Source organism: Arachis stenosperma, chromosome 5, assembly GCF_014773155.1.
Source record: "Arachis stenosperma cultivar V10309 chromosome 5, arast.V10309.gnm1.PFL2, whole genome shotgun sequence".
Lineage (NCBI taxonomy): Eukaryota > Viridiplantae > Streptophyta > Magnoliopsida > Fabales > Fabaceae > Arachis > Arachis stenosperma.
The window spans coordinates 33633135-33688621 of NC_080381.1; the positions used below are offsets into that span (position 1 = coordinate 33633135).

Below are 55487 nucleotides of genomic sequence, written 5' to 3' on the forward strand. Positions count from 1 at the left end.
AATTTTCCTGCATCATCACATCATTAAAGTCCTTCCCATTTGACCCCTCTTGATTATCATCAAGTAACTTGTTTAGGTCAACCATCAACCTTTTAATAATTGTTCTAGTTGCCCCCACTTAAGGGGATATCATCACCAATATCTATAAAACTTGCTACACACAAGTCGACAAAAAAAACAAGTAACTCCAAAAGATGTACATTTGTCTAACGATTGTGCTAATCCCTTATTGTTGAGGGGGGGGGGGATTCAGATTCTATATGAGTATTGTGCAACCTATATTTCCACTTCTGGGAAGGATTACTGTTGCTAAGGATTGTTGGAATCTTTATATTAGTGAGAAGAATAGGTTGAAAAATATGTTCAAACAACCAAATCAATCTGTCTGTTTAACTATTGATTGTTGGACTTCTGTGCAAAATCTGAATTATATGTGTCTCACTGCTCATTACATTGATCATGATTGGAAATTGCAAAAGAGGATTATCAATTTTTGTCTTATTAAAAACCACAAAGGAGAAACAATCGATAGAAAAATTTAGAGATGTCTTTTGTGGTGGGGGATATCTAGAGTGTTCACAATTACTGTTGATAATGCTAGTTCTAATGATACTGTAATATCTTATCTAAGAACTAAAATAGAGGATTGGAATTTACATCCTTTGAAAGGAGAGCATTTGCATGTTAGGTGTTGTGCACATATTCTTAATCTTGTTGTTAATGATGGATTGAAAGTGATGCATGAATCTATTAGCAAAATAAGAAATGTTATTAGATATGTGCGTGCTTCCCCTAGTCGCATGAATAGGTTCAAAAATTTCATTAAGGAAGCTAGGATACAAGACAAGTGTACTGTTCAACTCGATGTTCCCACTAGACGGAACTCTATATACACCATGCTTGAAAGTGGTTTGAAGTTTCAAAAGACGTTCAAGAGGTTAAGGGATAGAGATATAAAATATGCTCTAATGCAAGGTGGTATTCTGAGGAATCTTGATTGGGACAATGCAAAATACTTTATGAAATTCTTAAAAAAATTTCATGATGTTACAAAGAGTGTGTCTGGTAGTTTGCTTGTGACTTCTTCTCAATATTTTCATGAGTTTTGTAAGATCTTGCGGGTGTTCAAGGCTTGTTGTGGTAGTCGAGATCCATTACTTGGGAGTATGGCTGAGAGGACGAAGCTTAAGTATGACAAGTATTGGGGTAACATAAAAAATATCAATATGATGATTTTTGTTGCTGTGGTTCTTGATCCTAGATACAAGTTGAAGTTTGTGAACTTTAGCTTTGAAAAGCTATATGATAAGGATGATGCTGATTTTTTGCGTGCAAAAGTGAAAGAGACATTCTCCAAGATGTTTGAATGCTATGTGAATGCAAATAATGGGGGTAGATCTTTTACTTCAGCGACAATGGATGGTGCATTAGATGTGGGAGTACCTAATGGCGACATGGCTGGTGATTTTTTCAAGGAGGTGCATTTTCATGAGATCATCAACAAGAATAAGGTGGATTTGTATTTGATGGATGGTTTAGAGAAGCCTCATGATCAAAATACTTTGACATATTGAATTGGAAGGTAAATTCTAACAAGTATCCTATCTTATCCCAAATAGCTAGAGATGTCTTAGCAATGCCGGTCTCGACTGTTGCTTCAGAATCAGCTTTTAGCATTGGTGGAAGAGTGCTTAACAACTATAGGAGTTCTTTAACTCCAAAGACAGTTGAGGCATTGATTTGCAAACAAAATTGGCTTCGTGCTTCTCCAATGACTACTGATTTTGAGGAGCTTATTGAGGAGTTTGAGAAACTTGAATTAGGTGTGCAAAAAAGAAATTTGAAGTTCCTTTGATGGTTTATGTTTACAATTTATAATCTATATTATGTTTATAATCTATATTGATTTTTTTGTTTTATTTTTGTAGAAATTGCACCAACCGTGGAAGATGATGACGAGTCTGGTGTGGATTTAGATTAAGCATGGTGGCTGTTTGATTTTTATTTGGTTTAAAGTGACTGTTTTGGTTTTTAATATGTTTTAAAGTGTGTTTGTTTTTATTATTTTGCTAGACATTTTTAATTATCTTTGTTTTATGTTTAATTAAGTTGAATTTGTATTGAATTTGGATGTGATATACTCTTGTTATAATAGTTTATTGACGGTTTTAAACTTTATTTTATGGTAAATTAAATTCTGATTATTAGGTGTAAAAAACCGAAAAAATTGACCGAACCAAATCGATGTTGGTTCGGTTTGGTTTGGTTCGGTTGTTCAGAAAGCAACAAACCAAATGGTTGGTATCATTGTAGAACCGATCAAGTCGGTTCGATTAGTTTTTGGTCTAAAACCGAACCAAACTGAACCGATTACACCCCCTACTTATTAGACGTATGTCGTCATCATTATATAATCGATACCTAATTCACACAAAATCTTATTAGAACAACATAAAGTTATACCTTAAACATAATAAAATATTATTAGTATCATCTATAAAACATAAAATAATAAAAAATAATCAAATAAATACTATGAATAATAACATTATACCTTTTGTAAAATAAAGTGTCACATACTTCCGTTGAATATCTATAATAGATTTTTTCACTTTTTATGTGATGTTGACCAGTGCCATGCACTAAAAAATTTTTCAAAATTATTAAACATCTCACTTCGAGAGATATATATGTAAAGATTGGTTGGGCAGAACTAAAAATATAATAGATCTATTTTGATCATATACTATTTCTCCATCATAAAGAATAGATAATAATAGTATTTTATTTAGAGATTTTACAGAATAAAAATCAACAAAAATTGATAGAATGAAACTTGAAAGAGATGAGAGTGATTTTTTTTACTGAGTAGCTTCTTCCATCAGTCGGTGGATTATATAGTTTGTCAAAGACAATGTCAAACCTGGTTATTTTTATCTTGACTAATGTCAAGAAATTCACCTAGGCCTCAGCAAACCCCCCCCCCTCCCCCCAAATGCAAAAGAAAAAAGATCCTAAAAAAAAGTTGAAATATTTTTTTTTAAATAATTTTTATTATTTTATAACAATAAAATATCTTTTTTTTTAAGTTAGGAGTGAAATTTGAATTCAAAACTTCTAGATAAAGATGTGGAGACTATCCTATTTTTTATTCTCTCTTTATCTCCGTCATATTTATTGGTATTTTAAGAGTATAAAAATATTCGTATATTTTTCACACTTTTATTATAATATTATTTAGATCTCGTTAATAATTTCCGTAATTATTAGAATTCAAATGGTAAATTTTTATATAAATAAAATAAAATAAATTAAATTATAATATTTTTACCATTCCTAATAGAAATTTGGGTAAAACCTCAAATAAACCAACCTCATACCAAAATTATGCAAATCACACAAAGCCAAAAACGGTATATGAATGTTCTAAAATATCTAATTATATAAATCAAATTTAATGAATTCAATTTTCACATTATGGTAGTAATAATTTCGATTTACGTAAGAATATTGTGTTAACTATATAAATTGAATCGGATATAGTCGATTTATATTAACTACATGAAGCAACAATAAAGCGAGGCTAACCAATTCGATTTAATATTTAGATTAATAAATCAGAAGAAGCAACTTCGTTTATATAGTAACCCTTGCAATGGCGCCAATGCCCCCCTAATAATGCAACAACATTGTGGATATGTAACTCTTGCATTCCTGATGGAACATAGCATGCAGGAAGAACATTATATTATTATTATTATTATTATTATTATTATTATTATTATTATTATTATTATCCAAGAAGTAATATAATAAAAAGTTTGGAAATTAAATTTATCATATTATAACTTTTTAATATTGCAGAGATTTTTGTAATTTTTTTATATCTATAGAAATTGATACAGGATGTAGTGGTTTTAAAATTCACTACAAAAAAAAAGGTCTATGGTCACGGTGAAAAACCGTGACCATAGCTAGTGAAAAGGGTGACCATAGGTCTATGGTCACGGTTTTTGACTTATGGTCACGGTTTTTCTGCCGTGGCCTATTCTCTCGTGGCCATAGACCTATGGTCACGGTTTTTTTATCTATGGTCACGGTTTCTATGGCCACGGTTGTAATGTTCAAATTCTGGCACTTTAGGCCACGCTTTTTTTACCGTGACCATAGGTTAATCTATGGTCACGCGATAAAACCGTGACCATAGCCCATCTATGGTCACGGTTTTGGCCGTGACCATAGCCTCTATGGTCACCCCTTCCCAAAACCGTGACCATAGATAAGGCTATGGTCACGGTTTTGGCCGTGACCATAGCCTCTATGGTCACTCCACCCAAAACCGTGACCATAGCCATATCTATGGTCACGGTTTTGACCGTGACCATAGCCTCTATGGTCACCCCTTCCCAAAACCGTGACCATAGCCATATCTATGGTCACGGTTTTGGCCGTGACCATAGCCTCTATGGTCACTCAACCAAAAACCGTGACCATAGCCTCTATGGTCACCCCTTCCCAAAACCGTGACCATAGCCTTATCTATGGTCACGGTTTTGGCCACCATAGCCTCTATGGTCACTCTACCTAAAACCGTGCATAGCCATATCTATGGTCACGGTTTTGACCGTGACCATAGCCTTTTATGGTCACCCTTCCCAAAACCGTGACGATAGCCTTATTATGGTCACAGTTTTGGCCGTGACCATAGCCTCTATGGTCACCCCACATGAAAACCGTGACCATAGCCTTATCTATGGTCACGGTTTTTACCGTGACCATAGCGCCTATGGTCACCCCGCATTAAAATAGTGACCATAACCTTATCTATAGTCACTGTTTTCACCGTGCCATAGCTTATCTATGGTACCCCTCCTTAAAACGGTGGCCATAACTTATCTATGGTAACCTGTTTTATTTTATAAATTTTTTAAAGCATAATCACATTCCAAAATGAGATAATCACAAAAAAATCTAAGAATGAGAAATTCAATAAATGTAAATCATAAAAGTTTCATTAAAAAGTAGATACCATTACAACACTAATCAAATAGAGTGTAATTTATCCATTACATGTATTATCGAATAAAATCTCTTATCAAAATGTAAAGAAGACATCAAAATAATACATTTAGATAACCAAAATCATTATAAGACCCATCCCATCTTATATTTGTATTGAACATTTTCTTCACATCATATCCTCCTGCTAGCAAAAGAAATAAAGAAGTTAGAACAGAACAAAAATATTTTTGATGATGCATGCAGTGCAGTTGAGTAATGAATATGGAGCACAAGTTAAGTAAGTCAATCAGTATGAAAATTTCAACCACTAAATAACAAGGAGCATTTGCATGTGGTTTTGAGCCATTTGTAATGTTTATATGTTTTAATCTTTGAGTGGAACTTCAACTCCCCTGTTGAAGTCGCTTAAAACTGAAAAAACTCCAGCACAAAGAAACAACCACAACCAAAATAAAAGCTTAAAACAAGGTAATACCGAAATACTATTATTAGCTTCCAACCCATCAAACAAATCAAGTAATCAACACCAGCGAAACAGAAAAACCAGATTGAGTGTGAAATCAATAGACAAAGTAAATTTAAAATAATAATAATACTGATTGCTATATATTACTGAGTACTAATTCAATGCTGATTGCTACCCCTTCACCTTCATGTATTATTGCTTATCTAATTTTCTATACCTTCTGAAGAGAAACAATGGTAGGTTATGCATCTTAGTTCGTAATTAGTTTCTTACCCTTCTATTCAATACGTGCTCATGGAGCCAATTAGCCAATAAAATCAACAATAAAATTAACATCAAAAACAATCAGGTACTATTAAGCAATCAGCCACTATTAATTTAACTACTCATTTTGACAGTACTTACTTCCATATCTTTTGACACATGGTTCGATCCCAGTGAAGGAGGAATGCTTCGCCTCGCATCATTTGGTGCACTACTTGCATCAGGCGGAGATTGTTGGGCAGCTTCTATCATTACTTGCACTTGTTCCGCACTCATACCAGGATTAACTTGTTGCAACACCGTTTGATCAAGCTTGTTAAACCATCCAACTTGGAAGTCAAGTTATTTTGATTTCTTTCCATAGTTGAAACCACTTCAGCATGTTGTTGTTGCATTTGTCGGATTTTGCTTATCCTTTTTAAGAGAGGATTTTGTGACTGATCGACCATAGAAACGAACCCTACCATGTCTCTCCTTCCAAACACCGTTGAAGCGCTTCATCATCACTGTATCCAGCTTGCTTCAAATTTTGAAGATGTTCCTATTACACAGAAGGAAAATTGTAATAAGTTCATGCGCATATGCTGAAAATAAAAAAAATGATTTACACATTTCTTTTAGTGTACATTTCTACTATACTAAACAACTCACAATCGTCTTGTGTTCCGAGTCAGTTTTCTCCTTTCTTGTTAGTACGAGTTACAACAAACATCTCAGGCTGTGATGGATCTTCATTGCCCTTTTTTTGCACGCTACAAAGAAACCATCAAGGTTACTCGAAGTCAACAGATGAAGTCAACATAGACGACATGAAAGATGTAAAGATACTTAAATGCGAAGTACAAATATGATACCATTCAGCGCGTACTAATTCAAAACAAACTGGTCCCATTCGATGATTCCATTTGCACAAGGACAATGGATTTCTTTTCCAACCGGTTTTCCAATTACGAAGGCAAACTCTAAAAAATTATTTACACCAACTATGTACTCGTTCTCAAATCTTGGTAAATCCATCCAATCTTTTGACAAGTCATGATTAAACCTAAGAATGCAAATATCTGAACTTACTAAACATGATCTAATAAGTCAATTATAGAGACAATCTAGCTACCATATATCCGCTTACTACCCTAGTTAAATGTGCTATCAAATTATTATATGGCAATTACGAGATAAACTTACTACTTAGTTCCTTCATTGAGATGCCATATGAAGTTGTTATAAACGGTGCCGCAGCAACTTCTGTTGTCTTTACCAGTACGAAAAAATTATCCTGTACACAAAACAAAGTCAAAATAATCACCTCTAAATTAAATCAATCCAGTAGCATAACAAGATCACTAATCACTAATCACAAATCACAAATCACTTGTCATAAATTCAAAATTCAAAACACTCAGTGCCATAAGTCTATAACAAAACTGCAGCTTAACAAGTCACTAATCACATTTTATTATTACTTTATTTGTGTAAACTATCTATTAGAGTGTGCATCTAAAAATATTTTCAAGCTTACAAAAATTTTAAAAGTTGAAAGTAATGCTAATATTAAGAATCGTTTTTTTTTCTTTTGGGTTTTGGAGAATAAAGTTATTTGTAAGAAGGCTATTATAAAAAATCTCCAATTTGAAGGCCATGTTATCCACGGTTATATATATATATATATATATAAGGCTATTATAATAAGAGTTCTCCAATTTGAAGGCCATGTTATCCACGGTGACTGTGGCCAATTTACACAATATATATATATATATATATATATATATATATATATATATATATATATATATATATATATATATATTTTTCTTTTGCAGAACTTGGGTCTAGTGAACTTGGGTCTAGTGACCTGGATTCAAATTCAATGTAGCCTTTGAAAAAAAAAAAATCATTTAGTTGGAACTATGATATGGGCTTTATGCTAGAAATGTATCATTTAGTCTTAAGAATCAAACACAAAAGTATTTTTATATTAAAGTCAATTTACAAGTATTTTTTTTCATTCAACTCACTCATGGAAGGGGTTCACTCAATGGACCATAATTGAAACCAAAAACATTGAAACTTAACTAAATGATCGTATGAACATAAATTTTTTATTCCTGCTCACTGTACAAATACATATGTAAACTACTATTGACAAGAGTTTAAATACAAGTAAGAATATCATTAGCTATTGATTTGAATATGGGAAAAATAAAAGTTCTTAACCATACATCTAACCTCCAATATTCCAGGGAAGCAAAAAGAGAGAAGATCCAGGCATTTAAGCGGCCACTTTTTTATGGAGAATAGAAAAATAAGACCTGAAAAAATTTGAATATGACTGTTAAAAGGTACTCAGAATCATAGATAGTTAAAGAAAAAAATTGGTATAAGATAAATTGAACTAGGATTGAGACATTGAACACATTGGTAGAAGGCTTGGTATAAGAGTTTAAATGCAAGCAAGAATTTGAATGCGTACGTCAGACCAGGGATCAAAAACAAATCTACAACTTGGATTTGGAACAAGGACAATAATGTTAAAGGAATAGGCAAATTAAAGGCTTGGTGAAGAACTTGCTACTGAATTTGACAAGTCTAAAAGCCACCCTGCTGCTTTGGCAAAACACAAGTATGGAGTGGCAAAATGGGATTTCTCAAAAGCTTGCTTATCAAGAGAATATTTACTCATGAAACGCAATTCCTTTACCTATATCTTCAAATTTTGCCAAGTATGTCTTAACATTATTATTCGAGTTTTATAATTAAGTTTCAAATCCATTACTAATTAATGAACTGAAATGCACCGAGATTCATGAAATCAGTAGCTCAAGGTGCCAAGAACCATGTGAAATCAGCACAACAGAAGGCTAATAGCAACAATTTTATTTCATATATGGCTCGTACCTAATGAGATTCGTGGAAGTGATTCGGGGAGCCTTGATTGCAGCACGTAAATCCCTCTTCGCAATCCAAAAAGAAGATTATCAGGAAAATAAATTAACAAAATCTAAAACGGAAAAGGGAAACGGCGTACCAAGCAGCAATGAGAACTGAGACACCGATGGAGACCCGATGGCGACGACGGAGAAGGTGTAAGGAGAGATCTTAAACGAGCGCAGTACCAAGAGCGGACGCCACGCCACTAACCTTCGACGAACGGAGAAGCCAAGGAACATAAAGACGATGTCCTTAGAGCTTGGGACGGCGGCGGCGCCAACAAGCTTCGGACGGCGGCGACAATGGGGGCTAGGGTTATGAATTGGGGAAAGAAAGAAGGGGGGGTTGTTTCAATTTCCTTAAGTTCACGCGGTTCTATTTCCTTCAGTTTCCCACTATAGCATCATTAAACACTAGATACGCGTGGTTTCGTTTCCGAGCTGGAGAGCTCCCCGCGACTCACGCCGGTTCCACTCCGAGGTGGACGGTCCTTTCCACCGTGGCACCTCCTCCACCTGGCCCCGTTTTTCCGACGGTGCATGTGCTGCTTCCACCGTGGCACCTCCTCCACCTGGCCCCGTTTTTCCGACGGTGCATGTGCTGCTCTGACACCAGTCGTCACGTATCCATTTGTGCTCTTCTCTCACGCAACCTCCCATACTTTTCACCGAATCGCTGAGGCAAGCTTCGTTCTTGATGGATCTGTTTCGGTAGGTAATGATTTCTTTCAACCCTAGGAGCTTTGCTCTCGTCTCCAAGTTTCGTTCCGTGTTCCGTACCATACGGTTTCTAGGAGCCGTGTTCTCCTGGGAGTTTGTTCCTCGCCGTTCATCCGGTTTCCGGATTTCCCAATTTTCCGCTCATATTCAATATCTCAGATCCCTGTGATGGATTTTGGTATCTGTTCCGCCATTGAACCAGGTTTTATTGTCTATTGTTTCTGAAATCTCTAATTGTGCAAATTTTGATCTTTTCCGGTTTCTGTTCAATGGCTAAGCGAGATTTTATTTTTTAGGGTTTGTGAAATTCCTAATCTTTGAGATTTTGTTCCGCGATTTACACTGATTTTATTGTATATGGTATCTGAAATCCCTAATTTTGCAAATATTGATGATTTTGTGAATGGTTTCTTAAATCCCTAATTTTGCAAATTCTCTTTCAAATTTTGATCCGCGATTTACACTGGTTTTATTGTCTATGGTATCTGAAATCCCTAATTTTGCAAATTCTGATGATTTTGTCTATGGTTTCTGAAATCCCTAATTTTGCAAATTCTGATGATTACTGGTATCTGTTATATGGGTAAGGGACATTTTCTTATCTAGGGTTTGTGAAATTCCTAATGTTCCAATTTGTGATTGGGTATCTGTTCCATATTTTAGGCACATGTTGTGTGTAGGGTTTGTGAAATTTCTAATTTCAAATTCGGTTTCTGATATTGTTTTCTTTTTGTGGGTTCATGTACTTGGTTACATTTTTTGGGATTTGCTGTTAACTTTCATTTTGAATTCATTGTCAGATGTTCTTTTGTTACCTGTTCATTTTTTTGTAGTATGGCTGTTCTGTTTTTATTAATATATTTTTAATTTTTTAGTTTCTGTACATTCAATCTCATGGTTTTCTTGCATGTTGATGTCATTGATAGATTTTAACTCATGTTTCTATACTTTTTTTTTCAACCCATCTGCTGTTTTCAATATATCTTTACCGTCAGTTTCTGGTCCGTATTTTTATTTATTGAAAGTTCACTTGTTTCTGTGCTTTTGTGTTGGTTCATTTTGCTCCTATTATTAGTTGTCTCTATGCCATTGAATGGATGATAATGTGGGAGTGCCTATCAAGTTATGGGCTTTCTATTAACCCATATGGTGACTATTGATGTGATTGATATGAATTGATTTCTTCATTTATGAAAGTTTCACTTCTTTTCAGTTTCTTTGTGTTGGTCTTGTTTTGATCCTATTATTAGTTGTCTGTGTGTCATTTCAAGGATATCAGAATGTGGGAATGCCGCCTATCAAGGTATGGGCTTTCTATTTAACCCATTTGTTGACTATTGATGTGATTGATATGAATTGATTCATACATTTACTCATTGAAAGAAAGATTATTTATCCAAGTCAACTGCATTGTCAGTTTTTTTTTTATTATTTATGTAAAAATTCTTTTGATTGTGTTAAATCTGTTTATATTCAGCTGTTGGATGGATATACACATCCTTGGCCCCAAGTTAAGAGGTTAATTCAGAAAGAATGCCCTTGTGTCAGTAAAATGGCTTCATGGTGTTCTTTTCTAACTAGCACATGTGTTTAGCCAAAGAAGAAAGTATCCAGCAGTTCGTCTTCCCATGAAACTGTGTTCTCTACACCAATAAGGTTCTGTTATATATTTTTTATGGAAATTGGAAATTTTGGAATCATTATCAAGGTATGAGGTTTCAGTCTCATCCTTTTTCATGAATGTTGATGTGATTGACTGATTTTTATTCATGTTGCTCTATGCTTTGTTCCGTTTGTCTGCTGCTTTGAATGTATCCGTACCTAATAGATTACCAACTCTTATTGCTATCGCTAGAATATTGTTTTGGGGTAGTTGGTGAGTGCCTTCCATGTGGTCTACTGACATGTAGCTGGATTGTAGTACGTGAGGTGTAATATGTCATTTTTTTCCCCTATTTTTAGTTTTTTTTCCTGTTTTTGTGTTGGTTCAGCTTTTGCTCCTATCATTAGTTGTCTATGTGCTATTGATGTTGATGAGAATGTGGGAAAGGCTAACAGGGTATGGGCTTTCTGTTTGACCTATTTGGTGACACGTGATGTGATTGAATTGAATTGGTTCATAGCTTCTTTCTCATTAAATGAAATATTTGGTTTTCAATTCTTTTGTGGGTTATCGTGTTGGTTACAATTTTTTGGGAGTTCTGTTAGGTTTCATTTTTATCTCATTATCAGATCTTTATTTGTTACCTGTTATATTGTTTGTTGCAGGTGTTTTTGTTTTTCATGAATATGCTTTTAAATTTTTTAGTTCCTGTTTGTTGAACAAATCCCTTGTGTTTTAAACTGTTTTTTGTATATAGAACATGTCCCATTATGTATGTTTGATGTAGTATTCATGTGAAAATGTGGTATGGATACTAATAAGGTTGTGGTGTATTCTTCATTGATAATTCGAAATTTGTGAATCATTATCAAGGTATGAGGTTTCAATTTCATCCCTTGCATGAATGTTATGTCATTGACCGATTTTTACTCATGTTTCTGTATAGTGTTTTGAAAGTATCCTTATGTAACCAATTATACCAATTCTGATTGTCATTAGTGGAATCAGTTTTTTGGTATATGATTACTGCCTTCCCTATGGTGTTATGAGCTGTATGTTACTGTAGTAGTTGTGGTCTCATATCTCAATTTGTCAACCCTATTGATTCTTGAAGGTTGGTTTTTTTTTTTTACTGTTTTTTTTGTTGGTTCAGGTTTTGCTCCTATGATTAATTGTCTCAATGCCATTGAATGGAGATGATAATGTGGGAGTGCCTATCAAGGTATGGGCTTTCTATCTAACCTATTTGGTGAGTGGTGATATGATAGATATGAATTGATTAATAGCTTTTTCCTGATTGAATGAAAGATTTGGAACTTCAATTCAAATTCATTGTATATTTTTTTAATTATTTATTTATATAAAAATTGTTTTGTGTTTCAGCTCTTGAAAAGACATGCAATATTCTGTGAATTTGAGATGTGATTCACAGGAAGTGGCTTTCTTAGACTAAGATGGTATCACCTTAGTATTTGTGTTACTAGAACTGCCCAAAGTTTAACTGATTTTCACAATTTTTCGATGCCTATTTTTCTGATAATTACAGAAAAAAATATGGGATACTCTGGTATTTGTGTTACTGGTTGCATGTGGATTGTCTCCATCATTATGACAGAATGGGTTTCGTAACTAATCTATTCTATTAGTGGTGATGTGAATCACAAATATTGATGTTTATCCTGTTGTTTTTTTATTTCTTTTAAGTTCAAATGAATTTGATTACATTTTTCTCTTGATTGTGTTAAATGTGTTTGATATCTCAGCTGTTGGATACCTCCTTGTGCTGAACTTAAGAGGTTCATTAAGAAAAGAATGCTCTTGTGCAAGTAGAATTGGTTCATGTTATTGTGGATCTAACTACCGCGTGTCATTACACAGAGAAAAAAGTGATGTGATTGACAGATTTTTATTCATATTTTATTGTTTCTCGAAATTATCCCTACAACATGGTATGTGCTTTCTATGTAACCTATTTGGTTAGTGGTGATGTGATTGATATCAATTCATTCATTTCTTCTTTCTCATTAAATGAAAAATTTGGTTATTCAACTCCACTACCCTGCATTTCCCTCCTCAATTTGATTTGAATTCAAAAAGGTGAGATTGTATCCTGGATTTTTTCTATAAAAGGATGGTTGGTGAAGCACATTGAATGCACAAACATTCTGATTTGTTGTGGTTGTTCGTAACCTGAAATTAATTCAGATTTGAACTGTTTACATTTACATATATTTCATCAAGTCTCTTTATCTCCTTTCTTTTTACTGCGATGCCTCCACCATTTGATATGATTTCTAAGATGCATCCTCCTAGAGAGGCTTGGAGGCTGAAAGTTAGGGTTCTAAGGCTTTGGGTTGTACCCTCTTTTGGTAACCATGAGGTTCCTAACTCAATGGAGATGATTCTCCTTGATGAACATGTTAGCCCCTATTAGTTTCTCTTTTAAATACGGTCTTACTTGCTGTTTTTTAAGTTTTCAAATTAAAATTATGTGTTTCATTAATCTGATTTGTTGTTTTGTTCCATTTATAGTGTGGAAAAATTCAAGCTACTGTCAAGAAACCACTCCTTAATAGGTTTAGGGATCATATAGTTGAAGGACAAGTTTATAGAATGGCATATTTTAGTGTTGTGTCAAATCATGGTAGTTATAGAGCAACTTCCCATGAATTCAAATGGTTTTCCTTCACCGAACCACTGTTGTAGCTGTTGATGAAGATGTTATCCCTAAGACTTGTTTCAACATGTTTCCTTTTTCTGAGCTGCTGAACATGACCCAAGATTATGATTTTTTAGTTGGTGTGTATATCTTGCTGCTGTTCTGTTATTTAAGTTTTTAAACAAATCCTTTTATAGTTAATAGGTTGTTTATTTGGAATAGATGTCATTGGACTTTAACTTCAGTTGGAGAAGAGAAAGAATATGCAAGAGAGGAAAAATTGTGAAAATGATTGCATTGGAATTAACTTCAAAAGAGTATGTTTCTTAAGTCATTTCTGCTGCTTTCTCTTTATCTTTTAAATATCTTTTTTGCTTGTTTTCTGTTTGATTCTTTGTGATCTTTTGAGTTTCAGTCTTACAGTGAGATGTGCATTGTTTGGGGATTATGTTAATCAAGTAAATCATTTCCTTGCCTCTGGGTATGTGGAGCAGCCTGTTGTAGTTATTCAACTTGCAAAAGTCAAGTTCTTTCGGGGTATGTTGCTTTTTTTTTTTCTGCACATCTCATGGCTGCTGTATCTAAATCTCCAAGAAAGTTTTGCTATACTCTTTCTTTGTTTCTTTGTAGGTCAAGTTGGTCTTCAAAATGTCATGTATGCGACACAAATGTTATTTAATCCTGATATTCCTGAAGTTGTTGACTTCAGGCAGAGGTTAGCATGCTTTCTTTTGTTGATGTTTATGTTTATTGTATTTTTTTTTTACTAGGAATCTGGAGTAACAATTACAAATATTTGCATTAATTTTCTTTTAGTATGATTGAGCAAGGTGGCAGTGGTACCCAGCCACTGTTTATTGCAAATGAGGGTAAGGTCTCCTTGGAAGATGACTTCATGCGTCTAACTAGAAAGTGCACTATTGAAGAGCTTCAAGATAACAATCAGGTTGTCTTCTTTTGAGTTAGTTGTGTTTTGTTTGTTTTATACACAAGTGAGCGAAAAAGAAAATGAAACAAGGATTTCCAGATCTGTTTTTCCATTCCTGTTGTTAATTAACTTTGAAATGCCTAAAAAATAGGAGGGTTCTTTTATCATCTTTGGAGCAATCCAAGGTATTGTTGAGGATGGAGGTTGGTGGTATTCTGCTTGTGTGTGTGGAAAGGGTATCCATCCTCAAAATGGTGCCTATTACTGTGATTTTTTTTTGAAGCACATCACTAATGTTACTCCAAGGTCAGAATTTTATTGAAAAATGTGATTTTGTAGAGTGGACTGTTTATAAAAATAAGGTTTCTTGGTATTATGTATTTGAATGATTGTCTTCCCCCTTTGTTCTTCTCTCTCCAGATTTAAAATTAAAGTGACAGTTGAAGATCATACTGGGGAGGGTATTTTCCTTCTCTTTGATCGTGAGGCTTCCTATTTGCTTAAGAAATCATGTGCTGATTTGTTTACTGAAGTTCAAAGAGATGCAAGTGTATGTTGTTAGTTTTTTTCCATGTGTTTTCAATTTATGGGATGGCATGTTCCTTATTCAAACAATATTTCTTATATGTGTTACTTTCAAAATAGGTTATATGTGGGGATACTTATCCTCCCATATTCCAAGGGCTGATTGGAAAGAAGTTGCTGCTCAAGGTTGATACCAAAGGTGTCCCACATGATACATTTTATGGGACTTTCCGAGTTACGAGAATTTGTGATGATTCCACCATCATTGCAATGTTTGAACTTCCCAATTATGATGCTGATGATGAGTCTTCTCCCAAAAAGGTTAGATATACATGGAAATGTTTTTAGATCCTGTTAATTCATCATTAATTTCATATTTTTTGTTTCTTTATTTTGCTGTTGTCAATTTCTGTTATGATCGTTACGTATTTAAACTCTTATTGCATATGAATAGGAGCATGACTTACACAAATCTGTTCCTGCTGGAAAAGCTGATGTTGGTATTAAGAAGGAGTCTTCTGATAGTTTTATCAAAACTGAGAAAGATGCTGGTCATTGTGCTGGGATGTTGTGTAAATCCCCAGTTCTTATAGATTTTTTGGCTGAAAAACAGCCTGTTATTTCTGTGGGGAGTGAATTTGTTGGGTTAATTGATGGTGAGCATGGAAAGGAAGAGAAAACTCCCAGCAATGATACTCTAGTGATGATCTTTCTGCTGAAATCGATATATTGCTTAGCTCAACGGAAAAAACTCAGGTGCTGATGTAATATTTTATTCCTCATTCTTATGTGTGTTGTTTCTAATTGTATTTTGCATTCTTCAGTGAGATTCATATGTTTTTTCAATTTCTTTCTCATAGGAGCTGTTGTCCCATGTTCTTGAAGCACCTTCCCAAAATGGAGAGAAGCTTACCCATGAAAATCATGTTGTCACCTCCAAGAGTAAGAGAAATTTGAATCCTCAGTTTGAAGAGGTTGCTGTTGATGCAGATGGGCGTGGGTTGAAGGTTGCTAAGGTTAATGGAGTTTGATTGAAGGTGTGGAATTGAGCTGCTGTGTGTAGGTGTAGGTGTCTTATATAGTTTATCTATAAGTATTTAGGAAGGCTTGTGGTTCCAAATAGATGGACATGTAATCATGCTGGCTTGATGGTATTTTGATTTGACTTTTTTGGATTGTGTCCAACAAATAGCATTGTTAGATATAGGGGTTTCGCTTTTGTGATTGCTCGTGTAATGTGCCAAGTATGTCTATTCTGAACTCCTCCTTTTTGTAATAGTGACTTTGCTAGGGATTGGACACATTTTCAATGTTGATGACTCTTTAGGTTACATACTATAATATGTAGCCAGATGTTGGAATCCTCCTTATCATAGGGGAGACAGCGATATGTATTTGTTTTGATCACTATCAGTCAAATTTTAATGAAATGCAGCAGTTCTTCTTTTGTATTTGTTTATTTGTTTATTGTTGTACAATTTTTGCTTTTCATGTTAATGTTGATGCCCCTTAGTTATTAGTGTTAGTTATAAAGGTTTATTTTCCTTCATTTTGTCTCTTATCAAAGGTGTGCATGATTGTATCAGTTTTTTGTTGGTGTGTTTCAAATATTTTGCCCCGATTCATTCCCCTACTCCTTCCCCTTTTTTTGGTTATTTTTTTTCCATTTGTTGCTTATAGAAACTTAAGTGTGTGCATCTCTCTTTTCAATGAATTAGGTTTACTCCTTGCTTTTCAGATTTCAACCTTTTGTTCTGTTTAGTTTGAGTAACAAAGATGTCTGATAACTCAGTTCGTGCTAGAGAGTATAGGCGAAATTGTTTAAAAAGAAAGCGAACACAAACTCATCATCGAAATGCGAGAGGTTAGTTTTGGATTGAGATTCATGACATTTTTTAGTGGTTTATATTCCAATTTTTACTGATTTGATATATATGCGATTGTTTGTAATTTTTTTGTTTTCTTTTGTAATGCTTTAGAGGTCCTTGATTCCTCGGTGCCTGTTTTCTCTTTGAATGATTATATGGGTAATTTTTATTGCTCTCTTTATATTTTTGTATTTAATCTTTTTGTTTCTAATAATCTATTTTTTTATATGTTTTCAATGTCTTTATTTCCTCTTATGTTTTAGAAAATTTATTTGACGTGTCCCAGAATGTTAATCAGAGTTCACATTTGACTTTGTCAGGTATAATAATATATTTAATTATTTTATCCCATTTTGATTCTTTTATGTTAAATTATGTTTTAAGTTTGTTTGGTTTATATGTAATAACAAATGTATTTAAGTCATTTATTATTGTTTTTTTATGCTTTTAAACCCAAAAGGGTTATTTTAACTATTAGTAGGCCAGAGAGTTACTAATTAAAAATATGTCTAGACTTTTGTACTGAGTCTCTTTTTAATTTGACAACTCAATTAATATTTTGTATAATTAAACGTGATGTAAGGTAATTTTAATAACCGTAAATTGTGATAAGTTTTTATTAAATTAGGTAATGTAATCGTGAAATTGTTTAGTTCTTGTTTACATGGTTGAAAGTTATTGAAGTACCTAATAGTTGATTCAAAGCTCACACTCATTGAAGGTAATTAGATTAGCTACTGTAAGCCTGACCATCTGTTGTATGTAGTAAATATAATTTATATAGTTCTTTCAAACATACATAAGGACTACTTCGTTTTTGGTTATTGAAGGTTTTAGTTGGTTTTGTTCGCTTTTTGGAAAACTGGCCGGTTTAAGCGGTTCACATCCTTTTTCGGTTCAAACCTAAACTTGATCTGGTTATACTATCGGTTCGAATGGTTCGTCGGTTTAATAGGCTGAACCGACAGGTCTGGTCTGATTTTTATAGCTATAGTTTTATGTCATAATTAGTAGTTTTACATTAAAAAAAATGTTTAATTAATTTGTCCATTCTTTTAATTTTTGCAATTCTTCTCTCTGTTCCATATAATTATTTTTTTTAGTTCTTTTTGTCAAAATTTGTTTTTTTTTTCAGCTTCTTCAATTATCCCTTTGTTGATAGTGATTTGGTCAATTGTATCGCTATCTATTTACAATAAATACTGTCATGCATGGATTGAAGTCAGAAAAAAAGAAAGGCTTGGTAGCGAATTAAGAGAAAAAATTGTGCAATGACTGAATTCAAGTTAAAAACAATATATGGGAAATTGTTTTGTTCATTTTCATACTTTATTATATTTGTAATGTTTACCTTACATGTTCATTCTTAAATAATTAATTGAATTTTTATTACATGAATATTTTCTTTTCTATATTTGGTTGTTGAATATATCTTTGCATAACTTTGTCTTATTTTAAATCAAAATGGATGATAGACCAATCAGAAATATATGATCCTTCGATAAATTCATTCAGTCAAGTTGGTTTTGTTATTGATCATCCTCTGTTCTTGCAAAGTGAGATACAAGGTATGCTCTCTTTCTTAAATCATATATTATTGAAGAATAGTAAAATAGACTGTTTATTTATTTATTGTTAAAATATCTGACTGTGATTATGTCGTGAGATGTTATTCAGTAACTGTAAAATAAAAATAGTGTTTTGTGATATATTGTCCTCACAAGATTCAAATGAGTCAAGTATTTAGTCTATATAATATCTTTATACTAATGGTTTATTCATGTTGTGTTGAATCTATTTCGTGTCATATAATTCAGATGAGGTTCTTTTATTGTTGTGTATATTTTTCTCAATTTTATATGTACCAGGTTGCCTTGATGTTGGTGACCCTAACTATGAATGTTCAATTTGTGGCGCGTGTTTCTGGTTATTAGAACGTGTTGAAAGAGAGTCTACAGTTAATCGTCCTATTTTACTGTTTGTTGCTCAAGGGAAAAATCCAGTTACCTTATCTTCAAAAGCCCCCAGATCTGTTATATGATTTGATCAATGGACATGATAGGAAGAGTTTGTATTTCCAAAAATATTCGATCTTATAACAGTATGTTTGCCTTCACGTCTCTTGGCGGTAAGGTAATGGATTCTGTGAATGATGGGAGGGGTCCACCACAGTTTATAATAAGTGGTCAAAATTATCATCGGATTGGAAGTTTGCTCCCAGTTGCTGGTGAGAAGCCCAAATTTGCACAGTTATACGTATACGACACTCAGCATGATAATATGCATAGGCAGCGAATTTTTGGGTATGTGTGGTTTTGAAACTTTGTTGTTTAGTGTTTTTGTTGTGTTTTACTGGTGTTTTTTGTTATCTGTATTGTGAATTATGTTTATAGCTGTGACTTCATATATACTGTGTTTTGTTCCTGTTTATAATATGCTATTAGTTATTTTTGCTAATAAAAGATTTTAATATCAAAGTATGTTACAATGGTATTTCTGTGTGGTTTTTAAATATTTTTTTTGGTTAATATTTTTTGTTTTAGGCAAACATCTGAGATAGATAAAGAGTTGATAACTGAGTTGTTGCAAATGATCGATACTCATAATGTCATAGCACAGTCTTTTCGAAGAGTTAGAGAATTATATGAGTGTCATCCATCTGAGATTTTCTCATTGAAGTTGTATTCGCAACGGAACGTTGATCGAAATGTACAGTGCCCCTCTTGCGATGAAGTTGCTGCTTTGATTGTTGGAGATTTTGATTCGTCGGACCATGGTCGTGACATTATTGTTCGATCTACTGGTGGTCGGTTGCAACGTATATATGAAACTCATGCTCTGTATTGGCCCTTACAGTATCCTTTGTTGTTTCCGTATGGCGAGGATGGTTATCAGCCTAACATTGGTTATCGTGGTCAACAGCTCGGATATGTTCCTGGAAGGAGAACAAGAGTTTCACTCAGGGAATTCATATGTTTTCGTCTCCAGATTAGGGAGCACGAAGATGGAATTATTCACAAGTCTAGGCGGTTGTTTCAACAATTTGTTGTTGATTGTTTCACGATGATTGAGTCGCAGAGGTTGTATGAGATTAGAATGAAGCAAAGTACAATTAGAGGAGAAGTCCTTCAAGGAATAGAGGAGGCTATGCGTCGTGGCGATGATGAGGCTTCTTCAATTGGGACACGAATCATTTTGCCTTCATCATTCACTGGTGGTAGACGTTACATGTTTAATCGTTGTCAGGATGCCATGGCGATTTGCAAACATTTTGGGTATCCAGATTTGTTCCTCACTATTACGTGTAATCCAAATTGGCCTGAGTTTCAGCGGTTCACGGAGCGGGAGCGAATTCCGATTGCTGATCGTCCTGATATCTCTTGTCGTGTCTTTCATGCCAAGTTGAAGTGCCTCCTTAATGATCTCAAGGAAGGTGTGTTTTTTGGTCCACTTAATGCAGGTAAGTTCTTTTCTTGGTTAGGATTTCAATTTCTGTTAGTCGTGTTTGGGATGTAGTTGTTTGGCTTATTCGGAATGTTTTTTGTATATTTTAGGTATGTATACTATTGAGTTTCAAAAAAGGGGTCTACCGCATGCACACATGCTACTGTGGCTTAATGCGGAAAGCAACTTACAAAGTGTTGAAATTGTTGATGAATTCATCTGTGCTGAGCTACCCAATCCCCAGAAATTTCCATCTCTTTATAATGTTGTCACCAAGTACATGATCCATGGTCCCTGTGGTCCACTTAGACCGAGTTCTCCTTGCATGAAAGATGGTAAGTGCTCAAAATTTTATCCGAAAAAATTTGTTGACCAAACGAGCTTTGATGAAGATGGCTATCCAATATATAGACGTCGTAATATGGGTGTCACAGTGAAGATCAATGATGTCGATATCGACAATAGATTTGTTGTGCCCTATAATCCACTGTTGTTAATGAAATACCAAGCTCACATAAATCTCGAGTTCTGTAACAAGTCAAACGTTATCAAGTATCTATTTAAATATGTTAACAAGGTCCAGATCGGGTGACCGCAACTGTTGGAGAGAGATATGATGTTGGTCAATCTTCTCAAGGTTGATGAGATCAAACAGTATTATGATTGTCGTTATTTGTCACCGTCTGAATCCATGTGGAGAATTTTTGCTTATGATATTCATCAAAGATGGCCGTCGGTACAGAGGTTGACTTTTCACTTGCCCAACCAGCAACATGTTGTATTCGATGATGCTGATATCACTACTCATGTTTATTTGCGCAACAAAGATTTGTTGACGATGTTTACGGGTTAGATGATGGCCAACAGGCGGTTCTCGGAGGGGCGGTCTCTAACATATGTTGAATATCCAGGCAAATTTGTCTATTGTTTGAGGAGTAGGGAGTGGAAGCCAAGACAAAGGGGATTTTCAATTGGAAGATTGAGTTTTGCTCATCCTTCATCTGGTGAACTTTTCTACATGCGGATGCTTTTGAATGTCCAGAGAGGTTGTACTAGCTTTCGAAGTATAAGAACCGTTAATGGTGTTACATATGATACATTTCAAGAGGCATGTTCCGCCATGGGATTCTTGATAGATGATAATGAGTATGTTTCTGCTATTAAGGAAGTTGCTGAGTTAGCGTCGGCTGCGCAGCTAAGGAGGCTTTTTGTGATGTTGCTGTTATCTGGTTCCATGGGAAGACCTCTGTTAGTTTGGGAGCAAACTTGGACTTATTTGTCTGATGATATTCTTTACCGTAGAAGACACGAGCGATATCCTGGTAATTTTTGTTTGTTGTGAATTTATTACAAGATAGGTAGGCACACGCATCGACACAGTAGAGAAGTTATATTATGGTGCTAATATTTATTAATTATTGTTGAACGTAGATCTTACTATGAGTCAAGACGAGTTACAGACATTTTGTTTGTTGGAAGTTGAGAGACTATTGCAGAGTAATGGAAAATCATTGAGAAATTATGCTGGCATGCCCGTTCCTAATAACTCTTTAGTCTCTCAATTTAGCAATTTGATGCTGTTGCGTGAGTTGCAGTATGATACTGTTTCTTTGTCTCGTGAGCATGATGCAGATCTCTTAAAGTTAAATGAAGAACAGAGGGTGGTCTACGATAAAATTATTGACTGTGTTTCGAATAAGAAGGATGGGTTCTTTTTTGTGTACGGGTTTGGTGGCACTGGAAAAACTTTTTTATACAGAGTTTTGTCAGCTAGATTGCGATCTGAGAAAAAGATTGTTTCAATGTTGCTTCTAGTGGTATTGCTTCTCTGTTGTTACCTGGTGGTAAGACGGCTCATTCTATGTTCAATATTCCTGTTGATCTGACTGAAGATACTGTTTGCCGGATTAAGAAAGATAGTCCAAAAGCTGAGGTATTTCGGTTGGCCGATTTGATTATTTGGGATGAGGCACCGATGACTAACAAATTAGCATTTGAAGCGCTTGACAGGACGTTGCGTGATATAATGGTTTCAGTCTCTGATAGGAATAAAGATTTACCTTTTGGTGGCAAGGTGGTTGTTCTGGGTGGTGATTTCAGGCAGGTGTTGCCAGTTATTCCAAAAGGTTCGCGTGCTGAGATTGTGATGGCTTCCATAAATTCTTCTATCATTTGGAAATACTGCGAAGTTTTGCGATTGACAACAAATATGAGGTTAGCAACCGGATCGGAACAATCAACTGCTCAGGAGTTAAGGTCGTTTTCAGATTGGATACTTCAAATCGGTGAAGGTCGATGTGGAGCAGTGGTCAACGATAAACTTTTTGTTGATATTCCTTCTGATCTAATCATTCCTGTCTTGGAAAATCCAGTGGAATATTGTAAATACAATCTATCCAAATTTGGTTCAGAATTTTTGTGATCCAAGTTTTTTCCAAGATAGGGCAATACTTGCTCCGACTGTCGAAAATGTTGAAGAGATAAACAATTATATAGTTGACCTGTTGCCCGGTGAGGAGAAAAGTTACCTCAGTGCTGATTCGATATGTGGTAGCGATGCTTATTCTGATGTTGATGTTGATTGGATAACTGTTGAATTCTTGAATCAGATTAGGTGTTCTGGTCTACCTAATCATTTGTTGAAGTTGAAAATAGGCGTGCCTATTATTTTGTTGAGGAATATTGATCCGGCTGGGGTTTGTGTAATGGGACTCGACTTGTCGTGCGAGATCTAGGGACAAATGATTGGTGCCGATATTGTTTCTGGTAGCAATGTTGGGGATAAGTTTTTATCACTAGAATGAATATGATTCCTAGTGATACGGTTATACCGTTTAAATTCCAACGTCGTCAATTTCCGGTTTCTTTGTCGTTTGCAATGACAATCAATAAAAGTCAGGGTCAGACATTATCAATAGTCGGTTTGTTCTTGCGTCGTCCTGTGTTTTCTCACGGTCAGCTTTATGTAGCTCTTTCCCGAGTTAGGAATAGAAATGGTCTTAAGATTTTACTTTGTGATGAGGGATTAGTTGATGCTGCCAACTGAAAACGTTGTATTTAAGGAAGTTTTTGATAATATAATGTATTTTTTTGTTATATGATTCAGTTTTAACTGTGTAATTTATAGTTTTGATTTTGTGTATATGTTCTTTGTAGAGGGACATCTTCTTTGGGGTATTTTTAAAATTGTCTCAAGCATTTCGTGTGCACTAGATGCATTATTGTTTATGAACCATTAGTTTCTATTAAAAAAAAGTAAATGATGTTTGTGAAGGAAAGTATTCATACCTTTTATAAATATAGAATATATTAGTTGGAGAAAAAAAGTATACGTTACCAATAAATATATAAATAAATTGCATAATATATACTGTATTTAAAAGAAAAAAAAAGAAAGAGTACTCTGAATCAATAAATTTCACGCGATTAATCATTAGTATCGGAATAACTGGTTTAAATTGCATAATATATATTGTATTTATAATTATGTGATACTGTATAAGTAGATAATTGTGCTTTTTTGGATAAATTTGATGATTTATATGTTCATATTTTGTTTTTTTTTATTTCGAAAAGCTATTTTTTAAATACAGTTATTTTATTTGATATGAAAAAGATATGAAAAATGTTTTTCATTATGTGGTTTTTAAAATATTCAATTATAATCTAATTATATATTTTGTTAGGAAAAAATTTCTTTGTGCTTTCTCTCTTCTATTTTTTTTATTATTGTTTTTCGTTTTAATTAGGTCAAATTCTAATTTCATTTTTAATATTTAAATCTTTTATTTTAGTGCAAAATATTTTACACCATTTTAGTATTATTTCAATGTTAAAATTGGTACAAATTTTATATATTAGGAAATATTTTGTATTAGAGTATTCAGATTTAAAGTATTTAATTATGTAATAAAATGTTATGCATTTATTATGGTTCATCTGTGTTCTTTTTTTATATTATCCTTTGATTTCTATATAATGTAATCAAATGGTCTATATAAATGCGGGATATTGTATAAATAGATAATTGTTCTGCTCATTTAAAATAGGTTTAATTACTCTGTTAGTCCCTATAGTTTCACGAAATTTTCAATTAAGTCCCTATACTTTTTTTTCTTTTAATTGGATCCCTACACAAATTTTTTTTTTCAATTAGGTCCCTACCGTGACCAAACAGTTAGATTTAACGGAATATTTCCTTCCTAAATTAAATATTCTCCAACATTTTCCTAAATCTCTAATTCTCTCTCACTCTTATTTTTTAAAATACCAAAATACCCCCCCCCAAAAACTTCCAGTGTTAGCATCCCCAAGTGACCTTCGGTCCTGCCTTCTTTGAACGAGGAAGCTCATCTACGGTGGCGGCAGCGGCGCCAGCCACTTCGGTTTTGTCGGCTTCTTTGGGGTCCAAAGACTCCAGCGAGGCCATGACCATGAAACTCCAACGGGACGCGACATTTTCACGATGAGAGAGATTGGTGTCAAGAGCACTGACGGAATCTCTAGGAAGGCGGAGAGGTCGCTTTGACTTCATTTTCTTAGGTGAGGGCTCGCTGGAGAGGTGGCCGTTTCCGGCGGAGTTCGCCGCGGAGGTCAGCCGCACGCTAAAACCAGAAGGGTTCGCGGTGTTCCATTTGGTAAACCCTAATGACACTTACAGCTTCAATTCGTTCCTTGATTTGTTTGATTCTTGCTTCGTATTAGTGAAATCGCGTTATATCAAAGGGTTTGATTCTTCAATGCCTCAAATACGGGAAATTGCTTTGAAGAAAGAGTTTTATGATGTTGATGCTGTTCATAAATTAGTAAAAGTTGATTATTTTGGGGGTGGTGAAGATGATTCAAGTGACAAGTATTCTGTTCCAGAGTATAAGCATGATTTAGTTAAAAATGCTGAGCCTTTGATTCCTATGGAGCCACTGAAACCGTGGATAACTTTGAAGATAAAAGTTTTTGATTTTGCTGTTTGGTTGAAAAATACTGTTTCAAAGAATGATTTTGTGGTGGTGAAGATGGATGTGGAGGGCACTGAATTTGATTTGATTCCAAGGCTGTTTGAAACTGGGGCTATATCTTTGGTAGACGAGATGTCGGCACCGTGATTCAAGAGGTATATTTCGTCTAGATTCTATTCTCCTCCTTTTGAAGCGTTAGGGTTTCCTTCTCCAGTTTCAATTCCTTTTTTCCTGATAATTGTTACTGTTTTTCTTATGCATCGTTTAGTTTTTTAGTTGTTTGGTTTCTGATCTAATCATGGTGATTGTTACTTTTTTTTTTCAAATCAACGGTTCTGTCATATGTTTGTGGGTTTCGTGTTTCGGGAAAATAAATTTTTTCTTGGGGGTTTTGCTGAGTATAATTTATATGATGTTCTTACTTCTATTGGACTGAAGTTTACTGTAGTGTTAGGTATACTTGACTCCTGAAATTCTGTTCTTGCTTTATTGTGAATTGTCAAATCAGCAATATGTGGTAGGTACTTGCTAATTTGTAACATGTCTCTTCCCACATTGTTTTTGCTCTTTTCCTATCAGTATTTGGTTACTTGTGATATCGTCCTAAATGATGTGTGTAGGGATATCAGTCTATATATGCCTATTAGTCTATCTCTGTCCCATATGTGAAGCTTTCATTGTAAGCTTTAGTGTTTGTTAACTTTGGGAGTTTATAACTCCAACTCCTGTGTTTATCTTCTCTTATTGGTTCTGAAAACCTCTCTTTATATTTTCTTCTTTTGGTGTTCTTGTTCTATATATGTTGGGAATGAATAATCCTGTTGATTTGGTGGAGAAAATCACTCCCTGGAGGGAATCATGGAAGGTGCATGTTAAAGTTGTGAAGTTGTGGTACCAGAAGAATACTGCTTTGGATCCTTCTCAAAATCTGTTGCATATGGTCTTAATGGATGAGAAGGTCAGTTTTATTTTATTTTAGGGTTTCCTTAAATTGTTGCCAGTTTTCATTTTTTTTAAATATGCTGAAGGGAATTTTTATTCTTTGTTGCAAACTGATATGTTTTTGTTGTTTTAAATTTTTTAAGAATTGTTACTATGCTCTTTTCATTTTTTTTTTAGTTATGTTGAACGGAATTTTTATTCTTTGTTGCAAACTGATATGTTTTTCTTGTTTTAATTTTTTTATGAATTGTTAGTATGCTGTTCGTATACTGAAATTTGTTAATAAATTCAAAATAATAACCATTTTTTTAATTGCAGTTACACAAGATCCAAGCTACCATTAGAGATGAGCTTATATCAAAGTTTGCTGTGTCTCTAAATGAAGGTGATCTGTATTTGATAACCAATTTTACAGTTTTGCCAAACAGTGGTTTGAACAGAGTTACCAAACATCGGTTCAGGCTTTTGTTCCAATACAAGACCTCTGTTGTTTCTGTGGTGTGTTAATAAATTCAAAATAATAACCATTTTTTTTAATTGCAGTTACACAAGATCCAAGCTACCATTAGAGATGAGCTTATACAAAGTTTGCTGTGTCTCTAAATGAAGTGATATGTATTTGATAACCAATTTTACAGTTTTGCCAAACAGTGGTTTGAACAGAGTTACCAAACATCGGTTCAGGCTTTTGTTCCAATACAAGACCTCTGTTGTTTCTGTGGTGTCTCCAAGGATAACTCATTCCGGGTTGTGTTTTACATCAATAGATGAAATTGATCAAATGACAAAGGACCACAATTTCCTTATTGGTTTGTAAAGTTTCTTGCTCTACTCTTTAGTATCATAGTATTTGTTTAGCAAGTGTGCTTTCTGATTCAAAATTGTATATATTTCAATTTAATTATTAGACTTGTTGGGATCATTACTGGTGTTCGAAAAGAAAGAGATGTAGCATCATATGGGAAGCTCATCAAAGCAGTTGTGCTAGAAGTTTTTAGTCATGGGTAATATGTCTTGAGTTTCTCCTATATCAGTAGTTATGTTCATGCATTCAATTTTTTTTTTGTTTGTGTTCCAGGCTTTATTTTATAACAATAAATATATAGTTACATCCTTTTGATCTTTTGAGAGTTATTTCTCTAGGAAAAAAGGTCCAATGCAATGTGTTTGGAAATGCTTGTGATCTCTTGGAATATGAAAACTTACAAAAATATCCAAGATCTCCACTGATTGTCCTTGAGTCCTTTAAAATCAAAGCAATTGAAGGTTAGTTTCAGGCATATTCAGGGAATTTTTACTCTAATATTTACTTTTCTGAATCTGATGTTTCAGCTTAATATGGTTTGAGGCTAATAGAGTAGTATTCTTTAATGCAGGTGGAGTAATTCTACAGAATGTGATCAATATCTCTAGATTATTCATTAATCCAGACATTCCTGAGTCTGTTGAGTTCCTAAGCAGGTTAGTTTTGATAAGAGTTTTGTAGATCTACAAGCTGCTTTGGTTATTTAGTGGTATTCATGTATATGTTTTGTGTTATGAATATTAGTATTGTGTCTTTTATGTAGATTTAGTGTAGCCAGTTATGGATTCTCAAGATTGTGACCAATGACCTTGGATACTTAATTTTAAGTTGATGGTGATTATTTCAATCCAAAGAGATCAGTAGTATTCAAGATCTTGATGTAGATAACAGGGTACTGTTTTAGATTGGCAAACTCTGCATTTAATACTTAAACTTCAATTTCTTAAAGATGTGTGTTTGTGTTATATAATTGTTTTTTTAATTTACAGGATGCTCATTACTTTGTAATGGGGACAATTAAGGAAGTTATGGATGAACCAGATTGGTGGTACTACTCATGTGTATGTGGTCATCCTGTTGTTGACCATGAGGATCTCTACCTTTGTGATGCTTGTTGTTCATGTGTTGAACATGTTATGCTCAAGTAAGGTTCATATGTAACTCTACTATTCAATGCATTAATTCTGAATCTTTTGGATTTTTGGTTGGTTTCTCTTATGTGTCATTCTATGTGTTGTTAAGCAGCTTTAATTATTGGTTTTAGTTATCATTCTTGGTTGTTAATTGTGTTAGGTATAGATGTAACTTACTATTCAATGCATTAATTCTGAATCTTTGGATTTTTGGTTGGTTTCTCTTATGTGTCATTCTATGTGTTGTTAAGCAGCTTTAATTATTGGTTTTAGTTATCATTCTTGGTTGTTAATTGTGTTAGGTATAGGATTCGGGTAAAGGTTCACCATGCTGGGTGTGATGTTTGTTTGTTCTGCTTGATAATGCGGCAACAAAACTATTTGGAAAAACCTGTTCTGAAGCATTTCTCGGGATAGACGAAGAATTCCCTCTTGATCCTAGTGTGCTTGCAGTATCAACTCCTTCATATTGAACCTCATTTAATACTTATTATATTTTTTTTTCAAGTTATTGACTCTTTTATACTGAACTCTCAAGGTCTGTCGGTCATATTCTCCACAAATGTTTGGTGATGTTGTTGGAGAGCATAAAGTTTTCAAGGTTGAAATTCTTCCTGGGTTGATCCAGATTACTCCGGGTCCTTTAAAATTGTAAATGTGTTTAGTGATAATTCTGAACCAGCTACAAGTGATGATTATATGAATGTATGATTTCTCACTCTATGTTACAACATGTTCATTCATTTTTTTCTGAATCAATGGATTCGATGGTTATTCTAAGCAAATTATCCCAGGCAAGGCTTCATGATCCGATTTTTCCACCAATCTACGATGCCTGTGCAGTATGGAATTGGGGAAGATTACAAGACTCAAGTAGTTTGTGATAATTCTATTCAATCAGAAACTATTGAAGATATTATTACTGATCTTATTTCACCTAATCGCTGTTATTCTGATGTTGAGAATGTATGTTTTTTTGCCTCATTTCTTATAAAATCTGTTGGTTATTCTTTTTGTTATTCTTCTTACATTTTTGCTAAAAAGTCAGTAATTGATAGTTTTGTAAATTATTGAAATTTGAAATGCTGTATTAATTTTTTCTTTGCTGGCAGGGTGGTTTTGTTTTCATTCTTGGAACTATCATCTGTTTTCAAGAATCATAAGTGGTGGTTCTCAACTTGTTTATGTGGTTCTCTTGTGTCAATAATAAACAAATTTTATCATGATCTATGTCAGCTTCAATGCATTGATGCTGTTCCAAGGTGTTTGTTCTTTAGTTTTGTTCTGTTTTGCTAACTGATTATCATTCATGTTAACTCAAATTTTCCTTGTTTTTTCTTGGTTTTCAAGATTCTGCTTGAAGATTGTAGCTTCTCATGCAAATGGCAACATATATTTGTTCTCAAAGATCGTGAGGTTGTGCAATGATAAAGACAAGATGCTCCACCTTTGTTGTGTTCATGGTTGATGCTAGGCCTGTGGGTTATGAGATGAATCGATCTGTGTATATTGTTCAACAAATCTGGGATGATGTCTCTGTTTATTAATGTTTTTGAGTCCGCTGAGATTGAGATAAGGTTTGGTGCATAGTTTTGTAATTTGTCAATTATTAGTATTTAAAAATATCAATAACTTAGAGGTTTTCAATTTTTTTCAGATTCATGTTCTGGTTGATTCTATCCCTGAGGTTGAAGATGCTTTTAGCCAATGTGGAACTGATCATGAGGCTGTTGAAGATCTAGATGCATTTAGTTTAATAGTTAAGATAGTAGTTTGAGTTGTTGTTATGCATGATCTGATGCTTTTAGTATTATGCTCATACTACTTTAAATTGTTGTTTAATTTGTAATATAATGGTAGTCTTTTCTCAATTCCAATATGGATATATCTGTGATATTTATATATTTAATGAAATTCATTTTTTAATTACAGCAGGAAAAATGTGTTTTTTTTATGAGTTTCAAATAATCTGGTGAAATAATTAATCAATTATTAATCAGTATTAAAAAAGAAATGATAATTGTGAAAAAAAAAATAGTTTTTTTTAATACATTGCTTTTCATTACGATTTAAATTTATTCTAGCTAAAGTTGAATTTAATTGTTATTAAAAAATATATATCTCTTTATTTTTTTTTGTATTCAATCAAATTCCTTTTTAATTTCAAAAAAAATAATATGCGTTTATTTTACCAGTTTCAAATAAACGGATGAAATAATAAAATTATTATTAATCAATATTAAAAGAAATGATAAATAGAAAAATATATGGTCAATAAAGTTGTTCTCATGACTATTATTAAGTATGTATAACCTAACATTCAATTTAATTGTTATAAAAGATATAATGTTATCAATATTTTAATTTTCTTTTTTGGCGAAAAAAATGTCAATTCACGGTGCCATACTCCCATTAACACATAACTCATGTTGTCCCTTTTCTTAATTTTGTTCATTTACGGGTTCTTTCTTCTCCTTTTCTTTCTCGATATGAAACCGGAATTCCTTTCCGTCAGCTGATCAATCGCTCCTCTTGCTCGCCGTTTCCAGAATCAGAAAGCGAACTACCCAGAGCTCGGAACGCTACTGATTTAGTTCAACCCTAGGATCTTTGCTTTCTTCTCCGAGTTTCGTTTCGTGTTCCCTACCAAACTGTTTCTACGAGCCGCCCTGTTTGTTTCGCCGTTCATCTATTTATGGATTTCTCAATTTTCTGCTCAGATTCACCATCTCAGATTCTTGATGAATTTTGGCATCTGTTCCGCGATTGAACCAGTTTTATTGTCTATTGTTTCTGAAATCCTTAATTGAACAAATTCTGAGGTTTTTTGGTTTCTCTTCTCGTTAAGTGTCATTTTATTCTCTAGGCTTTGTGAAATTCTTAATCTTCAAATTTTGTTCCACTTTAGGCATGGGTTTTATTGTTTATGGTTTCTGAAATCCCTAATTTTTCAAATTCTGATGATTTTGTCTATGGTTTCTGAAATCCCTATTTTTCAAATTCTGATGATTGCTGGTCTGTTATATGGTTAATGCACATTTTATTCTCTAGGGTTTGTGAAATTCCTAATGTTCCAATAATTATGGTGTACGTCGGACCTGTTAGTTAATTTTGTAGATTCTCTAATTCAGTGCTAATTTGGTGTCATTTTGTAGGTTTAATTATTTGGTTTGGAAAAAATATTTTACTTTTGTCTTTATCTGAGCTAATCTTCTTTTTGTTATTGTGTTCTTCTGATTTAATGATTCGGCTCAACGGTTGATTATCAATTTTCAGTTTCAATTATGGAATCTATGTTTCTGATGGGAATAAGTATACATGTCTTCTATTTTAGCAGTGATACTTATTGGGAATAGTATTATTATATAGTCAAAGATAGGATCAATCAGTAGGTATGGTTTCTTTATAGATTATAGATATATATATAGATTTCTTTATAGATTTATAGATATATAGATAGATAGGTAGATCGATGTATATAGATTCATAGATAAGTGATATGAGATATCTATCTATATATAGAGGTTGGGTAAATCTTTATAGATTTATAGATATATAGATAGATAGGTAGATCGATGTATATATTCATAGATAAGTTGATATGAGATATCTATCTATATATAGAGGTTGGGTAAATCTAATTAATTACCTATGGACACATTGAATGTCATGTCAATCAATCAATCAATGTAGCCAAGGAGTGTAAGAGAAACGTATTCTACAAGCTTTGCCTTGGAAACTTGGTCATTCCTCTGTATAAGTAGTAATGAGGTGATGGAGTAATTGTGTTGATTTTCAAGGGCTATCACTTGTTCCTTACTTGTCTTTTCTCTTGCATTCCTTTCTCTTGAGATAAATCTGAGATCCCACAGTTTTCGGTTGCTGCTATTTGTTCTTTAATTTCTTTTTTGTCATCCACATTCTTTGATCTTTAGTATTTATGTATTTATTTGATAAGATAAGATGAATCTTCCTATTGATCCTGTTCAAAATCTCAAGGAATGGAAACTTGGAGTATTGAGGCTAAGATCTTTGACATTTGGGAAGATGCTAGCAGTTAAGGAAAATATGCAGAAAATGTTACATATGGTGTTGGTGGATAAGCAGGTCAGTATTGTATTTAAATATCCTGTGTATGTGTTGTGGTGTCCCGATGTGTATCAACAATCATTTTTACTTAAGTAAATCGGTATCTGATCAGTTTTAGGATGTAACATGTCAGGTATGATATTAGAAATGGTGATGTGATCTTTTTCCTCTTTTTAATTGCAGCACCACAAGGTTCAAGCAACTGTTGACCATGATTTGATCACAACTTTTATTCATCAGTTAAAAGAAGGACATGTATTCATTATTTCTGATTTCAAAGTGATACCTAATGGTGGATTGGTTAGGGTTACAAGACATCGATTCCGGATCCTTTTCAAGTGTAGTACCTCTTGTTGCAGCTGAAGATAGAGACTACCTAATCCTGGTTTATGTTTAACCTCTGTGGACGAGATTCTTCAAAGCGCTCTGATTATGAGTACCTAATAGGTAAGTTTCCCTTTTTGAGATTTGACCTGGAATAAAGGTGTTTTAAAGTGAATTAATAACAGCTGAATAAAATGTCTTGTGTTATTGTCCTGTGGTGAATCCTTTCTGCTATATTATGACTAAACAGATTTTGTTGGTGTTCTTGTGCGGATTGAAAAGGAAAAGTGATGTTGAGTTTAATGGAAAGATATTCAGAGTTATTGTCCTTGCAGGTTTTGCAGATGGGTATCGCTTCCCTTCTTTTTTTTATTCTATTCTATTTTTAAATCATGTTATGCTGTTTTCATATCTTTTATTATTGTTGGATTATTCTATTGTTGTTGCTCATTTTTTATAATGATTACACAGGAAGAAAATCCCCTGTATTCTTGTTGGTGAGTGTTCTGCTCTTTTGGATATCAATAGTTTGAAAAGTATCAGAGCACCAGTTCTTATTCTGGAATCTTTCAAGATCCAAGTCAATGGAGGTGAAAAGTTGTCCATGTTGCACATATGTCTGAGTTTGATTTCTTGATATTTTTGTTTACCAATTAATTGTTTCTTCTCACTTGGTTTCTTCTTATTGTGTTTCATGATTTTAGATAAGTTAGTCTTCAAAATGTCATCAATGTTTCTCGGGTTTCAATCAACCGTGATATGCAGGAAACAGTGGATTTTCTGAATGGTTAGTTCCATTCAAACTCGTGAAATTTTGTCCAATCAACTGACAATTTCTGTCTTTGTCTATCCCTCAGTCGCTTACTCTGTCTCTCTATTTCTCAGTTTCTATTCTCGCTCTTTCTCTGTATTCTCACTCACTGTGTTCCTCTCTTTTTTTCTCTTCTCTCTGTCTCTTTCTCACTCTCTGTCTCTCTGTCTCTATATGTGTTTTTCTGAAATTGTTTTACTGTAATCTTTTTTTTTTCATAGATACCATATCGCAAGCCATGATTTCAGTAGACTGTGTAGTGATGAATGGGGATTTAGTATGTAATCGATGATGAATCTTTTGACTGGAAGCTAATGCGGACTATTGCTAATCTTAAAGGAAACAATGAGGTGTGTACTATTAGGTTTTTTACATGTTCTAGGGCTATGTAAGAAGTACTCATGTTAATTGATTTTTCGATGTTGTAGACAGGGCTTGTGCATTCGATTCTGAAATTTTTTATTTTAATAGGATGGACAATTCTTTGTGGTTGGAAAAATTAAAGAGATTGTTGAAGATCCAGAGTGGTGGGTCTTTGTTGTGTTGTGGTCATCCAATTGTTGGTGATGATAATGTGTTTCATTGTCAGCTGTGCGGGAAAGAGGTCCAGCATTTTATGACCAGGTAAATCCAGTTTATGATTTAGAAAACTTTTTTCGATCTGTTATGATTCAATAATATAAGTTAATTTCACTTATCACCTTCTTGTGACTCTCACAAATAGATTAATCTGATGTTTAGTTTCTTGGTTATAGTTACAGGATTAAGATACTTGTTGAAGATGGTACTTCTTGTGGAATGTTTGTGTTGTTAGACAGTGCGGCGACTAAGCTATTAGGGAGAACCTGTTCTGATGTGTTTTTGTTGTTAGAAGAAATGGAGGTTGGTTAATGTTCTTAAGTTTTATTTCTGTATACTTTATCAATAAGTATTTCTTATTCTTCAATTTCATTCATTAATTAGTGATCATTTTTTAATATCTATGTCAGAAACTTGAGCACCCATACTGTCCAAAATTTTTTCATCAACTCATTGGGAAAGAGATTGTTTTCAAAGTTCAGGCAAAGCGGATTAACAGTCCCGGTTATTGTGGTACCTTTAAAATCATCAATGTCATTAGTGATGCACGTTTTTTCAGGAAAGTTCAGTCTGATCATTGCATCAAGGTTAGTGCGGTCTCTTTAAGTTAGATACTAATGAATTAGAGGAGTTGTTTTTAGATATAGTTTCCTGATCGCCAGTTTCTAATTCTTTGGGTGTTCTTTTGAATGCTATCCTTTACATGCCAATATGATTTTGCCGCATACTTTACAAAGTTGGCTTCCATTTCTGATTCAGTTTTTTGTTTCCAAACTTTAAGGATGTTTTCTGATTCGGGCTTTAGCCCAATACTTGAAGACTTCTCTCAGTGTGGACAGCTTAGAAGTTATCACAACCAGTTTTCTGGTGTTCCAATAGAACTGCATAGTGTTAAAGAGATGCTTGCTGACATTCTTTGTGCTAAAATATATTCTTCTGCATCAAGAAATGTTAGTATTTATGTTTATGTTTCAACCGTCTCAAATGTATTTCAAGATGTGTAGTATGAGAACATGTATCATAATATGCCAATTACTGTTTCTCTACAGGATCATATTTGTATTTTGATCGGTGAAATTATTGATGTGCCAAAACATTAGAAGTGGTGGTACTATTGCTGTTTGTGTAATGCACCTGTTTCTCATGTTGGAAATTTATTTTATTGTTATCTGTGTAAAGTTGAGTGTTTTGATGTCATAAGAAGGTATCTATTTATCCTTGGAGTTCTTGGTACCAGTTTTTCTTTTTGTTTAATTCGTCTTCTACAACTGTCTCTTAGTGTATATTTTTCTTTTGTTACATTATTTAGGTATCGCATCAAAATTATTGTTTCCCATTCAAATGGGAGCAATATTTTCATACTTGAAGATGATGAGGTGATGCAATACTGAAAAAGAGTTGCATAGATTTTTGATGGACCAAGTAAATTCGTCCCAAGTAATCATTTTGTTTTTAATTTAATTTAATTGTCCTTGTTTTCAGTTGACTGTTTATGGTTCAGGTATGTGAATTTTGCTAATGTACTTATTTTTTTTTTCCTTCTCTTAGTCAACGGATGATTACACTATCCGAATACCATGATTTCTCAGTTGATGAACAAGAAAATTGTCTTCATAGTGGATCCTAGACCATTGGATATGATTTGAATAAATCTCTTCATGTTGTTCGTGCAATAGTGATGATGTTGATATTGTTAGCTTTTTGGAGGACTCCATCCATGATAATCAACAGCAGGGGTACCATTGTTATGTCAATCTGATGTTGCGTTAGTCCAGTCTCTTTTTTTTTTTTTTATCAAGTTAGCCTCAATTGCCTATATTGTTATGTGTTTTTTCATGGGCGATGTATTAAGTGTTACTGATGTTATTCCTCTCTTGTTCCATTTAGATTTCCTCTGGATCCCTTTGTTCCTCATTTTCCTTTGAATTTAAGAATCCTGTTGAGTTTCACTCCAATGCAACGGTTCAATGTTCCTCGAGCTCAGGTGCTCCAGTGCATCATGCTTCACCGATTTCCGTTCTGAACTGGAATTGTTGGGTATTTCTTTATCTAATGGGCTTGATTCTTGATCTATTAGTAAATGTTTACACTAATACATATATGGATACATGTATGTTGGTTACCTTTGGTTTCTTTATTTGTTTAATATCTCTGTTATTACTTTCCAAGTTTTTATCATACCTGATTTCTTTATTATCTAAATTTGTTTTATTTATTTATTTATTTATTTATTTTTATTTTTTTTTTCTTCTGTGTATTATTGTTCTTATATTTTGCTGTGTTCTCTGTAGACTGTTAACCATGCTTTTCATGCAAGAATCTGCTCCTCACAAGGTTCCAATTTAGTTGGCAATCATCAGCCTCTCACTATTAGGGAGGAGCTTCAGAGGGCGTTTGGAGATGTGAAAATACTAGCGATGTGTGGAAAGGATGGATGAGTGTAGTGGCTTTTTTCTTACATTACAATATATAATTATATAGATATCTATAATATCATTGCAAGACTCTGAAGAATTGTTAGAATTTTGCTTAGTTGTGTTAAGTACTTGGGAAATTTGTTAACTATATTGTCAATGGATCTATTTTGGTATGTAATTATCAACTCATTCTTTGGAGTTGTGATATTTTGGATTGTTCTCTTTGTTTGCTTAAATTTGTATATCGTTATATATAGATGTGGGGTTTGTTTGGTATATATATATATATATATATATATATATATATATAATATATATAGATATATATATATATATTATATATATGTTGTTACCATAATTTAGATAATGAATTCCAAAATCATTTAAAAATGTATTTCTTTAAATTGTGTTATAATTTTATATTTAGATTTAGATATCTCATGTAAAAGGATATTTTTAGTGAAATCATTTAAAAATGTATTTCTTTAAATTGTGTTATAATTTTATATTTAGATTTAGATATCTCATGTAAAAGGATATTTTTTAGTGAAATTGGTTATGTGTATTTCTTATTATTTATCATGTGAAAATATATTTCAAACAAAATTTTAATAAAATTTTACTTTTATTATTAAAAATATATCAACTCTACTAAAAGTAAATAAAAATATTATTCATCCTTTTTTATTTTTTCGATTTAGTAGTGATCCAATACTCAAATACTTAGTTGGTTTTATTAATTTTTTATTGATATATCTAAATTATCTATGTTAGTACTTTAATAGTGTATATTTAGATATTTTTTTCATAAAAAAAAAGGATAAAACTTTCTAGGCAGCAAAACGCTGCGGTTCTACTCAGTGAGACAAGTAGCAAGCCCTAACTTCATGCTCCCGTCCCAGACCTAGCATTCCAGAGTCCAGGACGCCGTTTCAATCTCATCGAGCTCCAGAGAGCGCCTCAGCTTCGTTCAGTAACCACCTCCTGCCGCCGCCATTGTTCGTTCGAACAGCTATCGTCTGCGCGCTCACTTCCCCTCGATCGCGAAGCAGCCATCGCAACCTTGGAAGCCTCGATCGCGCGGTGGCCATCGTAAGTTTCGAAGCCATCGTCTACTCGAGCACTCTTGCATGCTCTGTCTCTCTCGGTGTTTCTGTCTCCCTTGGTCACTGGGTGTCTCTGTCTCTGTCTCTCGGTGTCTCTCTCTCTCTCCGCGACCACAGTCTCTTGCATGTTCTGTAGGTAACCTTTTTTTGTTAACTATCAATTTATGATTGAAGTCTGGTATAGTGAAACTCTGTTAACTGTTATATAGTGAAACTGTGTTACTGAAATAGTGAACCTCTGTGAACACTGATTCAACTGATCTGAATCTTTATTTGAAAATTATTTTTTGGTTCTTTGATTTTTAGGGTGCTTGCCGCTTCAATTTGAGGAGATTCTGAATTTTGGTTTAAACTGTGATTGAATGTTCTTTGGTTTGGGTTTTTTTTCATTTTCCTGAAACCTTATCTTTTAATTCGTTGATATCAAATTATTGTTTTCAGCCTTGGTGATTTTTAGATATTCTTTTTGGTTGTTTTCTTTTTAAATGTTTCAATTGGTGTTATTGTGTTGTTGGTGTGATTTAAATGTTCTTTTTCACTCTTTCTTTTGCTCGAATGCCCAGACAATGCTTGATTGCTTGGATTTAACTGTTCAATGGATAAATTTAATCATGCTGGTTCAGATGCTTTCTGAACTTTGCTTAAATTAAAAGTTTTATATGATGTTCACTAGAAACATAAATTGAGTTTAGTAATTCGCATGTCCTGAGTGTTAGTGTTGCTATTTTCTTATCTTATTTGTTATCAGTTTTAATGTTTTATTGTGGCTTTTGTTTCTATGTGAAAATTCTTAAATATCTTCACTTTCCTACATGATTTAAGGTGCTACAAATGACATGCTTTGTGTTTTGTTCTTTAAGTTTTGTTTATTCAATTTTATCGCTTGTTTTTCTTGAATTTGTTGAAATTTTCTGTTAGGGTTAACTTTATTATAATGCTCTCTTTTGTAGTACGAGACAGGGTCCTTTATTTCTTCTTAAATCTTTATATCAAGCCTCTCTATTTGACAAGTCTGAATGGCCATGGATGCTAATAGAGAAGATCCAAACAGGTATGGTGCTGAGCATTAGAGAAGATGTTCTCTTTGCTGCATTTTCAATTCAATTGAACTCTCATTTGTTTTTCCATTAAATATATTTCATATTAAGTTATGAAAATTTTAATGTGAATTCAATATCGATGTAATGCCATCTATAGTGTTTTTTTTTTAAATTCTTATTCAGATATTTTTCATGTTTTAATTTAATTTTATTGGCCTCTCATTTGTATGTGGGCTAGATTTCAGAAGTTGTTGTAATTTATACAATATCTTTGTTAGTTTTCTAATGTGGTCTCTTGGGTATTTTTCATTATTGTGCTTTTAGTTTGTTACAATTTTTTTTCTATACTTAGTTAGTTGTTTTCTTGGTTATAAGTCTCAGTCTTAAATTCTAATCGTGCCTTTATATGTTAATAGGAGGTTTTTAGCAACCCAGGTATATTGGCCTAGCGAAAAAGAACTGGTTTTCAGATTTTGCGATCTCAATCAGCAGGTAATGAGATATAATGGCCAATGTGCAGTTTTGTAGAGTAGTGTCAATCTCAATTAATTAGATTACTGATTTGGCTTTATGTTCTTTAATTTGTTATTTTCTATTATTTTCTTCATTTGTGAGACTGATTGCTTTGCCCCTTTGTCGTTTTTCTATGTATTTTTTTTAAATTCATTGAGATATTTACTGAACTAGAATTTACTCAATTATTTATTCTAAAGTTTTCTTCTCATTATGATGTTAGTTCATTTACTGAACTAGAATTTGATTTTTTCTGTGTATATAATAATTTATTGATTAATGGTCGATTCTTAAATAAAATTTAAATTCATAATGAATTAATTTTTAATCGGATGAACTAAAAAATACAGTAGACAAAAAAAGGTTCTTTATTTTTAAATCGATGGTTTTGAATTTAGTTGAGTGTCATATTAATCTTAATGACTTAATGAGATAATAATCAGCACTAAATTTTTTTTAACTTTTCATTCATAATTTTGTTGGTTAATTTATTTTAATTAGTAAATATTTTCATATTTCTTTTTTTAATTCACAAGCTATAGACTTTTTAAAGAATGGCCATCTATACCCTTATCATCACTTCATTTTATTTAATTAACAGTTCCCACAAATTTTCGTAATATATATTCTAGCAAACACATGTTAGAAAAGATATAATATAAATTTCATCATGTTGGACCATTTTTTGTTTTAACTTTATATACCTATGGATGTTAAAACTTATATATAAATGGCTGAGAGTTAGAAGTTAGAAGAAAAGGGAAGGAATCATAATGAAATTGAGTGTTGGAGAAGGGAGTATTTTCACTCCTCATGAACGCTCAGATTCTGAACCTCAACAGGTTGGTTTTAATTTATTGTTAAAATCATAAACGATAATTAATCAACATTTTCATCTGTCTCTCCAATTTCATGCATTTTTTTTGCTCTTTTGGGTGAGAATTATAGTTTTTAGTACTTTATGCATGTGTCTATATCAATTAAGTGCTTCCCATACTTGCCACTCTTGAAATTCCAAATGCCATTCTTGTGTTGCTCAGTTGGTAATAATAGTAGATTTAAAATACCTCTATTTGCTAAATAATTAGGTAAGATTATGTGAAGCTTTTTTAGTATGTTTAGTTACAAGAGTTAACTTTGTTAACAAATTTGAATATAGGGTGATAGAGCTCTTCCCTCAAATTTTGTTTCAACTCATGGGGAAGGATTCGGGCCAATATTCTATGTGGTTGACGAGTTAGATAATTGTTTGTCCTTGGAGGTGATCAAAAAGAATGATCAGTTGCTGATAACTGAGTACTCATTTGAAATGATTAGAACTTTCTATCTTAGCGATAAACCGGCATGTGTTCAATTTAGGTACGTTGGTTTTGGAATTTTTTTTATTTCATTGTTTGATAAAGACAACCAACCCATCCAAGTTCACCTTGATCCTGATTGCTATGTTCCTGAGCTAATGGACCCTGAGACACTTGATAATGTGTCAAGAGTCTTCCACATAAAGTATACCAGGATGGAAGAAGACTCATCAGCTGATGTCATTGTTCTGTCTGGGTCTGAACCATCGGATGAACGGTTTTCATCGGATGGTGATGAAGAGAATGATCAACATGGGTCACTGGTTGGGGATAATCCATATAATCCCATAAATTTGTCTAGTGGCAGCAGTTTATCATTGGAAGTTGATGAACACGTTAATGTGTCAAACCAATTGCCTGATCCTAGGTAATGGTACATGTAACTATTTTCCTTTCTTTTGTATTTTAATATCGTTTGATAGCTTTTTATTTTTTACTCTCATGATTAAGTTCATATTATCTTGAATTAGATATGCTCCAGAGATTTCTTATGAAAAGAAGATCACAGCTTGGGATGTTGGACAGTCTAGATTGGTAAGTTGATCTTAAATACTGTTTTCTTTTTTTTTTCTACAAACTTATTGGATGTTCTTGCTAAATCTGTTATTCATTGTGTATAAAAATATTATGTTTATGTTAACTATGAATTATTTGTTGCAGTATTTGGCTTCAAAATTTGCTGTGTATCTTAAACCATATGGAGATGGTTCGATTTGGACGATCATTGGTCCAGATTCCAATGTTGAGAAGAATGAGTTTTTTTTTCACTTACTGAAGAGTCGAGGAAGACGTACAGAATGGAAATTTGGGGTCGGGTGGAGTGAATGTTGTAGAACATATAATTTAAAGGAGGGTGATACCATTACTTTGAAAGTTAGCTCGATAGCTAACCGCCAGATAGAGTTATCGATTCAGCGTTGTTAGGCCTCCTATGTATAACTCTATTTGATGGATATTGTAAATTATATGTTAAGTTGTCTTGAAGATATTTTATTTTTTGTTTAATGAACAAATTTATATATGTTATATATATATTTTGTTTTGGTAATAGTAAGTATCCTAATGTTATTTGTTCTTAAGATAATATGTAATAGTAAACTACATCTCTATTGTACTTTTTTTTTTCTGTTCTGTTTTTTAGTGTTTATAAATTGTTTGAATATTTTATTAACTTTTATTATCTTACAAAATATGTTATATATTTATTGACATATTGAATAATTGTTGTAATCTATTTTTTATTTTAGTCTAATAATAATTTTGTAATTATTCAAACTTAATACAACATATCTATTTGTATAGAATATATTTTAATTATATTCTTAGTATTTTTTTTTAAAAAAGTTTAAATTTCGTGTATCCCGTGCATTGCACGGGTTATCACGCTAGTAGCTTAAGAAAATGAGTTTATTTTAATTTTTTTAAATTAAGATAATAAAATTGATATATTATATATAATGAGCCTTATATTTTTATTTTTTACAAATTTATTTTATCTAACATACCAAGAATTAATTTATCATACGCATTTAAATAAACAAATAAAATTAACCACTCAAATAATTTAAATTAATTACGATATGATGAATCTTTTATTTTAATATTCTACAATCATTTTAAAAAGTTTTAAATTATTTTTTAATTTAAAATTATTAATAGTATTCAACCTAATTTTATATTTATAAAATTAGATATAAAATTTTAATATTTAAAGTAAATTATATAAAATTATTATTAGTTTTTAATTATTAAAACTTTTTAATTTAAAAAAAAATTTAAAATAATAAAAAATACTTAAAAATTTTAATTAATTAAAACTCAAATGATTAAAACTATGACTATAAACTCCTTTAGATCACTCCCAAAACCGTAACCATAAACCCTTTTAGGCCACCCTTCCGAAAAACTGTGACCATAGATCTTTTTTGGTCACTGTAAAAAACCGTGACCATAGACACCTTTAGGCTACCCCCCAAAACCGTGACCATAGACCCTTTTAGGCCACCCTTCCGAAAAACCGTGACCATAGACCCTTTTGGTCACTGTAAATAACCGTGACCATAGACACCTTTAGGCCACCCTCCAAAACTGTGACCATAGACCCTTTTAGGCCACCCTTAAAACCGTGACCATAGACCGCTTTAGGTCACCCCCCAAAACCGTGACCATAGACCCTTTTAGGTCACCCTTTTTGAAAAACCGTGACCATAGACTCTTTTAGGCCACCCCCAAAAACCGTGACCATAGACACTTTTAGGCCACCCACCAAAATCGTGACCATAGACCCTTTTAGGTCACCCTCAAAACCGTGACCATAGACCCCTTTAGGTCACCCCCCAAAACCGTGACCATAGACCCTTTTAGGTCACCCCTTTTTAAAAAACCGTGACCATAGCCCCTTTTTGGTCACTGTAAAAAACCGTGACCATAGACCCCTTTAGGTCACCTCAAAAACCGTGACCATAGACCCTTTTAGGCCACCCCCCAAAACCGTGACCATAGACCCCTTTAGGCTACCCCCGAAAACCGTGACCATAGACCCTTTTAGGTTACCCTTTTTTGAAAAACCGTGACCATAGTCCCCTTTTGGTCACTGTAAAAAACCGTGACCATAGACCCCTTTAGGTCACCCTTCAAAACCGTGACCATAGACCCTTTTAGGGCACCATTTTTTAAAAAATCGTAACCATAGGTACTCTATGGTCACCCTTTCCAAAAAAACCGTGACCAGAGCTTTTTTTTTTTGGTCACCCTAAAAAACCGTGACCATAGAGGGTCTATGGTCACGGTTTTTTACCGTGACCAAAAAAACCGTGGCCATAGACCCAAAATGTTGTAGTGATTGAACATAAACCACTATAGAATATAGCGGTTTACATGGATTTGCATGTTAGAGAGAAAATCGTTATAAATGTAATGGTTTCTGAAAAAATTACAACCTGAAAAAAACTGCAATTAGTTATAACGGTTTCTACCTAGCACACAAATCTACGTAAACTACTATACCTTGTAGCGGTTTACGTTCAATTTTAAAACTACTATACTCTATAGCAATTTTTATAGATATAAAAAAGTTTCAAAAACGTCTGTAGTATTAAAATTTTAATCTAATAAATTTAATTTCCAAATATTTAAATACATAACTTGCTTTAAAAAATATAATTAAACTAATTTACAAAATCAATTAACACACATATAATATGTATGTAACATATATTCTAATTTATTTATGTGTAACATATTTTTTAATTCATTTGTATGTAATATGTAATGGTCATAATATATATTTATATAATACAACGATCATTTCATATATATATTTTAATTTTTTTATTGACATTTCACATGTCAAATATTTGTTGGAGTGTGAGAGTTTTTTTTTAGTAGGATTTTTTTTATCGATCTATGTAAAAGAACTCATTTAAATTTACACTCTAACCGACAAACGTTACAAAATAATAATAATAATAATAATAATAATAATAATAATAATAATAATAATAATAATAATAATAATAATAATAATAATAATAATAATAATAATAATAATAACTTGAAAAACCCGTATATAAACTATTTTAATTATCTGTGTATTATTATTAAAATTCTATTACTTAATATACTAAAACTGGATTTTTCTCCCGACTAATGGAAGTGAGGTGTCGATTTCTCATGAATCTATTTTTCTGTCAGAATGAATACACTATTTTAGCTTCTAAGTTTATTTTATAAAAATATCTTTATTATAATTACACTATAATTAGCATTTAAGTAATATTACATAATTATACTAATTTAAAAAATATCTTTATTATATATAGTTATATAAAATCAATATTTAATGTATTATTAAACTACTTATCAATTATCAATCGAAAATATTTTTAATCATTTTAATAATATTGATAATAATAATAATAATAATAATAATAATAATAATAATAATATATAATAATAATATAATATGATAATTATATGATAATGACACCGGTTATTAATAACCAATTTATATTTCTCTAAATAAATTTATTTTAGAAAAATATTTTTATTATAATTATATTACAATATTACAATTAATATTTAATGAATAATGCACAATTATACTAATTTAAGAAAATATATTTATTATATATCTATTTTATTATATAAAAATTATATTTTTGCACTTAATAACAGAACTGATACGACATGCTCTTAAGGTGTTTCCTAATTTATTTTATTTAATTCGTTATAGCAAATTAATTATAATTAATTAATTATATCAATTAATTAATTTGATTAGACATTCAAATCTCATCATTTATTATAATTTATATGAATTTATTAATTATTTGATTTGATTGGAGTAAATATCGAATTATTTAATAAATAATAAATATGATAAAGAAATATATGAATTAATTTAATTAGTTTATTTTTTCAATACCATCTATTTATATACCAGATCAAATATTTTTTACTCGTTCTCCTTTTCTCTCTCTCTCTCTCCCTCCCTCCCTCTCTCCCACTCTCTCTCGTGTTTAGGTACAATTTTTATAATTTATTAAATTTTTGTTTCTTTTATCTTTATTTATATATTTTATTTTTTATATTTTTTAAAATTTTTGTTTATTTTAATTGCTTATTATTAGGTGCACACTTTTTTTTTAATTTTTGATTAACAAAAAAAAAAATGTGTCATTTTTATGTTATTTTTAAATAATCTTACAATAATTTTATTTTGTAATATTCTATTCATATATATATTGTCTTTTTTTTTGTGATTCACAATTAATATATACATTGTTCGTGTATGTGGTTTATATGTTAATATTTTTATTGATTTTCTTTATTTTATTTTATTTTATTTGTGTGTCTCTTCGTTGCTCTTTATTTTAGTTATATATATTCATTGATTTCTCTGTATTGATGCTCTTTTTATTTAAAATATTGTGACAATTTAGAGTGTATGTTGTGACCCATGTGATATTCGTTAATTTGGTGTATCTTTTTAGACGGTTTATGTTATAATGTGTTTAAGGAATTAACTTAAAATTATAATATGATATATAAATTTATAATATGATTTAAAGTATGTTAAAATATTAGAACATTATCATATAGATACAAATGTGTCCTTAAGATACAAATTAACTAAATTATTTTTCAATTTAATGTGTTTGATTCATTCAATTGTATTAATTATAACTAATCAATTGTGTAATTTGATTTTGATTAGGATAAATATTTCATCATTTAATATTTTATTTGATTCATTAAATTACATTAATCATAACTTCAAATATTTAATTTAATTAGAGTAAATATCAAATTATTTTAATTTTTTTATTCATTAAACCAAATTAATTATAACTAATTTATTATTTAATTTGATTGATATAAACATTAAATTATTTAATAAATAATATATAAAGCAATGAAATAAATGAACTCAATTCATTCAATTTATTATCTTATTATTTTATATATCCCTTTTCTCCTTCTCTATTCTGTATTTCATGTAAAATATTTATAATTTATAATTTTTGTTTTTTATTTTAATTTTGCTAATATTTTTCTATAATTTTATTTTATGTTAATTTTTTTATTTATTTTGATTAATAATTCTTATGGTATTATTATTATTTTATTTAAATATAATTTAAATATTTTGTAATATTTTTATAAAAGTTGATTAATAGGTTCTTCTTTAAAATATTTTATTGAAATCTTTTTAATAAGATTATATTTTGATTTTTCTCTTTCATCCTTTGTATTAATTAATTATATTAATCTTCTATTGCAATATATTTTTTATCTTCTTTTATTTTTTTAATTTCTATTTTTACTTTATTTTTAATTATTTATTTTACTTTTACTCCTCATATATAGATTTATTATAATTCATCATAGGTTATTTTTTAATTTAAGTGATTTTTAGGTTATATTTTACCATTGATACTTTTATTTTGTTTAGTGTATTTTTTTAGTCTGTATTTAATATAATAATCTGTAAATATCTATTATATTATATAAAAATTAAATTTCTGCACTTAATAATAAAAATATCGTGCCATGTTTCTGATGGTGTTTTTTTTATTTATTTCTTTTAACTCATTAAATTTAATTTATTATAATAAATTAATTATATCAACTAATTGATTTGGTTAATTATTTAAATATCATACAATTTATTATAATTTTTATCAATCAATTAATTGTAATTGTAATTCAAATTGAATTAAAACATCACTATTAGAAAAAAACTGTTAATATGCGTATGAATGGAGTCGAAATTGAGAAATATATATACATATGAAAAATAAAAAATTATTGCACGATTGTTGAATAAAAAATAATCATATATATAAAGTGAAATAATTATAACAAAAAAATAATTAACACATGTGATTTAAATGTTTTTAATAACCGATAAGATGAAGTTTAACAAAATATAGTTCATATATTTTATTTATTTATATATATATAAATAATTATTTATGTATATTATATATATATAGAGAGAGAGAGAATTATTTAACAAAATTAATATATTCGTATACATAAATAAAAAAGCTATTATAATTTTTGGAAATTACACATGAACTCTTTTTTTCTCTCAAATAAATTGATTCTAATTATATTACAATTAGCTCATGAATAATGCATGATTATATTAATTTAATAAAATATCTTCATTATAATTATATCAAATCAATATTTAATGCGTTATTGAATTACTTATCAATCATCGATATTTTTAATCATTTTAATTATATCAACTGATATAGTTCTAATTCTCATTTAAGTGCAATAATTTTATTAGGAGATAGTTAATGCACACATTAATAGTGACCCATTTAATTTGATAATAATAATAATAATAATAATAATAATAATAATAATAATAATAATAATAATAATAATAATAATAATAATAATAAAGGTCTACACGGTACATGCATTATATTTTAAAAAGGTAAAATATATTTTAAAAAAATTAGGGTATCAATAATCAATTGTGATTATTATCAATATCAATAATTAATTTTTATAATTATTTTTGTACTACTAAATGCTACATATAGTATTTTTTTATAGAATAAAAAAGGTTATGATTCATAACATTTTCGTAAAGTTATATTGTATGGATACAAAATTAATTAGATAACAAATTGAATTTTGATTAATATGTTTTATTTTTTGCTCATATTTTTTTATTAATTATTTTACTTTTTATAATTACAGTAAATATTGAATGTAAAAAAGAAAAAATTAATATTGAATGTTATCTATTTTATTTATTTAGAGTCATAATTAAATTTGATATAATTATAGCAAGTATCTAGAATTAATAATAACATGATACTATAATTTTAAGTTGTATAATATAATAAAAAAATGTAGTAATTTATGTATGCTTCCTATATAGCAATAATATTATATATATTTATATCTCCTCTTTTAACTCTTTCCTAAATATATTGGCATATAATTAATGTCGATAACATATATATTGAGTAACTATCTTTATTGACTTAATCATAAAGATTAATAAAATATAATGGCATAAATTTCATCTAATTGTAGCAAGTATCTCCATTGAAAATATTTGCTAATTATTACCATGTATAATTAGTGTATATAAATAATATATAAGGATTAATAGTAAATTGTTACAATTATTTATCATCTAGAAAATTCGTACCCAAATATAGATCTTCTTCTGTTTATTATTTCTCATATCTAAGGGCTACTAACTACGATTCTATCAACAGTATTACCTATGATAGATTATGTAATAAAAAAGTTTGAAAAATAAAAGTAAGAATTATAAGGTTATGGAAAGTCCCATCCAAATTTGACAAGAATAAGATGACTTACATAGAAATGATTCTCATGGATGATAAGGTAAGTTGATTATTTTTTATTATTCTTTCAAGTAATGCTAGGTTCATTTTATAAATATTTTTTGTTCATGTTTTAAGTTTATTTGATAAGTAAACCCTTGCACAAATCAAAGACAGTGCAATTGTATAGATTTATAAGTGCTAATAGCCTTTATATTTAATTTGTTTTATATTGTGATAATAGCCAATATATTTGTTGGTAGATTTGACTATTACTATATTATATTTATGATCAGTATATATGTTTGATTTATTGAAGAAAGTAGATTATTAAAATCGATTAATAACTATTTTAGAGTTAATCTAATTAACACTAGATTAAAAAAAAATCAAATAATGCATAACATATTATTTTTTTATTAATTAAATTATTGTAATTCAAATTAATTTTAAAAAAATAATTTAAAATTATAATTTCAATCTTATCACGTGCATGACACGAGTAATTAAACTTGTTTTAAATTAGATAAGCCACCGCCCCTTAAATCCTTATTTTTTCCCTAATACCAATAATCCTTATTATAGCTTGCTTCGTCCCGTTCCCTCTCCTCTATATCCGTCTCTGCGGTTTGCCAGCGTCTTGGAGCCCCTTCTCTCACCGTCCAATCCCCGGTGGTTCCTCTCTCACCCTCACTCCAGTCATCCCACTGCAGGTAAGCATGATTAATCCTAGATCCTCCCTTCAATATTCACAGCATCCAACTTAGGCAATGCTATTAACGACAATATGTTTAGTTTGCATTTAGTATGTAAGGGTCCCTAGAAATTCTTTAGACTGAATGGAACCCTTAGCAATCTTATCAAATCTTTGATTAAATTGATTGTCCATAGAAATTCATGTTTGATTATCTAAATCTAAAGTAGGCCTACAAATGATCCAAGCTTCAACATCTTGGTTCAACTCATTGATTGCAACTTTTATGAAACTCTATTCTATTATAACTAAGTATGATGTTTTTTCAATTTGTTAAACATGCTACTCATAAGTCCCAAGCTTAAAATTAACTTCCAATAGTGCAGAATATTATTATGGTTCTAGGCATTATAGAGAAATTGTGAGTACGTCAATTTTTTTTATGCCTAACATATTTGATTTTCTTGTTAATATACTCTCTTAACTGATGTACTCATGTACTCTTGTATTTTTCGAATACAGTTGGGAAAGATCATAATTTATATTATGATGTATAATTCAATTATTATTACTGCGCTATTTTCGGCTTACTAATTTTTTTATCTAAGCTATATTCGGGTAATAAAAATGGTACATGAACAATTATATTTAACATAAATAATTGAATAATTATATTTAACATGAAATAATTATATTTAACATAAATTAATAATTTGATTCTAGGCATTATAGAGAACTTGTGAATACATCAATTTTTTTTTATGCCCCACATGTTTGATTTCTTTATTAATATGGTCTCTCAACTCATGTACTGATGTAACTGGGGTATGCCGGTGGCCTTTTGGAATGTTAATTTATATTATTATGTACATATTAATTATTATTAACGAATGCAGTTGGGAAAGATGCCTCTGGTAGGTCGTTTCACGAAGAAAGTCTGTGTAGACACAGCATGTCAGCAGCCTCAAGTGGGAGGTCATGCGGCTTCAACTTCACAGAGAGCGGACTGCCCAATTCTACCGCTCAGTGGCAATAGTGCCTCCACATCCTCGTCTTTATGCCCCTTTCGTCCGCCATGAACCGAACCACTGCCTGCTCCACAGGCTTCCATGAATGATGTTCAGAACTCGGAGCCGAACGCCGAAGAGGTAGACCCAGAGACAGATGAGGTAGATTCTTTTGACCAGCATGTTGATAACCTTTTTGCTGCATCGGGTGCTCAGAAGCGCAAGGGACGCAAGACCACAGAATTTTGGGATGTTAAAATAATTGGTATAAGAGAACTTATTTAATTCTTCATGTATTCATTGCCCTATTTTTCTATGATGTATTCGCAGTTTGACTCCAGTGGTAGCTAACTAAGAATTAATATGTTTTACAGAATCTGATGGCACAATCAAACAGGTCAAACTGAGTGTGAAAAAAGTTATGAAGCCACCTAACGGAAGAAAGGTCATACTCAGGTTTAACAGTGCACTACAACCAGTTGGGGATGAAACAGGTCTCCTGAGTGGCATTATGGGACTGCTAGGATTTGGCTACACTAAATTCTCAATCTGCGAGGGGGATTAGAGAAAGGTTCGCACCAGGGACAAGGTCTATAATGAAATAGTAAAGGTAAAATGTTATTTTTATTTCTTCGTATCATTCCAAACTCATACTTTGAACACTACTCACAGCTTAATTTTAATGTTGCAAGAAATATTCCATTTTGAAGAAGATAGTAGAGGAATTATAAAGCGTATAATATTCAAAATGCTAGGAAGGGCTTGGAAGGAAACGAGGAACAGATTATACCATCGCTTCTATGACGAAGAACTTTCACTTGAAGAAAATATTGAAAACCGCCCAGATGGAATTACTGAGGACCATTGGAGATGGTTTCTCAATTATCGCCATAGCGACGAGACACAGGTCATATAGTTTTGTTTCATAACAGAAAAAGTTTATTTATGTCACATTGAGTTAGTCAAAATTAGTGTCCAGTAACTCTTAATTTGTTGGCATGGCGATTTGTGCAAAAAATGCTGAGAATCGATCAAAGCAGCTTTACACCCACACCGGCGGATCGAAAAGCTTGGCTAGGCACGGAGAAGAAGAGGTAATCCAATTTTGGGAATGTTTTTGAATTATCTGTTCTTATACTTAATACTTTGTCATGGTTATTGGTATAGTCAGAACGACAAGGGAGGAGAGTTGGTAGAGGAGAATTGTATCTCTTAACGCACAAAAGATCTAATGGGACCTATATCCATGATACAGCTCGTGTTATCGGAGTAAGTAATGTGTTGAGAATCGGGAAGTAGTGTCTCCTATGTTTTAGTTTTTAAAATTTTATTGGAAGTTTGTGCGGTTAGCGACTTGCTAATAAATGCTTATAATTGCTAATCTATGTGTGTAGAAAAGAATTGAGGCTATTGAGCAACGTGATGAATCCTCTAGACTGTTGTCTCAAAATGATTCGCTTGCTCAAGCTCTTGGAAAGGAGCACCCGGGTAGGATGCGTGGCATGGGGTTGGGGCCAACTTCTAGTCAAGTATTCGGTATGAATTCCCATGAGCCGATCAATGATTTTGAAAGGGAGGAAACTCAAAGGGTGCTACTTGAACTACAAGAAGAGTTGGCAGCAGAGAAATTGAAAAGGAAGGCAGTGGAGGATGAAGTAGCAGCCGAGAAGACGAAAAGACAGGCAGTGGAGGATGAAGTAGCAGCTAGAAATGTCAGGATGCAGGCAATGGAAAGTGCTTTGATATGTCTACTTCAAGGGCAAGGTAGGAAGCTGCCGTCAGACGTCGCTGCATGGATGGGTGCATTGGAGGGACAGAATAGAAAGTAGATCTTAGGATTATGGAACCTTTTCTTCTTTCAGTTATAGACTTTTATGTTCTTGATTATGCAACTCTTAGTAAGGAGTACAGTTTGTTGATATTTGAATAATTATATTAATTAAATTAATGGTTTTGCTATTGTCGTTTACCTTGCAATTTATTTTTTGGGATATAAAATAATTTAACTTACTAATATTAAGAAGGATTAAAAAAAAAACGAAAAAAAATGTACATTAAAATAAAAAGCAGAGTGGTTTGCCCGTGTAAAGTACAGTATTTTTGCGGCCATTCAACCGGAAAATAGTGGCGGTTACGAACTAGCCATTAGAAATTTGAAAATTCAGGCCCACATCGGTTGGGGAGGGGAACGAAGCATGCCTTATAAGGATGTGGATACCTCTCCCTAGCATGACGCGTTTTGACGAGTGAGTGTGGGGGGCTTCGGCTAGCATCCCTATCGTCAAAGGCAAAACCGTGAGGCCTTGTGTGCCAAAGCGGACAATATCGTGCTAGCGGGTGGTCTGGGCTGTTACAGATGGTATCAGAGCCAGAACCCGGATCGATGTGCCAGCGAGGGCGCTGGGCTCCCTTAGGGGGGTGGATTGTAAGGCCCACATCGGTTGGGAAGGGGAACGAAGCATGCCTTATAAGGGTGTGGATACCTCTCCCTAGCATGACGCGTTTTGACGAGTGAGTGTGGGGGCCTTCGGCTAGCATCCCTATCGTCAAAGGCAAAACCGTGAGGTCTTGTGTGCCAAAGCGGACAATATCGTGCTAGCGAGTGGTTTGGGCTGTTACAGATGGTATCAGAGCCAGAACCCGGATCGATGTGCCAGCGAGGGCGCTGGGCTCCCTTAGGGGGGTGGATTGTAAGGCCCACATCGGTTGGGGAGGGGAACGAAGCATGCCTTATAAGGGTGTGGATACCTCTCCCTAGCATGACGCGTTTTGACGAGTGAGTGTGGGGGGCTTCGGCTAGCATCCCTATCGTCAAAGGCAAAACCGTGAGGCCTTGTGTGCCAAAGCGGACAATATCGTGCTAGCGGGTGGTCTGGGCTGTTACAGCAGCTGTTTTAAACCGCCGCCAATTACATTTCAAAAAACATTAGCCGTTAAACAGCAACGTTTTCAAACCGTCAGTGATTAAATTTGAACAAAATCGTGGCCATTAAACAGTGGCGGTTTCAAACCGCCGAACATTTCGTGTGGATCACTGTTGTCCAGATCGCGGCGGTTTAAAACCACCGCTAAATATTGCGACGCAAATTGCCGGGTTTTGTGGTGGTTGTGCCAGCGGTTCCTGAGAACCGCCACAAAATCATATAACCACCTCCTAATAGGCAACACTTAACAAACCGATGGAATCCAGTTACGCAGCGGCTTAAAATCACCGCAAATCACTCCAATAACCGCCGCAATTTCCTGCTTCCTTTGTAGCGAATGTATTCTAGTACTTCGCACTAATACAAGAATAGTGGCTAAATGTACCTAGTACTATCACAAGAAAAAGCAATTGTTTTAAAAATATTTTCTATAATAATAATAATAATAATAATAATAATAATAATAATAATAGAAGAGGCAACGCCTAGATGCCTTAGGAATAATAGAAATGGCAATGCTTTTAAACTGATGCCATAGTTGAGTGCAATATGCAATGCTGTCTAGGGTTGCTATACTAATAGAATAGGTAACGTTTTTTATTAGTTGAAAAATTAATAAAAAAGAGAATGCTTAGTAAGTGTTGCATTAGAGTTTGATCAAAAGCGTTGTTTTTGTTTTAGAATAGACAATACTTTTGAAGAGTTGCTTTCAAAAACATTGTTTTTAAAGCAAAAAAACATTGCTTTGACTTAATACGATGGCTGTATTTACAAAGTCCTCCTAAAATATTGTTTTAAGTCTAAAAGTGTTGTTATAAATTAAAAGTAACTCTTTTTTAATTTTTAAGTAACACTTTTTAAATATTGTTTCAGACAAAAGATATTATAATAAAAAATATCTTTATGTTAAAAAGAAAACTTAGAATAAATATCATTAGAATTGCTCTCGGTGATGGTGTATAAATTAAATAACCAGCTGGATAAATAATAATAGAGGTAAAATTTCTCATTATTTTTCCTAAGATTTTTTTTCAGTCTTCACGCACCACAAGAGAGAAAAATAACGTTGGAAGTCCTTTCCATTTTCATGCAACGCTCCCTTTTCCATGCATTTTCATGTTAAGCCATTTTTGTAAACAATAAAAATAGCAAATTCTTTATTTTTATATTATTAAATTAAATATTAATTTTTTAATAAATTAAATAATTATATATAACCATCATAGCAAGCACCTAAATATTGAGCAAGTGCAGCATTGGAATTTGGAGCGTGTAAATACGTGTCGTTCTTTATGGGGAAGCAAGGTGAAAGCTAAGGTAGTGTTTGATTAATTTTTAAAGAATATGACAATATTAATGGCATGTGATTTTTTACTGATGAAGGCCACCGTCAATAATTGTAGAATTTAGAAAAGACAGAATTTACGCGCTAGCAATGATAAACTACTAAAGATAGAAAGAAAGAATCCAATGACTTATACATAATGATGGACTGCCGAAAGTAAATTGTTGAAAGATTAAATTAAGAATTCAATATTTAATGTTCTCAAAAACCCATCTGATTAGTTAGAAAAAGAACGTATTGTATTTACTTTATTATTACAGACATAATTGTCAGAACCGAACCGGTAATCGAACCGGTAAAGTTATTGGGTCACTAAGTTCAACCGATGGGTTATTGGTCGAACCGGTTAACTCGGTATAATTAAATAATTATATAAAATTTAATTATTTGACTAGTTTAATTAAATATCATCTAACAATTTTCAACTATCAACCTTATATAAAGACAAAAAATAAAATAATATATTAAAAAATTAATATTAATTGATATCATATAATCATAAAGAAAAATAAATTGTGATTAATTTGTTTATCTTTTTAATTTGTATATATTTAATAAAATTTATAGTCAAATAAAATGTAATTGATTTAAAAATGAGTGACTTTGAAACTAAAATAAATTGAATATAAGTGAAAAGAAAATATTCTATATGTATTATAATTTGTATATTAATTAATGAAAAAAATTTCAGCTTGGTGGTAGAAGCGTGCATGTTTTATCCTCGAGGAAGGGGTTCGAACCCTATTGAGAGCATTTTGGAAAATTTTCTAAAAATCATCACAAATTTGACACTTGGCAGCGCTGAAGGGTTTAGAGCACGGTGGAGTTGCAGATCGTTGGACCATTGTAGATTTCCCTCCAATGTTGACTGAGCAACCCAAACTGGTTCGATTTTCATCGGATTTGACCGGTTTCCACCGGTTCACACCGGATTTGACCGGTTCGTTCCGGTTCTCTACCTTGTACGGTCTAAATACCGGACCGAATCAGCATAAGATCTGATTTACTGGTTTTCCGGTCGAATTGGCCGGTCCGATCCGGTCCGGTTCTGACAACTATGATTACAGATTCACATAATACATATAGAAGAATAATAATGAGAAGGAGAGAACGAAAAAAAGAAAAAAAAGAAACAAGTAAGAGTATAATATGGTTTTACATAACACAAATAAAAGAACAAGCTAAGA

At 32.2% G+C, this 55487-nt stretch overlaps 5 protein-coding genes and 1 long non-coding RNA gene across 8 annotated transcripts; 5 read left to right on the forward strand and 1 right to left on the reverse strand.

The window, feature by feature from the left end:
• Positions 1-5071: 5071 nt before the first annotated feature.
• On the reverse strand, positions 5072-9065 carry LOC130983049 (uncharacterized). 3 transcript variants are annotated; one of them, XR_009087246.1, is made up of 4 exons: positions 8781-9065; positions 8651-8706; positions 7982-8064; positions 5072-5203 (listed from the first exon to the last, which is right to left on the reverse strand). It is a non-coding gene; the product is annotated as an uncharacterized LOC130983049 (long non-coding RNA). The 3 variants fall into 3 exon arrangements; XR_009087244.1 differs by lacking the exon at positions 5072-5203 and adding an exon at positions 6938-7028; XR_009087245.1 differs by lacking the exon at positions 5072-5203 and adding an exon at positions 6960-7028 and having other exon boundaries at positions 7975-8064.
• Positions 9066-14559: 5494 nt separating this feature from the next.
• On the forward strand, positions 14560-16148 carry LOC130980673 (uncharacterized). The gene is made up of 6 exons (XM_057904329.1): positions 14560-14610; positions 14744-14898; positions 15013-15142; positions 15238-15438; positions 15572-15817; positions 15978-16148. Exons 1-6 carry the CDS (start codon positions 14560-14562, stop codon positions 16146-16148), a joined length of 954 nt encoding a protein of 317 aa, XP_057760312.1.
• Positions 16149-16893: 745 nt separating this feature from the next.
• On the forward strand, positions 16894-21282 carry LOC130980674 (uncharacterized). Its single transcript, XM_057904330.1, has 9 exons — positions 16894-16981; positions 17097-17144; positions 17249-17305; positions 18461-18553; positions 18854-18962; positions 19088-19288; positions 19529-20445; positions 20540-20973; positions 21067-21282. Exons 1-9 carry the CDS (start codon positions 16894-16896, stop codon positions 21280-21282), a joined length of 2163 nt encoding a protein of 720 aa, XP_057760313.1.
• Positions 21283-21285: 3 nt separating this feature from the next.
• On the forward strand, positions 21286-23164 carry LOC130980675 (uncharacterized). The gene is made up of 4 exons (XM_057904331.1): positions 21286-21751; positions 21861-22137; positions 22245-22810; positions 22869-23164. Exons 1-4 carry the CDS (start codon positions 21286-21288, stop codon positions 23162-23164), a joined length of 1605 nt encoding a protein of 534 aa, XP_057760314.1.
• Positions 23165-26192: 3028 nt separating this feature from the next.
• LOC130980676 (uncharacterized) lies at positions 26193-28681 on the forward strand. The gene is made up of 8 exons (XM_057904332.1): positions 26193-26342; positions 26645-26756; positions 26965-27135; positions 27470-27592; positions 27703-27787; positions 27895-27901; positions 28121-28275; positions 28567-28681. Exons 1-8 carry the CDS (start codon positions 26193-26195, stop codon positions 28679-28681), a joined length of 918 nt encoding a protein of 305 aa, XP_057760315.1.
• A 22348-nt stretch (positions 28682-51029) lies between these two features.
• LOC130980677 (uncharacterized) lies at positions 51030-51860 on the forward strand. The gene is made up of 3 exons (XM_057904333.1): positions 51030-51125; positions 51199-51300; positions 51426-51860. The coding sequence occupies exons 1-3, from the start codon at positions 51030-51032 to the stop codon at positions 51858-51860; spliced, it is 633 nt and encodes a 210-aa protein (XP_057760316.1).
• The last annotated feature ends 3627 nt before the right edge of the window (positions 51861-55487 follow it).

Excerpts from the sequence above, each read along its gene's own strand:
- LOC130980673 (XM_057904329.1), top strand. The coding sequence starts at position 14,560 with ATGCGTCTAACTAGAAAGTGCACTATTGAAGAGCTTCAAGATAACAAT. Across the intron at positions 14,899-15,012 it reads ATCACTAATGTTACTCCAAG|ATTTAAAATTAAAGTGACAG; the intron begins GTCAGAATTTTA and ends TTCTCTCTCCAG. Across the intron at positions 15,439-15,571 it reads ATGAGTCTTCTCCCAAAAAG|GAGCATGACTTACACAAATC; the intron begins GTTAGATATACA and ends GCATATGAATAG.
- LOC130980674 (XM_057904330.1), top strand. The coding sequence starts at position 16,894 with ATGTCTGATAACTCAGTTCGTGCTAGAGAGTATAGGCGAAATTGTTTA. Across the intron at positions 16,982-17,096 it reads TCATCATCGAAATGCGAGAG|AGGTCCTTGATTCCTCGGTG; the intron begins GTTAGTTTTGGA and ends GTAATGCTTTAG. Across the intron at positions 18,963-19,087 it reads GTTAATCGTCCTATTTTACT|TATGTTTGCCTTCACGTCTC; the intron begins GTTTGTTGCTCA and ends ATCTTATAACAG.
- LOC130980675 (XM_057904331.1), top strand. The coding sequence starts at position 21,286 with ATGGCCAACAGGCGGTTCTCGGAGGGGCGGTCTCTAACATATGTTGAA. Across the intron at positions 21,752-21,860 it reads AAGACACGAGCGATATCCTG|ATCTTACTATGAGTCAAGAC; the intron begins GTAATTTTTGTT and ends TGTTGAACGTAG. Across the intron at positions 22,138-22,244 it reads GTTTCGAATAAGAAGGATGG|TGGTATTGCTTCTCTGTTGT; the intron begins GTTCTTTTTTGT and ends TGTTGCTTCTAG.
- LOC130980676 (XM_057904332.1), top strand. The coding sequence starts at position 26,193 with ATGAATAATCCTGTTGATTTGGTGGAGAAAATCACTCCCTGGAGGGAA. Across the intron at positions 26,757-26,964 it reads TACAGTTTTGCCAAACAGTG|TTTTGCCAAACAGTGGTTTG; the intron begins GTTTGAACAGAG and ends CCAATTTTACAG. Across the intron at positions 27,593-27,702 it reads TAAAATCAAAGCAATTGAAG|GTGGAGTAATTCTACAGAAT; the intron begins GTTAGTTTCAGG and ends TCTTTAATGCAG.
- LOC130980677 (XM_057904333.1), top strand. The coding sequence starts at position 51,030 with ATGGCGATTTGTGCAAAAAATGCTGAGAATCGATCAAAGCAGCTTTAC. Across the intron at positions 51,126-51,198 it reads CTAGGCACGGAGAAGAAGAG|TCAGAACGACAAGGGAGGAG; the intron begins GTAATCCAATTT and ends TTATTGGTATAG. Across the intron at positions 51,301-51,425 it reads ATACAGCTCGTGTTATCGGA|AAAAGAATTGAGGCTATTGA; the intron begins GTAAGTAATGTG and ends CTATGTGTGTAG.